General features: G+C 39.2%; 1 protein-coding gene across 1 annotated transcript; it reads left to right on the top strand.

Moving 5' to 3' along the window:
• The first annotated feature begins 21,003 nt into the window (after positions 1-21,003).
• LOC106889014 (formin-H-like) lies at positions 21,004-59,672 on the top strand. The gene is made up of 17 exons (XM_014943658.1): positions 21,004-21,157; positions 32,020-32,124; positions 34,285-34,371; positions 36,334-36,507; positions 37,817-37,965; positions 40,141-40,317; positions 40,926-41,346; positions 41,534-41,696; positions 44,578-44,689; positions 48,415-48,505; positions 49,054-49,140; positions 51,310-51,462; positions 53,064-53,193; positions 53,317-53,349; positions 55,104-55,207; positions 56,364-56,447; positions 59,568-59,672. Exons 1-17 carry the CDS (start codon positions 21,122-21,124, stop codon positions 59,670-59,672), a joined length of 2,211 nt encoding a protein of 736 aa, XP_014799144.1. The 5' UTR covers positions 21,004-21,121.
• Positions 59,673-72,089: the final 12,417 nt, after the last annotated feature.

Genomic DNA, 72,089 nt, shown 5'->3' with positions numbered 1-72,089 from the left:
GCCCACCTTTGCAAGGCTGGACAGATGTTCCTTCCTGCCAGCTCTGTCTTTTGGTACTGTCTTGTGAAGTGGCAGGTAGAGGTTGTATCCTCCCAGGGTGAGGACAGGATCAAAGGCAGAGCTCCCAATCATGAAGGAGAGCTCACCCTGGAGAAACAGCATCCTTCTGGGCTTGGCTCTGGGTTACCTGCTGATGGAGGGACACTTATGTTTTGGGTACACACATGTAAACCAATTCATAGGAGTGCTTTGCCATTTGCATTCTAGTCCTATCTTCCCCATTTGGTTAGTCTCAGCAATATACTGCATTAGTCCTGTAAATAATCGACTCCCAAACACTTCATCCCTTGTTGCCATACTCTTTCAAAAGACCGCTACAGATTTCCCTGCCTTTCAACTGAATCCGAGTATAAGTCATTAAATAGGTTTCATCATGAATTTCTGAATGTATCTGACAGCAAGAATCAAGCTACCATTTGCACTGAGATGCAATTTGAAGTGAAAATTGAATGTTATATGCCAAAGTGGATTAATGGCACTATTAGTTTTGCCATTAAATGCTAAAAATAGTGGACTAGAGCCTCATGTATCTGATTACAAGCTCAAACTTATTTGAAGGTCTTTGCAAAAATGGGAAGAAGCTGTGTTTGCACAAAAGGCAACAACATGTAAGGCCTTATTGTCAAAGGGTTTAAGGGGATTTCTCTGCTCAGCATTGGAAAACCTAAGTGATATGAAATTTTTCACTATATTTTATGATAACATTATAATAAGTTGCTGCCCCTCAGCTCTCAGTTCCTGCTTCATTCCCAGAGATATAGTTAGTGACTGTGTCTGTTGTGGTGCAAAATAGACAGGTTGCTCTAACATCCACTGCAGTCTCGGGGTGGATTTTCATCCTGGCAATTGCTACATTACATCTGATGAGTGGCAACATATTAAAACTTATGACAATGACAGTAGACATTCATGTCCTTAGTCTTCTAGACAGTAAAGCCCACTTGGGTAGGGGAGCAGAGCCATGGCAATTGTTGCAGCCCAGGGCATATAAAATGAAATAATACTTGGTTTAGGTTCTCTCTCCACCAAAAACCTGGTGAAGAAAAGGTTGAAAAGTTGGAAAGATGAGTTGTCTTTGTGTAGTCCCAAAACTTTGCCTTGTATATGGCTGGTCCCACCTCTTATACCAAGGCCTCAAAGGAAAACTTTAAACTGCTGCCTGGGATGTGCTCAAGACTGTTGTACAGCAGAGATCCAGTATGGAAGTCATGCAGGTTGAGTGGTACCAGTCAAGGTTTTGGATCTTTGGGCTTTGCTCACAATACATCTGAATGTTTCATTGCAATTCTGTTAATATACAGAAAGCATCATCATCTATTTTAAATCAGTGAGTAAAATACCCCTCTCACCTCTTGTCTTGGGCTCTGCAGTCAACAATGAATGTTATGTTTCATAGCCTTCTCTCCAGGTGTTGTGAGAGTATCTTTATTTGACAACTGGAGAGTAGTGTTCTTGTTTATTCTCTGGATGCAAAACCAAACTCACTGTTGAAACTATTGACATTGTTTTTTAATCTTCTGGTGTACTGAATGAGAGAAGTCCTTGGTTTCTGTCCCTGTAGTTGCTATGCAACTGTCACCTACTCTCTGTGACGTGATGCCATGTTTAAGTCAGACAGCAGCAGGGGCCATGGGTCAGAGGAGAATAGGTGCATGGGAAGGGAAAACATCTGTTGCAGCATGAAGTTCAGTCCCCTGTTGTATTGGTTATCATTGACAATTCATCACCTTCTTCTCATATTTTATTCTTTCACCTTCCAGTCCCAAATCCCCAAAATGTGTTGTTCCTTGTAGATAGAGAGGAGTCTCTGTATTTCACAAATTTGGCATGACTTTGATTCAGTTAAGTAGATCCATGGTAAGAAGTATTTGGCCTCTAGAATTACCCTTCCCCTTTTCTGTGGTTTTGTTTTTGTTTTTGTTTTTTTTTTTAAATATATTGCTTATTCGTACAGACAAATGTTTATAGAGGCAAGGGGTGATTTTCATGCTTGTTTATTGTGATGACTTAACCCCCTATGCTCTGGTTCTGAAAACAGCTGTGTTCTTCAGCTTCCAGAATGATCCACTGGAGAGGGATTGTGGAGATGGTCTTCAGGGTCGCACTTAGCTGAGCGATAGCAATCTTTTGAAAAGCACCTAGAGCTCAAATCTTGTATTGGTTCTGTACACAAATACCAGCACTTGAGTAGACCGCTATGGTTAAAACCAATTCTTTAAACAAGTGTGATCTAACTTAGTTTTTACTGAGGGAAGCACTCTTCTGTGCTTCTATGAATAATAGTTTAAAAACCCATAAAAAAGAAAAGTTTTAGCAGCTTGAAGGCCGAATTGTAAAAATGAATGTTGAATTCATGCAAATATCTCCTGAACTGTGGAGGCGTTTGAACTCAAACAAAACCAGCATTTTGACCTTGAAAGTTTCTGAAGATTTCTGTGTCTGCTCTGGTGCGTGTCTCAGGTTTGGCTGATAGAGCTCCTTGTGTCTAATCCTGACCAGGATGTAGGGCAGCTGGGTGGATACCTGCAGGTGCTCTCTCCTCACTACACTGTATATCTAAGACCGGATTTGACAATATTTAGCAGTGGCCACATCATCTTTTTAGAATGGCTTCAGAGGAAAATGCATCTTTGCTGTTTTGTATTCTGGATTACTGATTAGAGCTCTTGCCCAGGATTTGCAAGACCTAATTTCCATTCCTTTCTTTTCCTGAAAAGATGAGACAGTTTAAGCTCGTATTTTCACATATTGCCAGCATAAGCCTTGATTCTAGAATGTCAGGGCAACCTACCACAAGCCCACAAAGATTAAGTGGGTAAAATGTGGAGATTAGGTCTATCAGGATGTCTCTTAGCGAGGAGGCTTTCATTCACGTTCTTTATCTCATAATTTGACCCCAAAATAGTTTCCTTTCCAAGAAAATAAGCTGTAAATAAGATGATGACAGCACGATTAATGAAATCTTGGCTGTGATGAAGTTAAAGAAAAACAACTAATTTTCTTTTGTAAAACACTTAGTCATGTTTTACAAAGCAGATAATATTATAAGGTTTCCTTTTTTTTAAATGTTATTACTTAGTGGTTTCTTCACTAGTTAAACTATTTAATCTTCAGAGACAAGTAAAAAGAAAATAACATCTACTGCTAGATGGGGATAATGGAGTTTTTCTAGAGAGATTTCCCTTGTGAGGTCGTTGAATGAAAAACCTTGTTTAACACTTGCCATGAGATTGAAGCTGCTAATGGCTGATAAATGCATATCATTTTGCTTTATTTTCACTCTTTTTCAACAACAATTTGTGACAGATGAAATTGGAAATTTTAAAGAAGGCTGGAGGATAATAGACAGTTGCTCCCATACAGCAGGTATTTATTACTCTCCTGTGGCTCTGAGTACCCAAAACAGTGAGATGCTCTTGAAGACCCCTCCTCAGTTGGTCATTTTAGGAGAGGACTTCGCAGATAAAATATTTTATCTTAGCAAAGCAAAAGTGAAGTAAGCTGGTTTTGAATTCTGCGCACATTAATTTACAGGCTTTGATTTGGAAATATCTGTAAATGTGTACTCGAATTCATCACCTGGACACTTCATCATGATGGTTACACAGGTCTCTACTGGCATACAGTTATTTGATGCTGAAGAGCTGTCTTAGTAGAGTTTTAGGTTTTGATAATGGAATACTTGACAAATGCAATAAATTAAACTTCAGATCTTACTCACCAAGTGACTTGTAGATCATGAACCTCTTGAGTATTTACTTAGTTCAAGAAAAAAACCTCTTTAGTTTTCTTGTCTGAAATCATGAAGATATCCCTAGTTTTCCACTATAATATAGTGGAAATCACTAGTTTTCCACTGTAATAAATAGTGGAAATGTGGTTTGGGCTGTTTTTTTTACTTGAAGATTATCAGACTCCAACAAAACTAGAAGTAGGAGCCTCACAAGAATCTGGCAAAGAGGACATACAATGACACTGCTTTAAAGACTCAGATGATTAAGTGCTGTCCTTTTCTTGAATGTGTTAGGATAACAGCTTTGTAAGAGCATTTTTAGTAGTCAGATTCACAGACTGAAGAATCACTTGCGATATTAGATATGAGATGCAATAGTAAGATGATTTCAATTGTGTTTTTCAAATAAGTTGGAGTTCATATGCTTTACAGTCATATCCGTAGCTAATAATGTTTTTTTATAGTCTGAGGCTCCCTGTGATCTGAGGGAAACATGAATCTGGCATCAGCTAAGGTCAGTGGAAGTTGTATATGTCTGTACCAGATTAATGGAAAAGATCTGCAAAATTGGAGGAGTAGATTCTCACCTGATACAACCAACTGAATCCCTGTTGAAGCAAAATACTAGCAGTTTGCATCATTTGGGATCTGATCCACTGAATTTTCTTCCAACCCTGGCTGGATCACAAAGCAGCAGTACTGCAAATGAAGAGGTGGCCTGGCAGCCTTTGTGATTTGTGAGGAAAAAGAATATACAGTAGTGATTGTGATGAGGTCGTTTTCAGATGAGTGTTTCTATAATTTCAGCCAGTTAACAGGTTAATTTATACAGACTCAACTTTTGGACATTATATACGATTTCCCTTCTCATCTAAGCGTAAAAGGAGACAAAGCAGACCTGATTGCAAAACGCTTACTAGCACCTGCAGGTGCTTTGTCATATTCAAGGGATTTAAAGTGCTTTAGACTAATAATACTCAGTATCAGTTTTGTCCTCTCATTTACAGTGAGAGACAAGCAGACGTGATTGAGCCAGCTGTATTCTGCTATTCAACTTTGTCAGTGCCAAGAATCCCTGGAATATCTTCCTCATCTCCCTGGAAGCCCTTGTCTTTATAAATCCCATTGCCTTGTGGTGCTGGGGCTGAGTGAATATGACTTTTTAAAGCCTTGTAACCTAATGCTGCTGACTGACCTCACTCCTGGCACTACAGATAACTGTAAGACTTTAGAGGCTGGCAAGCTTTAAAGATGATTTTACTGAGCTGTCAGATGCTGTGGGTGGATGGATTTTGGGAGAGATTTTTCTGCTGATGCTTAGAGTGCCTCAATTTGTAACTGTACTTGGAGTCCAGCGTTGTTTCCTTGCAGGCAAAATACTCATACAAGGAGGATAGGAAAAAAAACCACCATAACACTGAAACACTTTTCCCCTCGATGCTGCTTCTCCTTACATGCTAGAGATGGACTGTGCCTGTTACCAGCCACTCCTAGACCTGCAGAAGGTTTCAGGGGAGAGAAAAGTTCCACAAGTTCCACAAGTTTTTACTTGGTTTTTAGTTCACATTTCAGCATAAGGAATTTTCCTGAAATGAGTGGGAAAAGCCATGGGATGTGTGGTTTCCTCTTTCTAGCTGCAGAAGAGCACTCCTGTAAGACTGCTTCTCTCTCAAAGACTCTGATAAAAGCTATCAGAACCTATAATTTAATTTTAATTGCTAGTTAGGTCTAACTTTTGCCTTGTTAATTTGATCCAAGGATTTTCTGTTATACTGTTTTTGTGTTTGAAAGATGTGACCTTAATACTGTTCTGTGGTTGTAAAAAATGCAGCTTCAGTGCTTTTATCTGCCTTGCTTTTTGAAAATAACTTCTAGAACAGAGTAAGGCAATCTTTACTTCTTATGGTTTAGGGGTAATTTGGAATAGCAAAGGCCTGTGTCCATCTATTAAACCAGCCACACATGCCCTCGGAGATGATGCCCTTCAACAAAAAGGGATGTAAATGCTCTTCAGGGTTAGAGAGATTCCCTTTTTAGATTCTGGAATTTGCAGTATGAGCCAATTTTTTCGAGTGATGTCAGACTACAGAGTGTGACTATGGAACATTTTCTGTTAGAAACAGGATCTTCTTGATTTGGAAAGCAAATATGGTTCATGAAACCTTATACTATTTATTATGGAAAACAGAAGTGACAACTACTTATTTTCATGCCTTTTCTTGTTCCTTCAAGTGCACATGGTTATTTACACATCTTTTTTTGTATTTAATAATAATGAATGGTTAGGTGTTTCTGAACAGCAAATTTTCCCATTTAACACAACAGAACAAGCTGGTGTTTAAGCTTTTGTTTGTACTGATAAGAAAAGGTATTGCCATGTAAAGGTTACATCTATTGCTCACCTTGCACAACTTCCTATGGCAGAAAGAATTAAACTTCAACTGAATTCACCAAGGGCACTCTTGTTAACTGTACAGAAACTTCCCTAAGAGAGGATCTAGTAGTTGTTTGTGTCCATAGAACCTTGAAGTGTCTAGTAGTGGTTTGTATTTTTAAAATATTCTCTCTTAGATGGGTAGTGTAACCTTGCAGGTGCTTGCTTCTCTCAAATAAGGGATTGGGAGGACGACACAGAGCGCTCGAAGCCGAGGCCGAAGCTCCGATAACCAGCCAGGACCAGGCCTGTGGGTTATTGTTCCTGCACTGGCTAATTAAATGTCAGAGCAGCAAGGGGAATAAAATACTGCTTTTACCATTTTGCAGTGGAGGTATGAGGTTCAATGCTGGGATACCCCATGCCTGTATCTTAACTACGAGATACCAAGATACTTTTTTTTTTTTTTTTTTTTTTCCCCTCTCCAAACGTGGTTCTCCTTTCTCACTCCATGAAAAGCAGAGAAGTAGCTCATTCAGCCTGTGAGTCTGAGCTTCATGTTTTCTTCTCTATAGCTGGGCAGCTATTTTTCTTGAAATCTCTTCCTTCATTTTCTGTAATAAGTGGGAAGTGATGACTGACTATGGCTGGGCTCTGCAGGCTTCCCCTTGCTCTTTCCATTGTCCAGCAAATAGCCTGATGATGAATAACTCAGTGACACCAAGGTTGGAATTTCAAAAAGCTCTTAGTAATAATCTGCCACTGGCAAACATTGGTGGCTAAGGTTTCTAAATAACAGCCACAGCTAAAAATACAGAAGAGAGTGCAGCTGAGTGCTCCCTACATTGTAAAATAGAGGATAATGATGAATACTTCCTGGGGGAAAATTGGCAGGGCAGGATCTCGATTTAGCCCATTTCAGTTTTCTGCTGCTGCTCCTGCCCAAGACTGTGCCTGTCAGGCCTGTTTTCTTGAGCCTGCTCTTTCAGAGACTGTACCAAAAGAGGCTGCCTAAAGGTGAATTTTATTTCAATGAAATCCCTCATTCGAACACCAATTTTGTCAATCATTTTTAAAGCCAACATCTAGGAATCTTGACTTGGGTTAGCTGAGTTTAGTGATGTGTAATAGCCCTCTATCCAGAAAAGCTAGGCTTGTGAATGCATTTGCTAAAGTTTTGGTGATTCCCTGCCTTACTTGAGCTTAAAATCACACCGCTGTGTGTACGAAGGCTAAGGATTTTAGTGAACACTCAGTCATTGTGTTTGCAACGTTCTTGTCTAAACCCTGCAATGACATTAGCTGTGTGTACAGCACAGATGGACAGCTGCATGCAGTTGTGCGTGGAAGCTTTTTGCTTTATTCTTACCCTGTCATTTGCCAGCCAAGACTGAAAACATTGGAGGTGACTGTATTAGAGCTGTTGAAGTACATGGTGTAGTGGCCAAAATGAAATGGGAGGAAGGTGAGGAGGCAGCAGCAATCTCCTGTCATCTTTTCTTTCTTTTTTTTTTTTTTGATATTTGCTTTTGTCAAAAACAAAATATCTGTTTTGATTGATGAAAGGACCGAACTTTCAAAAGGAGGTTACAGGAGAAGAGGCATCCTTTTGTCATAGACCTCTTTCCAGAACGAAAAGGCCATCCTGGAGTACGGAGGATGGCAACTCCTCTACTCCCTTTGCACCTCATTAAATGGGTGGTGCAGTCGTGTCTCACATTTTCAGAACAGTGATCTGACTGTTGCCCTCAGAGACTTTCAAGAGCCAGGACTGCTTTAGCTTTCTCTTTGATTACACAGCCAATTTCTCACTATTTCAAACCCTTCAGCATTTCCCACTTGTCCCGTGCCCCAGCCGTTCCCATGAGAGGTGGACACCCTGGACACAGTCACTGCAGAGTCCAGCGTGTTCTGACTCATTTAAACCTGTATATATAGCTCTTTAATTTTAAACTGCTTTGAAGGTTCACTTTTTTAATAGTCTGAAATTAAGGTAGTGTCTGGTGCCATCTTGTGTCGCAGAGGAGTAAATATATAGAGCTGTCACTTTTTAACTTGGAATAATGTCTTTTTTAAACGTGCTTAACTTTAGGGGGCATCACTGGTTGCAGCATCAGTATTAACAAGGCGAGATCACCACTGATGTTCAGAGGTCTAGAATTTTGCATGAAATATGTTGTAACCATTCGAAAAATGAGTTAAAATAGGAATTGATGTAGTGTCACCAACTTCAGCAAGGCTTTCTTGACTCTAAGGCATGGGCTGTGGGGCAAGCAGGTGTGGAGCAGTGATGGCTAAAGGCCATCGAGCTTCAACTAAACTTGAGAGGAACTTTCCATGGCAAGCACTGCTTGGTTTTACATTAATTCATCACAATTTTACAAAGTTTTCCTTGTCAGGGTTATGTCACCCCTTTCAGGCAAGTGATTTTGCCTCCTGATGGTCCCTTGGCTGCCGGAGGCAGAGGGGATGGTGGCTGCTGTTGGGACAGGGACAGCTGTGGGTCTCCTCTCTGGTGCGAGCTGTGGGGTCAGTGTCATCGTCCAGTGGAGCTGAGCAGTCAGCAGGGATAGAAGGCCCCCTCCTCCCCTTGCAGCAGAGCCCCCAGAAGGACCAGGGCACTGCAAGGATATACTGGGAGCACTGCTCTGACATTTGCTTTATTAATGTTTGCTGCACACAGTGGGAAGCTCAAAGGAAATTGCTCAACTAGGTGAATAACCATTATTTTTAGAAACATGTGGGTTCTTTCTTTTCTTTTCTTGATGGTGACAATGAACCACTATCAAAGGCAGAAGAATGCTGGAAACATTTTGCTGCTCAAAATTCAGCAACTAAGTAGTTTGTACATTACCTATTCACAAAGGAACAACTAATAGCTCAGTTGCTAATTACTGATTTGCTTTATTTATGTATCAAACTGCTACTATACTTTGCAGAATATATTGTAGAAAAAAAATGAAGAATGAGAAAAGAATATTTGCTTTTATAAAAGAAGCCAAAAATGACACCTCCATCAATTAGGCACTGTGTCCCTACTTCCTCATTTTAATGAATAGATGTGTTATCTCTATCTTCTAGTTGATAGCTTTTTTCTTTTCTAGATTCTCCCACTATTCATTCAAAATGTGACTACTGAATTAATTAAAAAATTAACTCAAATTACCTGAAAAAAATTAAACCCCACATTACTGGGAAAATATTTCTTTTATGGTATTTCTGGTGAAACGTGGAAAATGTTTAAATTTGTCGCATGTCCACCCGGTGTGGTTGGCTTGGGCTTCCACTGTGCAACACTGGTGCCTCCTTGCACCTTGACTGTCCCCAGGCATCCAAGTGTCCTGCTGGGTTGGACGTACTGCCACGCTGACAGTCCTCTCCCAGCCACCTCCTCCCTCCCTGCTCTCTCCTCCCTCCCTTGAGCTTTATTTCAAAAATCACACCTATGAACTAAATAATAAATAGAAGATGAAATTGATGCATTTTGTCGCACTCAGATCTGGAGCGTGCTCTCTCTTGACCCTGCCAGGAAAGGCTGGACCAGGTTTTGGATAGAAGTGTCTGATTTCAACAGGAATAGTTAAACATAAACCATTCATTTTTCAAATAGAAATACTTCTGCTTACAGTTTAAGAAGAAATTTACAGAGACATAAAAGAAGCTAAGATGTATGAAGCTATGTATCTTGGGAAGGATTTATGGGTGAGAACACTGCAAAAACTGGTGGAATTTGTGCGAGGATTGTGTACTGAGCATCACTAGATGTCACTCTCCACCTGAATTTAGTTTTAGACTCACTCGCTTGTCAGAAGTTTTAATTTTAAATTATTCATATTCTGTTCATCCTCCCCTCCTTTTTTTTTTTTTTCTCCTTGTATTTAATACACAGGGGATCTTGCAGTTCAGTGTAGCTTAATCTGTTGAACATAAATATTTTTTTTTTTTGCTTAAAACCAGGATCAAAATTGGGTCAAATAGAAATACATAAAATTTGCAATACCATCAATTTCCGTGCTGATATTCACTGGGGAAATAGAAAAGGCAAACCCCCCTGAAACAGGGTTTCCTTGTAACACGTTTAATTGGTTTTCCAGTTTCATTGTAACTTGTTGGCCCAGTCACACTCTGTATCGTGTGAAATGAAGAGAAGTGTGACTGCTTCAGCCCAAAAAGTCTTCTTTGCTTCAAAATACTGGATTTTTGCTTATGTTAAAAAGCAGAGGTGATTTATGTGATTTAATTTAATAATATTCTTGTTTCAATGGCTAATGGTTTCTATTTTAATACTTCTTGGCTTCTTCAATGAGCTAAATTTCTTCAATGAATTCCAAGAATGTTGAGGGAAATGCCGATTTCAGCTCGTTTTGTTCACCTGTGCGTGTGGAGGCAGAATGACTTTGGAAAAAAAATCCCCTTTCTGCACTTCTCTATTTCTTGTAAGTTCTCGTTTGCCTTTTGGTAAATACATTTATTTCCTTGTATTCAGTCCAATGTGCTCCTGCTGGACTGACCACGACTGCAGTTTGTGTCCCTCTTTGTATCACTCAGTCTCTGGGGTGCAGCCCCAGAGCCAGGCTGTGGGGCAGAGCTCCCTGGGCAGGAGGACACGGGTCCTGGCAGCTCTTGTTGTGACTTTTACTTTGCTTTTTACAGGGATTCAACGTATGATTTCCCAGTCACATCCTGCCTCTTCTCCATCTCTAACATGTCATTCCCACTCCCTGCAGTGCAGTCCAGCTGCAGGAATCCGTAAGGGCAGGAGCAAGTGATTACCAAACAGGCTCTGAGCCCAGACCGACTCCTTTAGATGGTGGTAGAGACAGAAAACGTGACCTTGACCTCCTGGCAGGGAAGCAGCTTTTCTCCAGAGCAGGGCTGAACCTCACCAATGCAGGCAGCTGGGAACTGGGATACTTAGCTTATCTGTATCAGGGCTTTCCCTGCTGTCTCACTGGGACTTTGAAGTAGCTTATCTGTATCAGGGCTTTCCCTGCTGGGACTTTGAAAAATGAGCCATTCATAAATGCAAGGCATAAGGAGCACTTTGTAACTTCCTTTATTGAGCTGTAAAGATGTGTGTGATGTCTATATGACCTTACACCTTGAAATATCAATCAGTGGCCTTCTGCTGTTCTCAGAAATCATTTGGGGGGACAAGGAAAGAAGGGGCTCTATTCATCCTGAAAATCTAAATAATCCCTGGAATATGGCCCCAAATGTTCTCTGTCCCTTTAAGAATAAAGGTGCATGTAAGCCAATTATCACTTTCAGGTGTGAGAAGGACCAGGCTTACCACTCCCCCTGTATCCTCTGTCTGGTCAGTGATTCCCAGCTCTGCTCTTTGCATCACTGACTTGAAAGGAGGCACAGAGGATCTGGCTGAGGGTGTCTTGGCCATGGGCTGGAGCACCCTGGTGGGGCAGCTCACATAGTAAGTAGAAGGTGTCAATCTCTCAGAGTTGCCAAACTGCTAGCTTTAAAATGCCAACTAAAATAAAATTATTGAAAGCCCTCAAACAATGAAATTTCCATAGCAGGAGGAGAGAGTGAGTGTGTGTATGCAAGGGACAATGGACGGATGGACAGACAGATGCATGTCTGAACGGCAGTGCTCACGTAGAAGGTGTCAATCTCTCAGAGTTGCCAAACTGCTAGCTTTAAAATGCCAACTAAAATAAAATTATTGAAAGCCCTCAAACCATGAAATTTCCATAGCAGGAGGAGGGAGTGAGTGCGTGCATACAAAGGACAATGGACGGATGGACAGACAGATGGATGTCTGAACGGCAGTGCTCAGCCAGCTACATTTAATATGAAGTGCAAGCCCAGCATCCTACAGGTTGGTTATTTATCTGTTGGTCTCCTTTGCATGTAGGAATGTCTCTCAACCTGCCATCTCTTCTCACTGTGGAGATCCAGGCTGTGCTGAAGGTATCGTTTTTCTCTTCTGTGTTTGCAGTTCAAGGCCCGTTCTCTGCTTTGGTCACCGAGCAGTACGTGCAAGCCCTTTATTGTGTCAACAATATTGTGCTTTAATGTCGGGGTGTTTTTAATCCAGTATCTCAGTTAGTTTCTTGATGTACCTATTAACCTAGTCTAAGAAATGACTTAAAATTGCAATATGTGCCTTTGGAATAGATCTTCTACCCCTTCTGGTCCTTTCAGATGTTTCTTCCTCTTTCCATCAGAAAAATGAACTGTTCTCTCTTCAGTTACTCACCTTTTTCCCTCCCCCCCCCAATTCTTTTCTTGATTTACCTTCAGCATGTGTCCCTGTATTGCTTTCTGCTGATTAACACCCTTGGTGTGCTTGCTGTCGTATGAGGTCAAAACCCCAGGTTACATGGTGGAGTCATTAGGAGCTCTGGCTTCCTCTTTTTTTCAGCATGGTTCCACAGAAAAAAGAAAGAGCCCTTTTATAAAACAGCTTAGGTAGTAATTTTGAGGTGAGACAAGTTTCCGGTTATATTTTGGTTTTGTGGCCAGGTTTTAGTAGCAGCAGACTACAGGGGTGGCTTCTGTGAGAAGCTGCTAGAAGCTTCCCCTGTGTCTGCTAGAGCCAATGCCAGCCAGCTCCAAGACAGAGCCACCACTGACCAAGGCTGAGCACATCAGTGACGGTGGCAGCACCTCTGGGATAACATATTTAAGAAGGGGGAAAAATCCTGGGGATTTAACGTTTTAAAAAACAGGTAGGGAAATCTCTGATTTGTCACACCACTGACCAAGGCTGAGCACATCAGTGATGGTGGCAACGCCTCTGGGATAACATATTTAATAAGGGGGAAAAATCCTGGGGATTTAACATTTTTAAGAAACAGGTAGGGAAATCTCTGATTTGTGGCATGTGAAGTCACTCCCAGGGCTGTGAGGGCCCTAGTGAAGGAGAGAAGGGAGATAACACAAACCAGGAGCTGACAAGGAGGTTCATACCTTGTGGCTGGATACAGAAGTGAAGGAAGTTTGGAAAAAGATGTTCAGAAACTCTGTTAGAAAAATCTAAGACACCTGAATAGTCTGTTTAGCTGAAAAAGCCTAAGGAAAGCATGGCAGATGCACACTGGTGGGAGTGGGACCAGCCTTGGGGATCGTGGCCACGTGAGCGAGATGGGCAGCAGCACTTTCAGAGAGGCCCTGGCAAGGCAGGCATGGTGCTTCCCCAGGCTAAAGGCTTGGCAGCAAACATGCCTGGTGCAAGTACTGAAGAGGGAAAAGTGGTTGTAAAGTCATCATTGATACCAGCTTTTTTCCCTGTTGTCATGGTTGTTGATGTTATTCTGAAGTAAACGTACGTTGCTGATACAACACGTTTGCCCTGTGCATCAGTCAGACAATGCACAGAGTGTTCTTGTTCTTCCATGTTGGTCCAGAACACTTTTCCCTGTACTTTTCATCTTCACTGGAGAATAGTTTATTTAAGCATTGAATTTTCCCATGTGTTTGCTCCAGTGTATGATTCTGGCATAAGTTTGAATCGATTAACTGAGAAGAAAAAAGAAAATTACACCAGAGCCTTTATTAAGGGAAGGTGTAATTAATGACTTCAGATTAATTGAAAATGTTTGCTCTAAAAGTAGTAATCGAGCTCCATTCTGATTAGCTACTTTCTCACAGGCTTTGTAACCTTGCAGAACATGTTGTTCAGCAGGCAGTAGAGGGGAAAAGACCATCTAATATTTCTGTAGAACCTTTATAGAAGAAACCTGTCTTTTTCCCATTCTAAAATGGTGGTGCTATAACCACATTATAAAAAGAAGTTTCTTGAGATTCTTTAATTTAAAAAGAAAATAATAGTTCTTCAAGGGCTGAGGACTCTAAGGGGGAATAGGCCAATACTAGAAATTTGATTCTAAATGAATTAGTTGCTATCTTATTTTAACCAAATTACTTAAGACAGCTGTCAAAGAAACACCTCTCCCATTATTTTTTTTTTTTTCCAGTTTAGTGGAAAATTTTCCATCCTGTCATAGTGGACATAGAATAGCCAGAATTGAGAGCATTGAAAGCAAGAGCATCTTGTATTAAATATTTCTAGTCTGGACTTAAGCCCTGTTATATTATTGGCCTTTTAAGCTAAGATTCTTTCAAATAATAGGACTAACTTTTAAACAGTTCAAAAGATTAAAAACTGTTTATATTAGCATATATTGACCTTCCATTTAATTTGAATTGCCTTAAGTAATCTTGGGAGAATTCATACCTAATCCTTTCCCTCCCACCCACTGGCTATTACAGTGTCTCCTGGGTCCATCTACAATGTTTAGCAAGTGTGAGCTTAAAGGCTTTTTGACTGTGGGGCTGGTGAATCCTGTGTGGCTCTCAGAGCCTGCTCTTAGGCACAAGCTTCAGGTATGTTTCTGGCATCTTGAAGACCTGCCCACCAGGTAAATGGTTTGGCCAACTCTACCGTGTCACTCTCCACAGCTTGTCTCTGGCTTCCAGCCTGGTTCCAGGCTGCCTGTACTTGCCTTCTTACTTTTGCAGCGCTGTCTTTTGGCTGAGATCTGGCAGATAAATCAGCCAAGCTCCTCAGCAGAAGGTCCATAACAAGGTCCATAGGTCCATAACCTAAAGAGCAGGCAGGAGTGGTATGCATGGGTACGTGGGGGCTGGGCCAGGGAGCCTTGCCCTTGTGCCCAGAGCAGACCATTCACACCTCTTCTGCACTGAACTTCTCAACTTCCTCTCCTTGCATTGCTTCTATTAAAAAAATTGCTTCTAGGCTAGTAAAGGAAGGAGACCTGTCATCAAAACAAAAAGTTTCAATTCTTGTTACTTAATAAAAATTTTTCTTTGCAGGAGATCCTTAACGGCTTTTGATTTTTTTCCCGTTTGCCTCTATTTGGAGGAAAAGAAATTTCAAAATATGAAAAGTCCAGCTTCCAGCTATGTCTATTCAGATCTTTTAATCTCTGAATTAATTTCAATATGTTTTTGTGTCATAATAGAAGTCACAATATATAGGTGGGGAAACTGAGCTATACTTTCTCTGTAGCTGCTGAGCAATTTTTGTCAGAGCCAGAGTGAGATTTTAGGAATGCCTTACCGTTAATTCTCTCTTCTCATCACTAGGCTCTCTCCTCAGATACAGAGAGTAAAGGCAGAGTTTAAAATGCTGTTTATCTTTACAGGAATCTTGTACATTTACCTGCAGGTGTCTTCGTGCTTTCATCCCATATGCACATATTCATGCTAGAGTTTGAAGACGTATGTTAAAGATTGCTGCTGTGCATAAAAATATTGCTGGGAAAACTGAGCATTGTATTTGTAATTCCTCAGACAAACTTTGTTACACTTAGTAGGAAATTTGTTGGTGTTTGGATAGATCCAATGTCCAGTAATAAATTATGATTTCAGCATTCATGGCTCAGTGATTTCAGGAAGTCACTAGAACAGAAATATCAGAAAAGCAAACAAACAACTTCTACTTTTTTTTGGGGTCTTTTCACAGAGCTGCCATAAGGAAGCAAAGCATCATTATTGTTTCTTTCAGTTCTCAACATAAAAGGAAGTAACACTTAATAAAAGCCATTGGCTGCAAGATTTCATAAGAGAGAGAGAAGCGGAGAGAAAGAACGAGAACCGTGCTGTGGAAAAGCAGGTGTGATTCATGAATAAACTATAGTTTGCAACCCTATGGGATACTGATGAAACAAATAGAATTTTCACAGACATGGATAATACAAGAACACAAGACACTTTTTCACAGGTAAAGGCAGAAACTGTTATGGCTTGTGTGAAAGTGCTATTTGTTGTGCGTGACTGAATAGATGGCATATCAGAAACTGAAAATGTATTTTATTGGGACGGTATTTGCAGTAGATTGTTTAATGTAATTGATTATTATGTGATATGAGCACAGACTGGTCTAATATATCAGAGAGCGATTGCACAAGGTGTGTATGAAACAATATTTTTTTGGGCTTTATTCTTAAGGAAGTTAAACTGTGTGAGGTTTTCCTGATACAGAGAAAGGGACAAAGAGAGAAAATCAGTTTTTTCTATTGCCATGTTAGGGAGGATTTATTAATACTACATATTATCTATGCTAAAAATTTCCATAAGGTAATTGGAGTGGAAAAAAAAGGGGGTTATATTATAGGCAAATACAGTCTTTTGATAGTCATACAGGCATCTGAAGTGATTGATACGCCAGGATTGCATACACATCAGCTTGCAGCACTATTGAATTTGTCTGAGAGTGCCTGCCAGATATGTAGTCATCGTAGCATTCTGCTTCTTTCAATATTTGCATGTTTGGAAGTTTGTTATCTGGAGAATTAAGCACTGGAAAACTCCTCTCTAACTAGGACAGCTGCTAGCATGTATTGGCGGAGGTTCCCTGGTGTGTGACCTGGAGTAAAGAGCAATTAGGAGAAAGAGTGATTGTGTTATGTGTTGGCTGAGAAGCTGTGATGGAGTGGTCCGAGTTAGTCCTGGGCAGCTATGGAGAGTGGCTTGGCTAGTGTAGCACAAGAGCTGGGGAGAATCCAGCCCTTTTTCACAAAGAAGTACGAGATGTCCATTGGCAAGATTTCCTAGGTGAGGCTCTGGAGAAACCCAGAGCAATCGCATAAACCGGGCTGAAACCTTTTTATTGCTGTTTGGTTTGTCAAAGAGGAAAAAGGGCACAGGACAAATTGCTGCCTTTGGTTACCTCCATATAACATCAACCTCCGTGGCCTTTGAAGATTTTTGAGGTGGGCAGTGTAACAGGTGATCCAAAGACAGAGTCAATTTATCTTGACAGATATTAATTGCTTCAGCTGAAGTAATAGCTGAAATGTAATAAAACTGCAGGTCCCATCTGGCGCTATTCAGTGTAACGACATGCTGAGGTGCTGGGATCTATTTGGAGAAGCTGTTGATGACAGTGGTGTTGAAAAGACACAAATGCAGTCTGGAAGCGTTTTCCCTCTCTCTGTTGTCTGCAGCTCCTGTGTTTATTGCTTGGCACTGACGCACAGGCCTGAGCTGCAGCTCATGAATCATTGCTCTTATTTCTTACTTCAGGTACTGCTGGGGAGGTGAGGGGTGGCACAGATGTGGAAATAACCAAACGTTTGCTACCACAAAGTGCTTACATGAATGAGAATCAGAAAACAGGAAACTGTAACCAGATGGTGCCACTTTTCCCTTTCTTTCACTCCCCCAAGGCCTGCAATAAAGCATATGCACAAAGCTCAGGTTGTACGATCACCAAAATATTTGGAAAGCTAAACTGCACCTGAGAAAAATGTGTGTTTTAAACTTTTTGTGAACTCCTTTTAAAACTTGACTGTATGTCCTGAGATTTTTCAACTAAGTCTTCTGAGAGCTGGTAAGATCACAGTGCAAGGCGGAAGGTTGTCAGACCTTTTGCTTTTCTACCCTGCTTTACTTTCATCAACGATTTTAAAGTACTTTATGCCCATGGCTTTCCCATACAATTGTCATTAGACTTTTTGTTAAAGGACACCTGTCTTAAGTGACTGATCTTTTTTTTTTCTAATTATTTTTAAAATTTATTATTTCCTTGTTTCCTCTCCTCTCCACCCTGTTGTTTTCCAAGGTAGCTTAAAGAAGCAGATTTTCATTGAATATTTACCAAGGGAACAATTCTATTTAAATTTGGCCAAATGATTCCATGTCTTCTGATACATATATTCATGAACATGTATCCAGCCTCAGGAGCAGCTCTTGTAGTCTCTGAGATGGGCTATTGTTTTTAGACTACAAATCAGAAATCTGATGTTCTGCTGATCTACTGGGGCTTCTAATGACTTGACTGTACATATAGGGTGGTCAGTGCAGTGCAGATGTGGATTCAGAACAATCTCCTCCTTGCAGTTAACATCAAATGTCAACCAGCGCAGAGGACTTGTGAGACAGTTCAGCTTCCTTGGTCCTGCTGGTGTTTTGAACCTGGGTGTTTGTGGGTTCTGCAGAGCTGCTGGAAAAGATATGCTAGATCAGTGCACATTACTTTGAGACTGCACCTATACTTAAAGCCAGAATGACTTGTAGGCAGACTAAAGCATCAATATGGAAACAGCCTGTGTGGGACTCAGAGCTCACCTTTCCTTGATCCATCTAAAACCACCTCAAAGCTTGGGAATGTGTTTCTTGTATAAGACACATCATGTATTTCATGTGTCTGCTACTTAGTGGGAAGTAGCCCATTAAAAAAAGAAGATAAGAAATGCCTGTGGGACAGGGATGAAGTACATCCTGAGGTCTGTCTTCTTCACCACCCAAACAAAGGTATAATCCTCCGTATTACAACCACTTAATTAATTTGAACTGCACATTCTGTGCAAGAGTAAAACCTCAATTCTGGTGAAAAAAACGTTAGGTCAGAAATGAGACGTCAGCAGACGGATGCTCGTTGGGATTTTTCCTTAAGTTCTCAGACGTTGTTTTGATTAGAACATAATGAAGAGTTTGTTCATTAAATGTTCCAGCTAATTAATGTAAAATTCACGGAGACCTTGGATTCTCAGTTAAACATGCATGAAATCAGTGTAGCGTTCTTTATATATCGTGCTTCATACTTTTTGCTTAGCAGGTGTTAACTAACATGATCTAATAAACCGCAAGTATAACAAAATGAATCTTGTTCAGCTTTTAATAATTTTAGCAGCCCAACTGTTGCTTGATATGTATCTTTATTTTACAAGATGTTAGGGCACAAGATGAGATTGTAAGCTTGTGAACAGAAAGATGTGTGGTTTTCTCCAAAATAATTAATGTCACTGTGAAATAGTCTGGTAATCTTTGTTTCTTCTCAAGATTAATTGGACTATCACGTTAATAAGCAAATATGATAATCCTTGTTATTTTTTATCACTGTGGATTTTTTTTCACTGTGGATTTTTTTTACTTACTGTAACTAAAGACATAGAGCATTATTATTTGAGTAACAAATCAAAATACTTCCATATGAACCACCTTCTCTATTCTATTTCAGTCCATTTTGTAGTATAGCATTTAAGTTATACCTCAATACACCAAGAAATTACTAGGTGAATTCACGCTTAAGTATTGCTTTGAAATCAAGTATCATTTCATATATTCAGGATCTATACTGCATGTTTCTGTGATGCCAGGGCACTGAAATCAATGGGAGTTTTACTCTTGCACTGAATGTTCCTGGTGGAAAACTATCCCCGAATGCTTTTTTTTTTTTTTTTCCAGTTTAGTGGAAAATTTTCCATCCTGTCATAGTGGACATAGAATAGCCAGAATTGAGAGCATTGAAAGCAAGAGCATCTTGTATTAAATATTTCTAGTCTGGACTTAAGCCCTGTTATATTATTGGCCTTTTAAGCTAAGATTCTTTCAAATAATAGGACTAACTTTTAAACAGTTCAAAAGATTAAAAACTGTTTATATTAGCATATATTGACCTTCCATTTAATTTGAATTGCCTTAAGTAATCTTGGGAGAATTCATACCTAATCCTTTCCCTCCCACCCACTGGCTATTACAGTGTCTCCTGGGTCCATCTACAATGTTTAGCAAGTGTGAGCTTAAAGGCTTTTTGACTGTGGGGCTGGTGAATCCTGTGTGGCTCTCAGAGCCTGCGTTAGGCACAAGCTTTAGATCTGTTGAAGACCTGCCCATCAGGTAAATGTTTTGGCCAACTCTGTACCGTGTCACTCTCCACAGCTTGTCTCTGGTTTCCAGCCCAGTTTCAGGCTGCCTGTACTTGCCTTCTTACTTTTGCAGCGCTGTCTTTTGGCTGAGATCTGGCAGATAAATCAGCCAAGCTCCTCAGCAGAAGGTCCATAACAAGGTCCATAGGTCCATAACCTAAAGAGCAGGTAGGATTTGTATGCGTGGGTACGTAGGTCCATAGGTCCATAACCTAAAGAGCAGGCAGGAGTGGTATGCATGGGTACGTGGGGGCTGGGCCAGGGAGCCTTGCCCTTGTGCCCAGAGCAGACCATTCACACCTCTTCTGCACTGAACTTCTCAACTTCCTCTCCTTGCATTGCTTCTATTAAAAAAATTGCTTCTAGGCTAGTAAAGGAAGGAGACCTGTCATCAAAACAAAAAGTTTCAATTCTTGTTACTTAATAAAAATTTTTCTTTGCAGGAGATCCTTAACGGCTTTTGATTTTTTTCCCGTTTGCCTCTATTTGGAGGAAAAGAAATTTCAAAATATGAAAAGTCCAGCTTCCAGCTATGTCTATTCAGATCTTTTAATCTCTGAATTAATTTCAATATGTTTTTGTGTCATAATAGAAGTCACAATATATAGGTGGGGAAACTGAGCTATACTTTCTCTGTAGCTGCTGAGCAATTTTTGTCAGAGCCAGAGTGAGATTTTAGGAATGCCTTACCGTTAATTCTCTCTTCTCATCACTAGGCTCTCTCCTCAGATACAGAGAGTAAAGGCAGAGTTTAAAATGCTGTTTATCTTTACAGGAATCTTGTACATTTACCTGCAGGTGTCTTCGTGCTTTCATCCCATATGCACATATTCATGCTAGAGTTTGAAGACGTATGTTAAAGATTGCTGCTGTGCATAAAAATATTGCTGGGAAAACTGAGCATTGTATTTGTAATTCCTCAGACAAACTTTGTTACACTTAGTAGGAAATTTGTTGGTGTTTGGATAGATCCAATGTCCAGTAATAAATTATGATTTCAGCATTCATGGCTCAGTGATTTCAGGAAGTCACTAGAACAGAAATATCAGAAAAGCAAACAAACAACTTCTACTTTTTTTTGGGGTCTTTTCACAGAGCTGCCATAAGGAAGCAAAGCATCATTATTGTTTCTTTCAGTTCTCAACATAAAAGGAAGTAACACTTAATAAAAGCCATTGGCTGCAAGATTTCATAAGAGAGAGAGAAGCGGAGAGAAAGAACGAGAACCGTGCTGTGGAAAAGCAGGTGTGATTCATGAATAAACTATAGTTTGCAACCCTATGGGATACTGATGAAACAAATAGAATTTTCACAGACATGGATAATACAAGAACACAAGACACTTTTTCACAGGTAAAGGCAGAAACTGTTATGGCTTGTGTGAAAGTGCTATTTGTTGTGCGTGACTGAATAGATGGCATATCAGAAACTGAAAATGTATTTTATTGGGACGGTATTTGCAGTAGATTGTTTAATGTAATTGATTATTATGTGATATGAGCACAGACTGGTCTAATATATCAGAGAGCGATTGCACAAGGTGTGTATGAAACAATATTTTTTTGGGCTTTATTCTTAAGGAAGTTAAACTGTGTGAGGTTTTCCTGATACAGAGAAAGGGACAAAGAGAGAAAATCAGTTTTTTCTATTGCCATGTTAGGGAGGATTTATTAATACTACATATTATCTATGCTAAAAATTTCCATAAGGTAATTGGAGTGGAAAAAAAAGGGGGTTATATTATAGGCAAATACAGTCTTTTGATAGTCATACAGGCATCTGAAGTGATTGATACGCCAGGATTGCATACACATCAGCTTGCAGCACTATTGAATTTGTCTGAGAGTGCCTGCCAGATATGTAGTCATCGTAGCATTCTGCTTCTTTCAATATTTGCATGTTTGGAAGTTTGTTATCTGGAGAATTAAGCACTGGAAAACTCCTCTCTAACTAGGACAGCTGCTAGCATGTATTGGCGGAGGTTCCCTGGTGTGTGACCTGGAGTAAAGAGCAATTAGGAGAAAGAGTGATTGTGTTATGTGTTGGCTGAGAAGCTGTGATGGAGTGGTCCGAGTTAGTCCTGGGCAGCTATGGAGAGTGGCTTGGCTAGTGTAGCACAAGAGCTGGGGAGAATCCAGCCCTTTTTCACAAAGAAGTACGAGATGTCCATTGGCAAGATTTCCTAGGTGAGGCTCTGGAGAAACCCAGAGCAATCGCATAAACCGGGCTGAAACCTTTTTATTGCTGTTTGGTTTGTCAAAGAGGAAAAAGGGCACAGGACAAATTGCTGCCTTTGGTTACCTCCATATAACATCAACCTCCGTGGCCTTTGAAGATTTTTGAGGTGGGCAGTGTAACAGGTGATCCAAAGACAGAGTCAATTTATCTTGACAGATATTAATTGCTTCAGCTGAAGTAATAGCTGAAATGTAATAAAACTGCAGGTCCCATCTGGCGCTATTCAGTGTAACGACATGCTGAGGTGCTGGGATCTATTTGGAGAAGCTGTTGATGACAGTGGTGTTGAAAAGACACAAATGCAGTCTGGAAGCGTTTTCCCTCTCTCTGTTGTCTGCAGCTCCTGTGTTTATTGCTTGGCACTGACGCACAGGCCTGAGCTGCAGCTCATGAATCATTGCTCTTATTTCTTACTTCAGGTACTGCTGGGGAGGTGAGGGGTGGCACAGATGTGGAAATAACCAAACGTTTGCTACCACAAAGTGCTTACATGAATGAGAATCAGAAAACAGGAAACCGTAACCAGATGGTGCCACTTTTCCCTTTCTTTCACTCCCCCAAGGCCTGCAATAAAGCATATGCACAAAGCTCAGGTTGTACGATCACCAAAATATTTGGAAAGCTAAACTGCACCTGAGAAAAATGTGTGTTTTAAACTTTTTGTGAACTCCTTTTAAAACTTGACTGTATGTCCTGAGATTTTTCAACTAAGTCTTCTGAGAGCTGGTAAGATCACAGTGCAAGGCGGAAGGTTGTCAGACCTTTTGCTTTTCTACCCTGCTTTACTTTCATCAACGATTTTAAAGTACTTTATGCCCATGGCTTTCCCATACAATTGTCATTAGACTTTTTGTTAAAGGACACCTGTCTTAAGTGACTGATCTTTTTTTTTTCTAATTATTTTTAAAATTTATTATTTCCTTGTTTCCTCTCCTCTCCACCCTGTTGTTTTCCAAGGTAGCTTAAAGAAGCAGATTTTCATTGAATATTTACCAAGGGAACAATTCTATTTAAATTTGGCCAAATGATTCCATGTCTTCTGATACATATATTCATGAACATGTATCCAGCCTCAGGAGCAGCTCTTGTAGTCTCTGAGATGGGCTATTGTTTTTAGACTACAAATCAGAAATCTGATGTTCTGCTGATCTACTGGGGCTTCTAATGACTTGACTGTACATATAGGGTGGTCAGTGCAGTGCAGATGTGGATTCAGAACAATCTCCTCCTTGCAGTTAACATCAAATGTCAACCAGCGCAGAGGACTTGTGAGACAGTTCAGCTTCCTTGGTCCTGCTGGTGTTTTGAACCTGGGTGTTTGTGGGTTCTGCAGAGCTGCTGGAAAAGATATGCTAGATCAGTGCACATTACTTTGAGACTGCACCTATACTTAAAGCCAGAATGACTTGTAGGCAGACTAAAGCATCAATATGGAAACAGCCTGTGTGGGACTCAGAGCTCACCTTTCCTTGATCCATCTAAAACCACCTCAAAGCTTGGGAATGTGTTTCTTGTATAAGACACATCATGTATTTCATGTGTCTGCTACTTAGTGGGAAGTAGCCCATTAAAAAAAGAAGATAAGAAATGCCTGTGGGACAGGGATGAAGTACATCCTGAGGTCTGTCTTCTTCACCACCCAAACAAAGGTATAATCCTCCGTATTACAACCACTTAATTAATTTGAACTGCACATTCTGTGCAAGAGTAAAACCTCAATTCTGGTGAAAAAAACGTTAGGTCAGAAATGAGACATCAGCAGACGGATGCTCGTTGGGATTTTTCCTTAAGTTCTCAGACGTTGTTTTGATTAGAACATAATGAAGAGTTTGTTCATTAAATGTTCCAGCTAATTAATGTAAAATTCACGGAGACCTTGGATTCTCAGTTAAACATGCATGAAATCAGTGTAGCGTTCTTTATATATCGTGCTTCATACTTTTTGCTTAGCAGGTGTTAACTAACATGATCTAATAAACCGCAAGTATAACAAAATGAATCTTGTTCAGCTTTTAATAATTTTAGCAGCCCAACTGTTGCTTGATATGTATCTTTATTTTACAAGATGTTAGGGCACAAGATGAGATTGTAAGCTTGTGAACAGAAAGATGTGTGGTTTTCTCCAAAATAATTAATGTCACTGTGAAATAGTCTGGTAATCTTTGTTTCTTCTCAAGATTAATTGGACTATCACGTTAATAAGCAAATATGATAATCCTTGTTATTTTTTATCACTGTGGATTTTTTTTACTTACTGTAACTAAAGACATAGAGCATTATTATTTGAGTAACAAATCAAAATACTTCCATATGAACCACCTTCTCTATTCTATTTCAGTCCATTTTGTAGTATAGCATTTAAGTTATACCTCAATACACCAAGAAATTACTAGGTGAATTCACGCTTAAGTATTGCTTTGAAATCAAGTATCATTTCATATATTCAGGATCTATACTGCATGTTTCTGTGATGCCAGGGCACTGAAATCAATGGGAGTTTTACTCTTGCACTGAATGTTCCTGGTGGAAAACTATCCCCGAATGCTTTTGAAAATCTTCCCATAGTACCTACTTCAAAGGCACACTGCCTCTATTTAGATAATTCAGATTACACCCACTTAATTAATTTCAACTGACAACAATGTTCAACAAGAAACAAGTCTCTTGTCACATCAAAATCTTGCAATTTTTTTTAAAGCAAGGATTCACTTTATTTACATTTTAATGTAGTTTGTCTTTGTGGAGGCCAATGTTTTGGAGGAAAACAAAGTGACAGTGGAAGAGGATGTAAACCTCATTTAATAATGACACAAAAAAAAGAAAACTGAACGTGTTGGCCATTCATCACACAAACAGTAGAAGTTGGAAACCAATTCATACTGGGAACTCCTGCATTTTTGTTGTGGTGCCTTCCTCAAGCCTTTGTAATATCAATTGTAATGTAAAGCTTTCCATGTATGTTTTCCCTGCTCTTTCATTCTAGCATTTTGATCAGGTGTACATTTAGCACGAATAGGGCAGTTGACATTTTAATCTTTGCAATCTATAGAAGAAATGGAAAGGTTTCACTGCAGTGAAAGCATTTGTTCTTTGCGCTCAGGCTTGGACTTAATGAAAATGCAAAACAAGTGTGCAAAATATGGGTCAAATAAGGAGGAGGTTAGGTATGACACAAACATAGTAAGGCATCTGTCAAAGCACCATCCAAGGCTTTTGCATCCCACAGTGTGCACTCTTCTTAAAGATGCTCAGTAATGAGAGATTCCATAATCTTCCCTAGACAGCTCAGTGGCTAGTGTTATCCTTACTGTTTTCCAAACATCTAAGCTGAACCTGCTCCTTTCCTTTTTGCAGCAGCTGTTCACGTATGCATTTGAAGGCTCCCCCAGCCTTCTCTAGGCTGTGAAATCCCAGTCCTTCCTCTCTTTCCTTGTAAGTTATGTTTTTCCAAAGTGCTGGCTATTCTCATTGTCTCCTCCAACATGCCCAACTTGTTTCTGGAGACATGGAAAACTTCACACACTGTTCCAGCAGAAGTCTTTATTGGTGCTGAGTACTGTGGTTTGCAGACTCTGTGGTTGTCTATAACCTCCCAGTGGGATATTCGCTTTTATTGCAACAACATGACGTTGTTAACTTGTGGCAGTTTGTAAACTGCTATAACTTTTGGGTCTTTTTCTGAAGAAAATACGTTTCTCAGCCAGTCCTTGTGAAGCTGGTAATTTCTGCTGATTTTTTTCAGGATTTCCTTTTTTGCCACTTACTGTATATTATTGCTTCTCTCATTTGCCAAGCTTGTTTGGAATTTGAATCCCCCTTGCAACCCGCTTGCAGTTCTTTCCACCTTTGTGCCAAAGGCTGCAAATGTAATAAACAAAATCTCTAGTCTATCACCAGATCATGAATGAAAACCCTGAATAGTACAAAACAAAATCAGTTTCCTGTGCAACACTACCGTGTTTATCCTTTGAGTTTTCTCAGTGAAATCCCAGTAATTACTTTGCAAGTGCCATTTCCTGACAAGTTCCAAGTGCTGTTAGAGCAGGAGGGTCCTGCTGAGAACATGCCAGTCTGTTAAGTGGTGATCGAGGGAAACTCTAAAGTAATCGCTTCATGTGAGACCTATAAATTGCCTGTTTTCCAGAAGGAACTTTGAGAAATCTTTAGGCATTGAGATTCCTCAATATGGTGATATTTTCAAAACTTGAAGTAGGCAGACTAGCTTGTATTATCAACTGGTGCCTAGTGACACATACATAGTACAGCATACGTTTTAGGTTCCTAAATATGTTTATAAATAAATGAGTTCTTTGAGATTTGTTTGTTATTGTACTTAATTGCTATATAACTTTATACCAATGAAAATATAAATTATGGCAAGATACCTTTGAGCTCCTACTGAAAGTGGCAGAATTTCCAGTGCTTTCAAGGAAATCAAGCTAGTGTTTGATAAATACCTTCTTCTTTGAATAAATGTTGACAGATATTATTCAGCCAGATATAGAACTGAACAAAAAACGCAAAACATTATTACAGATGGATAATTTATTTGATGAATAGCAGCTCTGTTTGACAAATAATATTGGTCTATCTCTATGAGTGGCTACAAAAGATGGTATTGCCACATAAAAATATCACATCAGTCATCTCTATTGATATTTCATGTAAATTACAAGTGAAGGCTTTTCAGATATCCCAATCACAGAAGACAGCCACCACCCTGTAAATACGTGGGAGCGCTCAGTGTGCTTTTTGGCGAAGTTAAAACCCAGTAGAATTGAATACATTAGGAGATGAAAGCTGGTAACACCAGACTGGAACTTTTAAGGCAACCCAGATTGTGTCCTCTGTCTTTAAAATCACTTAAATGACATATTCAACAATTCAACGTATTGTGAATATTGTCACAAGTATCCATCCACCTTAAACTAAGCCATGGCCTTTGACTTCACAAAAAAAAAAAAAAAAAAAAAAAGGAGAGAGAAAAGATGACTCATTAGGCAGTGACACTGCAGAATTAGGAAACGATGGTGCAAAATAAAACAGAAAAGTGCTATTTCACTCCTCACTTGTACCCTGGTTGCCTCCGAAAGCCATGAGAACACCCTACGCAGCCTGGCTGAGCTGTAGAGAGATGTCTCAGTTTCTCTGGACAGGAAAAAAAAAAAAAAAAAAAAAAAAAGAGAAGAGAGAGAAGAAAAAATGTTTTCTTTAAAAGTACAGTGTGGAAAAGGAAGTTGCTACTTGAAATTTCATCACAGGTCAATCACTGCATTATATCCTGGCACTTATTTTTAAGCTTCTACACTGTACTTGCTTTTTAGAAAGTGTTTTGCACTGTAGCTGGAAGGCACTGAGTCAACAGAAAATCCCCAGAAGGCTTTACCTCAAAGTCGCTTTATCCTGCTGTTCTGGATAGAAAACAAAATCTATTATTAAAAGCTGTATTTAAAAAACTGGACTCTAAAATGGATGAAAATATGACCGTATGCTGGATAAAAAATGTCAGGCATGTGTGTTAAAACAGCATATTTCTCTTTGTGTGGAAAACACTAGCATTCAGTCAGATTTATGCCCAGAAATTTATGAGATCTCTGCAAAGCAAGATGTAGGCACCACTTGGCTCTTCCCTCTAGGATTGACACCCCTTGTCGTGTTGATCCCAGCAGTGCTAGAAGGGAGATGCTGCTGTGGAGTGCAGAGGATGAGGAAGGAGCCCTCTCGGTCCAGCCTTCCCTTCTGGGTCTCATGGCAGCCAGGAGCTGGTTTGTCTCTCATTCCTTGCAGCAAGATGAGAATGTTTAACACTGTTAATGTTTAATAAGGACAAGTGTAAGGAATGCTTAACAGTGAAAAGCTTGACTAGACTTGAATAAAAATTCCTCCTCATTTGTACGGCGAGCAGGATTTCTGCATGACTTGGTTTTGTTGTCACAGGAAATGATAGAGCTCGGTGCATATTAGTTATGATCTTCACCTAAGTAAACCTGAAATAACGTCTTACTGAATTGTGCCAGTATTTGTAATAATTGAGATCATATATATAGCTGACTGACAGCCAGATTTCTTGCTCCACGTCTCCATGGGTGTACGTGCACACATTCCAGGAGTCCTTTTGCATTAGGTTGCTGTCATATTATTATGATTCAGGTAGGATGGTCCACAGAATAAGAATAAGCTGAGCAAAAGCCATGTAGCTCAAATTCCTCTGTAGGTAATGGAGAGAAAGAGTTGCCAGATAATGAGACAGGTCTTAGATGCAATGAATTGTCACTCCTCCCAGGAGGCACAGCAATCCTGTGGTGGGCTGGGGAATGTGGACCAGTGTGTGTTAGGAGGATGAGTGAGAAAGAAGAGACAGAGGAAGGTGCTAGCCTGTCTCACCCTTGAACGGTTACCCGTGCTCTGCACGCCTTCCACTGCTTTGCTTAACCAACTGTAAATGACTCGGATGACGTGGCTTTAACCCCTGTTTCTTCTTTGATGCTCAGAAGGTCTGGGGACTTTTCTGGAGCCATCAGGGTAATATTTCTACAGGGTGGAGATGACGTGCAAAACCTTCCATACCTCTTAGGGCCTCCTGTGAGACTGTGCTGGGTAAATGGAGAGTGGTAGGAAGCCCTGGAAGGGGTCATGCAGAGTACTGTGTTGGCAGCTGCCCAAGAATAAGCCAGAAATTTCATATCTTGCCACTAAATGTGTTTTATACCATGTCTAGGCCAAAAATATAAAAACCTCACCCTACAGAGTAATGGATATACAGAGAATGCCTGGAGCCCTACGCTCTTCCTTCAATTGTGAGCGTTGATTTTTCTTTCAAATCACTTACGTGGCTACACTAAATTTTGGGTGGGTGATGAAAATTTAATCTGTATTAAACAATCTTCTTTAACCTGGCAGGTAAACAAATGCATTATTAATGCAATCTCATGTATTTCCTTAATGTGCATGCTTTATAATAGAAGAATTTAATTTTTTTCTAAGTTTTATAATCCAGCTTTGTATAAAAACATTCTGTTTGGTTGCACCAGTCACATTCTATTAGGCAATATAACACGATCTGATTTAGTGGCATTTCAGTGGATAATATGACAAAAATTGTTTCTTTTTAAGAAAAAACTATAACCAAAACAAACACAAGAATGAGCATTACAAAATTGTGACATGCTGAGAGAAAAGCCCCACAGATACAAAATGATAAAGGTCAGGATCTGTTACTCAAGTCTTGTTTGCAAGTAAAAATACCATACTAACGTGTGGCTGTCAAAAACCTAAGCGAGCCAGACAGACTTCTGACAAATAATTTTGACAGTTCTCATAAGCTGAAAAGTGCCTTTTTTTGCCTCTCTTGTCTTTCGAAATGTTTCCCTCCTGCTTACAGATGTGCAGAGAGAAACAGAGTTTGCAGAGACACTAAAACAACAGGGTGCTGTTAAAAATAACCTGCACCACGCGCTGTCTTTTTTGTGCTCTCTGGGGAATGCATTAACTGTCAGCAGTCTTAATTTACTGACTAAAATCCCTGATTTTGCAATATACAAAATGATTTGCTTCTCTTTTACAAACATTTTTCTTCATACATTATTAATCAAATTAGAAGATGTTCCCTGTTGATTTCATGTTTTGGGCAGAATTTCATTCTGGTTTAAAGGAGACTTTGGTGAAGGTAAGCAGAATAAAGAGTTGAGTACATCACAGAGCCAAAAATGCATCCACTTCTGCAATTCTTTTGTAACAGTAAAAAAAAAAAGAAGAACATTTTCAGCAATGCAAAAGAGAAACACAGTGAATTGCAGGAAAATATGTTGTGGCAAGGTTTTTTGGGCCTAGATAGAATATTCAGCCAGAAAGACACACCTTAAAACACCCAGTGCTTAGGGTTCTCCAGAGCATGGAACCTGCTTGCAGGAGAACAGGGTTGGTGACCCAAATCGCCTATATCCTAGAAAAAAATATTCAAAGCCTCATATTTTTCAAGTTGAAGCTCTTGTTTTCTTGGCTGGTCTTAGGAAGCTGCCCTACAGATGTGCACGTTGTATTGTGTAGCTGGAAAACACCATGAGATTCAAATGAGAACTTTGCTTGCTCATTGAGTTACTAGCATACTGAAGCAAAGGAAAGACCTACTTCTCCTGCTTGTGTTTATCAGACTGTGCTTTTGGCAGAAGGCTGTGATGTTTTCCTTATGTTATCACTGTCATCCTGCTGCAAAATCTTTGAACCCTTTTCCATACAAAAGGGCCGAACAGTTGCAAAAATACAGTCCAGCTTCCTATCAAGAATTGCTATCCTGTATAAATGGGATCTTGCATTCTAAAGCTGGCAGACCTTAGCCTTAAGGAAACCGTATTTTTCAATTCAAATATATCCATATTCTCATTTGCTTACACAGAGTCTGTTCAGTGGGGAATTATCTTGTTAAGATCTAATCGCGTACAGTGTATGTGTGGTGTAAATATACAGCCATTTAAAATTCAAATACAGAACGTGGAGGTCATTGTAGGGAACTTCTTTGCCTCAGCAAGTGTGAATGAATTATGAGGCTGCTTTCATTCTTTCCTCACTGTTCACATTACTGTTTGCAGCTGGGAGCTATGCCATAAGTTACCTTTATATTAGCATTGAAAATTCCAAGGCTTTAAAAACAAAATATTTCTTCTTCTTTTACTCCCAGTTTTATTTGTAGGCTGTAAAAACATACAGTGTGTCTGTTGATCAGAAACTGCTTGAGATGTTAGAAATCTGGTAAGCTAAAGTGCATGCGGTGTAGTGTGGTTTGGAAAAACAGAGACCCCAGGGATTTGACCTCAGAGGTCCCTTCCAACCATGGTGATTCTGTGATTTACTGGTCCCTGACCTCTGTGGTGTGAATGGTTATTTTTATGTTGCCCATCAGACTTTTGCCAGATGACTGTGGGGCTTGGATGGGTGGAGAGGACCCTGTTCCCCTGCTGGGGTTTTTTAGCAGAGAAGCTGCTCTGTCTGTGGGGAGCTGTAGGCGTAGGAAAAGCAAGTGGCTGGTGAGGACAGGAAGCTGCAAACCAGCTGCAGCCCTGCTGCCTCCCCTGCCTGCTTTTCAGCCCTTTGCCTTTAGGTCATTCTCCAAGGGGGTTGGAAATATTGTATATTGTAACTAAGCTACTGGATAAAAAAAATAATCACGAGTTCCTGAGCTTTGGTGGTAAAACCTACACACTCCTTCCAAATTCCCAATTCTGCTACTGTTGAGGAGTGGATACAACGCAAGGGAACTCTTTGGTCTGTCTCAAAGGTGATTTAATCCTTCTACGAGGTCTGTGAGATAGCTTTACCAGCAGCGTAAACAAATATAGTTCTGGGTCCCTGGTTACTCCACTTGCCTTTTTTTTTTTTTTTTGTTTGATTCCTGTTTGTCATTGCAATCCTCACCTGTTTTACTAGTGACATAAATTTATGTGTAAGCTTATGGACTGTGGAACCTCGTTTTTTGGTAAAAGAAAGAGGAAGTGTAATGCCGGCTTGTTCGCATGTTTCAATAAGTTCACGTGACAGCTGTACCTGCTCATACCAACATCAATTTCCACCACCCCCTTCACCCTGGAAATTTCAAATACTCCTGATTTTGCTTTCATGTTGTCTGTATCCTGTACTTTATACTAAGGGTAAGACACAGGCAAGCATGCAAAATTGATGTTTTCACTTCTTGCCAGATTTTCTAACTAAAAAGGATTTCCTCCTGGCAGTTCTATCTCCAGATATTACCACCCCATCTTCTAAAATTGTAAAAGCCCCTATATATTTGATATCTTGTGGACTCTCACCAAGTTTCAAAGGGAGATTATACTTGCTGGGCAGGTTGTCGATAGAATATAAAATATGAATGAAATTGTAATTCTATGGCAGATACCGTAGCTGTAACTGTCACAAGCACCCTGTATCCTCAATGGCCAAATGAAAAAACAGTCTCTAAAAACATTTGATTGACTTTTTTTTTCCAGTTAAGCCAGGAAAAAATCCTCAAAATTATGAACATGGTGAAAAATAAAGAAGTGAGCATTGAAGGAGCTTTGCACTTGGCACAGAAAGAGGTGTATGCTGAAAAGGTAAGGTCATTCCTTTGATCTATTTTGCAAGACATTCAAATGTATGAGTGTGTTCTGGAAAGCCTGGCTGAGTGCTAGGAGTATGCCTGTATTGCTTTCAAAGATGCAGTCCCAACTTGTACAAACGTATGCACTCCAGTTTATTATCAAATACGTCAGGTACTGATGGCCAATGCTACCTGTGTCCTATGTAATGGGTATCTCAAGTACATGCTGCAGCTACACTAATGTCATTGCCGTGCTTCTGAGGAGAAGAATCTGGGGGTCCTGGTGGATAGTAAACTATCCATGAGGCAGCAATGTGCCCTTGTTGCCAAAGGGCCAATGGGATCCTGGGCTGTGTCGGGAAGAGTGTGGCCAGTAGGTCGAGGGAGGTCTAGGTCCCTTCCAACTCCAAAAATTCCATGATTAAGTTGTTTAAGTCTAGATCAGATGCATCCACATGAGTGCTGTTATTCTGAGTGCAACATCAAGTAATGTAACAATAAATGTAGGGCAAATCCTTGGGCTGATACCATGAATCACCACAGGAAAATGGTGGATCTAATCTCTGAGGTACCTCCTTGCGTTGAGTTGTCCTTAGGGCATGACTGGTAACCATAAGAGGTCTGACAATTCAGCATTATGCATGGCCACAAGAATGGCTGGCTACAGAGTGCAAAACCTTGGCCAGTGTGACTTCAGTTCTAACACTTGGCTCTGACCTTCCACTAGGCAAAAGTAGAATCAGTGTAAAGGTGGCTTAAAACTAGTTTTGGGTCCTACAACAACATAGACCAAGAGTTCTAGTTCACAGATTTCTTAAGAATCAGATTGAGAGACAAAAATTTCATTTTTCTGCTGTTAAAGACCTCATCTCTTCACTGACAATCAGAAGTGGATCATTAGCATCTTTCCATTTTATAGAAAGCATGGAAGTTCTTTCCTGAGAAAAGCAGATGTTGGTAAGGGTGAGTGGAAATAGTCAGAGAGCGCACTGACAATCAGAAGTGGATCATTAGCATCTTTCCATTTTATAGAAAGCATGGAAGTTCTTTCCTGAGAAAAGCAGAAGTTGATAACAGAGAATGGAAATAGTCAGAGAGCAGGGAGTACATTAATTGTGTACATTAGTACATCAGCCTTGTGCTCCACTCTGTAATCCCTGTCCGGTACCTCCCTCATTGCAATCTCTGTCCATCATCACCACAGAAGCACCAGCAGAGAATTCTTTGGAGAAAATTTCACTATTTATTTCTACTTCTGCTCTGGATTTTTGAACTAGCTGCCCTATGGGAACATCTCCAGGAAACAGTGAAATCTTATGAAGTGCTAATGGCACAATCTGAAATTTTTTTGCACCACAGGAGTGATAGTGCTTTTTCAGATAAACTTGGTGCTTTTTGGAATTTTTAAAAATAACTTTCTGAACTGCTTATTAACTTCTTGGCTGGAAAGAAGCAGAAGGAGAAGCAAAAATAAGGGCTGCAGTCAACAAAAATCTTGAACTCAGCAGTGTGAGATAACATGGAAACATATTCTTGGAATAAGAAGTGAAAGGGTGCCTTTTCTGCTTCTGCTGTGTTAAAATTTTGTGATAGCTAATTATTAGAAAAAAATCAAATTTGATATAGCTGGATCATGACCTTCCCTTCCCTGCATTTTTCTGAAGATAATAAAATTAGTCATTTTCCATGCACGCTACAGCTGCTGAAAGGGACCAGATAATAAATTGTATACCCTCATATAATATGAAGGAACAGAGGTCTTCCGTTTTACTGCACTACATTCAAGGGTCTGTAAATATTTTTCTTTAGAAACACAGATGATTCTTGTTTGCTGCTTAGCCCATTTAATAGATCACGTGTTTTGAAATGTGTTTAGTACAATTCCACGGACTCTACCCTTCTCCTTCCTGTCTTCCTACCTTCTGCTCTCCCACCTACCATCCCAATCTGTGATCCCTTCATTAGTTCAGCAGGAGTCGTGGATATTTTGTGCTTGTGAAAATCGGGTCAGGAGGATGCTTCCATGTGGAGTTCTTCTGCAAAGCCTCCAGCGTTGTTTGTACAGTGTTCACTGAGGGAGATTTCACCCAATAAAGCAATTGGATTTGAGTGGACAGAAAATAACAGTGTTGCTGATTCTTAACATATTGCTGATTTCTGTTCTATTTTTCAGGATCCACAGGATTTGCTAACTGGGTCACAGTTTAACTTCAGTATCTACAAATATAAACGCTATCGGTGGCAGAAACGAATTTTGCAGGTAACTTTAAGAATTCTCACTTTTAATATATAAAAAATATAGGATGCTTATATTGCTCAATAAATATTATGAGATTGATACATCCTGTAGTTGAGGAACCTATCAGAGAAGTACAAGATATTGACCAACTTTCTGCCTTTTACACCAACATTATTCTGGAGGTAATATCTGAAAATCCCTCTACTGGTGCTGTGGCAGGGCTGCAGAATGAATTTGATGATCTAAGAGGTTATTTCACCTCTGAGATACATGATTCATCACACAGATGATTGACTGATTATAATAGGCTGTGCCTGGGAGTTGTTCTTATTAGTTAGGAAGAGTAAATGCATACAAGTGATATAGATATACTTAAATATCTGTCCCTTTTGGCAGGGCATCACTTCAGCTGCACTCTCTAAAATCCTGGGAAGAAATGTTCTTGGGGATACTTAGAAGGTTCCTCTGGCAGACTGTGCATTTCACCTCTCGTTACTCTGTCCTGTGAATTCTTTTTTTGACATTATGAACAATTAAGCCTTTATTGGCTACGTCATAATGGGACAACTCTTGAACGATATTAAAGCAAACTTCTGTTGATAACACCTGATGGTGATTTCCTGATTCCATGAAGTGAGTGACAAAGGTTTCCATGTTGTTTCCAGGAACCTGGATTTCACTGAATTTTTCCTGCCCTTTGCACAAAATTTGATAATGACCAAGTCCAAGTCATATATGCTAGAGAGTGTCTTTCTGTTTACTAAATCTCAGTTGTAAAAAGTATAATCCCTGTATTTCCCTCAATATCCACCAGCTTTGGGAATTAAATAATTATTTGTTTCGACATAAAGCTGATGGGGAAAAATGGATAAAGCTATATTAGATGTGTAAGTTATCAGTGTGGGGTTCTGGAGCAGTTTAATTCCAGTTCTGCAATTACTAGCACCCTTCAAAGTCAGAGATAATAATGGGTATGCTTCTGACTTGGAGATTTCCTGCTATAAACAGAATGGAGGGAAAGGCCACAGTGTTAGCATTTGCTTAGCCTGGTCTGCACTATAGGAATGAAAGATGCCAAGAATCATTTATGACCAAAGGTAAACATCTAACTCAGGCAGGATCTGAGACTCTTCTGAGTTTTTCTTCTCTGTGGGTTGCGTTCACTGAAGCTGGGCAGTCAGATAATATTCACATCTTATTGTATCAACAAAGCTGTTTCTGCTCAGCAGGGACTGACACATAAGGCAGATACTGGAAACTGTCTGTACCAGTTTTTAACACTGCGGGTATAGATTGTGCAGTGGAAGAAGAATAATCTTATTTTGAAGTAAACAATTTTTAATTGTTATAGTTGTGAAACAGCAATAAAATAAATGTATTCCCTGTTATACTCACTCTCTTCACCTATACATACACATATGTGTATCTATATATGCAGTCAAAAAATCTGTGTTAGATAAGAGCTGAACCAAAATGCAGTAATATTTACAACAGAAACTAATCTCTCAATACTATCCTCTTTTCCTGACACAGAAGTGGCTGCTATAAAAATAACCACCTTCACTTCATTTTAGTACTGGGGCATAGGTTGAACCAGTTAGTAATTGAATCTCTGCTGAGATGATCGTGTCATTAGTTTGTGCTACCACTGCTGCTGAAGGGGAAGTTTTTGCACTGGGTTGTATAGGACAAGGAGAATTTAAAAAGAAATAATATTTCCGAATGATAAATTGATGCATATTCATCAAAAAAGATAAGGAAACACAGTTACAATAAATATGTTTGTTTTGTAAATAAGACAAATATTGTACAGTATCTTGATGATGGAATGACATTTTTTATTCTATCCATTGGCAAAATAGATACATATTCTAAGCTGGTCCTTTATCTAAATGCCCTTACATGGTAATACCGGGGATGCTGTCATTCCTTTTCAACGAGGAGAAGCGATGGATTCAAGTAATGAAAAACTTTCCATTCCAGATTGATTTCAACACAAAGACCATTTTTAACATTGAGAAAGGAATTATTAAGAAACAGTTCCCTTTCTCACAAGTCAAAGCCTGTGAAGATACTGAAAGGAGGCGCTTCAGCATTGTGTTTCATGGGCGACAAGATTATGAGCTGGAAGCAGTGTCTCTTGATGATAAAAGGAAGGTAAGATTTTACAATGTCATAGACAGATTGCTATAAATAACAGCTAATGTTATGGTAGTACCCAGCAGGTCCCAATCGTAAATGGGAATTGTTATGCTGTGCATTGTACAAGCAAAAAAGTAGGTATGTCTTTATTCTGTGTATGTTCGTCCACAGAACAAAAGGAATGTGAGTTCAGGATAAAGTTTGGCCTTAGGATTTTGCCACAGTTCACTAGGACTGAAGATGTAAAAGCCAGCTCAAAATGTGATATGAAAGCAGATGCCTTTCTTCAGGTACACCTTGAATATAACTAGTCTGAGATTGTATTTAAACAAGCAAACAAAACTGATGACATGCACAGTTGAACCTTAATTGAGATTTTCTAAGCAGTTTTTAAAATATATATATTTATTAAAATGCATGCTCTTAAGAAGAATGAATGATGCTGTGAAAAGACCTAGTAGTTCATCTCTTACTATCAAGATACACTGAAATTATTAAAAAGTTAAAAAACTTGAGTCATGATATTAGCACTAGATTTTCCCCTGAATGCAGATCTCCCCTGTGTTCAGGGGTGATCAAGTCTTGGAGTTTGTGTCATCCCATTGCTGAGATGCTGATTCCAGCTGCACAATTTAGAGAAACATACTCTCAAAAAACATGGAACGGTGATGTGACTCATTTTTAAGGGGCTTTTTGCAGAGGGATTCATCCCTTCTGAAATTAACGGTTCTCTCTGTGTGCGGAAACTTCTATCCCCGATGAACTGTACCTCATGGTTGATTAGCTAAAATTACAAATTAGATTTCATTTAGCAGAATGGCTCAAAAAGGCACATGTATTCTCAAGTAGGAACACTCAAATATGGCCTATGTAGCAAAAAGAGCACTTCAAATTCCCACCCACCTTAATCCATGCTATTTTCAACTGTAGGCAAGCCTTCATTTTTCTGCTGGGTTTGTTTGAGATTTCAAGCTAAAGCAATCAATTACCACTTGGACTTGAACTGAACAGAACAGAAACTTTGTCCTAGATTGCTTTGTATATGAATTAAAGAAGTAAAATTATGTTTTACCGTAACCACTCCAGAATAAAATTATTTTCTCCTTCCACTGACAGGTTTAGAACCATGGGCATAAAACCAAATTGCAGTTAAGTAGTTTAGCATCATAGACCCTATTTATTTTCCGCTAATTTATGTCACCTATTTGGCTCCTTCTCATAGTGTTGTCTATCATTTTTATACTTGAAAAATCCACCTATTAATGTCTTATTCAGGTGAATTAACATGGAAAATGTATTCTCTCTGCTGCCACTTATTATATAGATAATGTACCTTCTGAGCAAAGTTATACAGAGCAATTCATACAAGAGACCAGCAGAGTCCTGCTCTGGAAGACCTGCAGAATGTGATGTGATACATGAAGGACTGCTGGATTTGCAGCAAAACACTTTTACATCCACTGAATGGGTGAAGTATGAACAGCACTTTTGTAGACCTTTGGGTTGTAGATTTTATTAAAAATTCTGATAAGTACATTAAGATTTTAATTTGCTGATAAGAATCTGATTAATCAATTGCTTTTTCAAGTTAAAACTTAGATGCCAAATCTGCATGAGATGAAAACATTGAAATTAACTGTTAGTGCACTGGTGGTACACAATAAGATGAAGTTCTGATGTGTGCTAGAGACTATTGTGTGCATTATTAACACAAATATATAATGGTGATGGTGCTAAGAGTGATTTTAATGGCGGGACTTCTTTATGTTTACCTCTTTACTTTTTACTCAATTTTCAGCCATAGGGAAAAGCAGAAAAAGACTGGCAAAGCAGATAAGAAGTATAGGAGTCCTGCTAGAGAACATTGACTCATGCTTGCCAAATGGCTGCCCCAAAATTCATAATTCTTTCTCATAATGTTCTGCACTTCCCTCCAGTGGGGGATACCAACCATGGTGGCCTAATGGGATGGTGGTTTCAGAGACAGGAATCATTATTCAGTAGGAAATGGACTGTCACTACCATTTCATTCAGCCCCTAAACCATTGCAGATAAGCCTGACTTCTGCTTCTGCTAATTCTATTAGTGAAACAGCCACAATGATTTTACATAGTTTGCTACCCATCCTAGAGACAACCCACCCTTCCCCTGAGCCAGCTTCTAAAATACCTGGAAATTGCTTATACTATCAAAGGAGAGAAAGAGTGGGAAAAAAAATATCTGTCTACCAAAAACTAATAAAAAAAATTAACATTGTAATTATCTGCACAGGGCAATTATCTCAAAAGACTTCACAGTTCATAGAAAAGGATTTTAATTGTTTTTAAAAGGCTACCACTGTATGTCTTGTGAACACTATCCTCAAGTGTGTCCCAGGATTTGTTACTTTGCAACATTTAACAAGTTTGTTAACAAACAGAAATTGATTTTTATTTATCTTGTGAAGCAAAGCCCTTGTTGCTTTCTTCTTGATATTAATCCTCTCTTTTTTTTGGCAAAGTAAATAATGGTGGAAACATCTGGAGATCCGATTAAACTGTAAGTCCCTGCTTTAAAGAGAGGAGAGATCAATATAACTGCCAGCTCCATTAAACAATTCTTATCACTTTGACGGTTTATGTGGGAATAGATGCAATTTATATTTTACGTTTAATTCTTCTAGAGCAGCTAAACTTATTTAAATTCCTCATAGAACACCTTAATCAACCAGCCACACCTTGAAGAGAGAGTGGAGGAAAAGAAAGGTCTGATAGAACTGTCAGAATGATAAAGAAATGCACTAACCCTCAAGAAAAATGGGAATGCAAATGCTTAAGAAGAAAAAACTCCTACAGTAAAGCCCCACTTGTTGAATGTGGGGCCTTTGTTATAAGCAACAGAGCAGAATCCTAGAAGAGAGACTGAAGCAGAGCATTTTGCTCTAATAGAAGCTGTGTATAGAGAGGCAATTTGTGCCAGGATTAATTTATCATTTAAATAGGTAGTACCCACATTTTGGCACAGTCATTTCTGATGGAAGGCCTTGAGAGCAGAATACTTTGATGCCTTCCTGCCAAGTGACTCTCAGGAATGAGGAGGAACCAGAATCAGTCCTCATGGAGTTAGAGCATCTGTGGAGGCATTTTCAAGAGAGGGAGAGTTATAGGACTGTAAGGTTGGGCTCTAACTTACATTATGACTTATTTATAGCTTGGTGGCAGTAAAGCCTGGAAGACACAGAAACTCTGAAGCCTATGTGCTGCTCAGTCACATAGTGAATTCCTTTAAAAGCTTATAGTACAAAAGACCCACCATCCCAAACAAATGAGAGGAATAGAGTGGGAGGGACAGAGTGTAGCTAATGTATTAACAGGAATTGTGTGATTTTTAGTTGATAGTCAGATCTTCCTAGCTTTAGTACTCTCAACAGGCATGGCAGGCTGGAAGTTTGTATTTTATGTCACAGTTTACTTATGTGTCAGATGAGAATAAGAAGCCATTATTTCAAATGTTTTATGCTTTACTATTGGTACTTTTTGACTGTTCTGTGGGAGATGCTATAAAAATGTGGAGACTTATTGACATTAGAAAATGCTTTAACAAAGGCAAGGCTTGTGTAAATAAGTAGTCAGTGAAGAATGAATTGTATCTCCATTCCTTGTCCTTCAGGTACTTGGTACAACTACGTGAAGGAGAATTGACTTTATATTGCATAGGTCTGGGAGGAAAGAACAAGACTGCAGACCCTGTAACAAACACAATTAATTTGTCAGGTGGTAATGTGAGTGTCAGCAAGGAGAATGGATGCAGTACCTTCTCAGTTCAGACCAAAGAACACAGTTATTTGTAAGTATAGTTGGTAATTAATAATTTGTTAAAGCGGAACTACTGAAAACAAAGTCAAGCAACAGAGATTCTCAATGTCCCAGAATAAATACAACAGTGGAGAAATGAGGCCATCAGAATTATATAGATTACCCCTCCCATTGCTCTGCAGTGATTTGATGAGTTTTTTAAGGAGGAATCAAAAGTACCACATTGTGGAATTGAGAAGATACATTGAAATAAATACTGTCCACAAAGACTTGTCGAGTTCTTATGCCAGGGGCCAGCTTGGTCCAGGTCAGCCAGGACAGATGTGAACAGGTTCTGAGTACCTTGTGCAACAAGCATAGTAAGACGTAGCACATTGTTCACCTTCCCTCAAGGTGGAGAAGAGGAATTATGAGGTAACTGCACCACAAAGTCAATATATGGCAAAACTTCAGCTCTCTAACCTTAGACACGTAAGCAATTAACTCTGTCTGAAAAGGTCAGAGTCAGCACCACTGGCCCCCTTTGACAAGTAAAGCTGCTGAACATCATTCTGCTTAAATAAAAAATATCTCTGGCTGTATTAGTCAGCATGTTATTTACACTTCCTTGCATTTATATATGACATTCTTAAATTTCAGGTTTCGAATACCCTTTACTGTCCATAAGAACAGTACAGGGGATTTTAGCAAGCTCCGGAATGAATGGGTGTCCCTCATAGAAAGGTACTGTCAGCTGTGCAAGGGTGTCTCCCTGTCTCAGGAGGAATCTCAAGGATGCTCCTCCTCCGAAGCAGATTATGAGGATTTTCCTGTACCTCTGAATGAACAGAAAGAGGAGACACTCCACTTTGGTGTGAGTTCTGCAACAACCAGTCTGAAGAAATCTTCAAGCCCCCAGCCTGCAGAGGACGATGCAGCCCCAGCATCACCATCCCTTCCACTTCCCATAAGAAAGGCAGAGGTACCACCAGCCCCCCCTGCATTGCCGCCGCCCTGCAGCCTCTCTCCATCGACAAAGAGAACCAAAGCCTTTCACTGGGATGTTGTTCCTTGTGATAAGGTGAGGATGAAACTGATGGTAGCTGTTAATAAAAAAAATAATATTGTAGTCTGTATTACATGTATAGTTATTGCAAAAGTACAGCTGTCCCACAAAACAACCTGGATGGCTTTCTCTATGCTTGTATGGAACAAAGTGCCTCTGTTCTTTTGGCTTTTGGTTTACCCCATCACTCCTATATTTTTAGATTCAGAAATCTGTCTGGGGATCATGTGACCCATGCAAGAAAAAAATAGATGTATCCAGACTCTGCGACCAGTTTCAGTTCCAGGACGTGGCAGTATTTTCAGGCAATGAACCTTCAGTGAATCAGCACATCATGTTAGATCAAAAAATTGCGCATAACTTCAGTAAGTGTATTAATAAGAACTGTGTACTCCTATCTGGAAGCCTGGGGTGAGCACTGCATGCGTTTTCTATTTCTACTTTCTGCCAGTCAGTAGGCAGTGAGACAAGCTTGTGTCTAAATCATCTTTTAATTCAGTGCCCCTCTACTAATTTAGTAAAATACATCTCATGGCTCAGTTGCTATAGATGTGGTCCTTAATGATGAAGAGTAGAAACACCAAGCTTCTCCTCTTGTACAAAACATCTGGATGTGCCATTGAGCTATAATACTGTTGACTTAGGGCAGATGTGTAAAATCATGTATGACACCTGTGAAATCAATGTTAAGATGCTGACTTCAAAGGCTTCTCAAATTTTGTGGGCTGTCCAGGTGAAACAAGTCAACAGAAACAGCTTGGTGGCTGGAACTTTGAGTGCTGTGCTCAGGGTCTGTCCTACATTGAGTTCAAGTATATTGAAGGTTCAAGGTGTCAATTGGTTGGTGTAAGAAGCCTTTGAGGCAGCTACAAGTCAGGTGACAGAAATTCTCTTGGGCTTTCTCTAGTTGATAGCTTAGACTGTGAATGGTTGTCCTGAATGATCATGAACAGGATCCTTCCCTCTCATATCCCAGGTATGATTTTGCCAAAGGCCTGACCTAGAACAGTCTTTCACAACTAACAAAGCAGTTCAACACATAATTCTGGTCTTACTTACATGTTGTAAAGGCCTTTCAATTATTTTCATGAGAAGTGGTAGATATTAAAGGAGCAAGAGTAATTGTTCTTCAAAGGCTACTCTGATTTCTATTACAGAGATGGCTTTCCAAAAAAGTTCTATAATCTAGAGAGGTTTTAAGAAATGTTACATGTGTAAAGAATTTCAGGCAGTTAATTTTGAAGTTTTAATGATTTCATCTTTGTGAATATTGATAAGAAATAATATATTTTGGAGACTGTGTAAAGTTTTAATTGGAAACTGTATATGGAGATAGCTTGTTGGAATTATTGCATCCATTGACTAACAATTTGAAGGGTTAAAAGGAAGGGAGTGATACGAAAGTGCTGTTGTAGATAAAAAGAATTCCTTAATAGGACTTTTATCTACTAAATTATTGCAGTTTCTTTGAGGAAATTTCTTTCTTTTGGTTTGCAAATAGCACCCTTCTTCCTTTTGATCCTATTCCTCTTACAACTTTTTTCATTGAGACCTTCTACATCCGTTTCTTAATCTTATCCTTAAAGTCCCATCAGTGAGATTTTTGGCGTACACTTATTATAACGGACATTACTTAGATCAAAAGCTAATTTGATCCTGAGAATTCTGATTAATCTTCCTACAAGTGCTGCAAACCACAGTTCTTAAATTATTGAATAAAAATATGAAACTCCAAAATGCCAGTAGGTTAAAAGTTCTTGAGAATTTGGGTGGGTTTCTGAACACAAGAGAAAAATGAGAGTTCTGAGAGAAGATCTACACACTAAATTCAAGTCCAATGTATGAGAAAATACAAATAAAAGTGAAGTTACCTAGTCGATTCTGGTAGACAAATTTCTGCCATACAGAGAACAGGTATCAGAAAGAGAGAGACAAGAAAAACATCCTCGAATTTCCAATGAAAAAGTTTTGGGGGATGTGATAATGTATAGGTTAATCTAAGAATGTGGGATCTAGTGGGTGAAAGACTGATATAGGACTCAAAACACCAGCTTCAATGACTTATTGATCCCTGTTTCTCTGTATGAGACCCAGTTTCCCATATGTACAAGTCTTATTTTGCCGCGCAAAATGTTTTGGCAAAGTCTGATGACTAGAATTTATTCAGCTTCAACTACTGAAAATGTTAAAGAAAATATTAAATACTTTGTAGATAGGTTGTGAATATTTTAAAATCAACATTTTTCTATGAGTTATTCACTTTCTTACGGTCTGTAGACATCACCACACCTGAAGAGATACTTGGTTTAAACAGCATAGGGAAGTAAAAGGAATAAGGCATAAAAAGCATAAGAAAGAAAAAGGGAAGACTCTGACAGACTTAGCACTAAAGCCAGATCTTGTAACAAAATGAGAAGGATAGAAAATGTGTCAGAGGAAGAATAAATGGCCAATAGTCCATTGGCCAACAGTCTCCTGGGAACCATTAATAGCTGATTCGGGGCACAGAAAGATCCTATAACCTGAAAAACTCTGTTACTTCTTAGAATTGAAGAGAAAAAATAATCCCCTTGTGCTGCTCAGAGGAGATCTACTGTAGCAGAGACTCTAGGACAAGTTTCGTGGCAACACTGAGAAACATTTAAATCTTTTTGCTTCCTCTGCTGATGCCCTCTGTTCACTTCCTTGTGCTTCCTTTTTTACTTTCATCCTTTGGTAACGATGATGGAGACAGATAGTAATTAAAGAATAAGTGGCAAGACAAAGTAGTCTTTTTGGGAGCAACAGCCTTACAAATGGTTCTTCACCTGTTTGGAGAAGAGATGTCTTATTTATTTCCCTATTGTAATCAATATTATGATCCAGCCTCATGTCAGCACAGAAGTCTTAAACATTACCAAACCTCTTGATCAGATTTTAGTATATCAGACAGTGTGGAAGGAGGGAAAGGGGTACCTAAGTACCTTCTGATAACAGTATCTTGATAGTTGTAAGTATTGACTATTTTCTGACAGAAGTATATTTTTGCTTGACTACTGCTATGTATATTTAAAGAAAATATGAAGACCAATTTTTCGCCTTAGTATTAGAAGCTACTCTGAAAGGTGTGGGGTTTTTTTCTGGTTTGGGTTTTTTACTTTTTCTTTTTTTTTTTTTTAAATCTGAAAGGTAAATACTAAATGTTTTGGTGATTTTCCTTCCCTTGAGCATCTTCTTCCAAATAATCTAAGAATCATTTTCCTCCAGATATTTTTCTTAGAAGTTTCCGTATAAAACCAAGTGAGCTGAAAGAAAAACTATACATTATACATGAAGAGAGTGGTGGACTTACAGATGAGCAGATTACAGCACTCAGAAGGTAATCTTTGGGGTTCAATTGTTTGCTTATATGGTAACTTTTGGAGAAGGCATAATCTTCTGCAAATAATGCGAAGTTCAGGAAAGACACTACTGGGATGTTGGATCTATCCTCACTGTGAACAGAATATTCAGGTTGGATACAGAAATCTCAGTCTTTGCAACCGAGATTTTGGAATGTGCCCCCAGAATAACATTTTTCCCCATGTTGTGTAGGAAAGGGGATTGCAAGAAATGACAGGAAATCTGACATGATTATGTGAAGTAAATACAAGGAACAGCGTTAGTAAAAGAATAAGTTGGGGCAGTGAGCAGGTGTAACTTGATGAGAAAACTTCACATCTTCTCTTACTACAGCCTTACCATCTATTGTAGGATCAGAAGTGAAATACTGAATATTGGTTTGGAGAGGAGGAAGGCACATAAGTGTTAAAGGAGTTTTGTGGGATTATGGGATATTAAGAATATCGGTATTTCTGAGTGGGAGAGATTTGTGGGTTCAAAGCAAATGCAAATTTCTATACCTTTAAAAAAATTTAATTTCTATATTGAGAAAAATAGTTTTCAGGAGTGTAAGCAAACAATTGGCATTTGAAATTTGTAGGAACTGGATTGTATCTCTTTGAATAATTTAAGATAGAAAGAAAGAAAAGAGGTGGGATCCCAGAGTAGTATCTGTTATGCGTCCCAGTCCTCACGTGATACTTGTGCCATTTTATTAAACACGTTCATATGAAAACTTGATGTGAAACTTTTTCTTGCTTCAAAGTGATAAAAGAATTGAGTGTTTTGCTAAAACAATCTTGGAAAAAGATACCACTGGCAAAGACAGCGAGGAAGTAAATAACTGACTTCTACTTGTGGAATGAGTTTAATTTTGGCCTTAAAATCCTAATGGTGTAGAGCCCCACTGAAGGTAATGGAGTTCCATTGCCTTTTAAAAGCTGACCTTAAGGGCTTCATTCACAAAAGAAAGGTCTTACTGCAGTGCTGCAGTTTCTAATTGCATTGATGAAATTGGTCAGGAAGACAACTCAGTGACATGTCTTTGGACATCAAGAAAGCTCTCCAGTTACAAGTGTACCTATCTCTGGAGAAACAAAGGGTTGGAGCTGGCAGCAGTGAGGAAGTGCCTCCAGTCCTGCAGCCCCACAGAATGCCTGGGGTCTGGCCAGCCCCGTTTTCGAGGGCAGCCTCTGCTCACACCTCAGTTTGAAGGAAAACACTGAACACGCTCTGCTGTTCAAGCCCTGATCCAGCACTGCAGATTCAGTCCAAGATCTCCATGCTGTTGAAGTTGGTAACACCACTGTGATCACTAATTTATAGCATCTGGGCTCTTTGCCACCAAATGATAATGATGATGATAATAATAATAATAATAATGATGAAGGCAATGAAGCGTGAAAGATTTTATTTTTTTCCTAGAAGATTTCAGAGTCTTCCTTTGATAGCAATGATGCTGAGGAAATTTTTCTAGCAATCAAATGCGTAAGAGATATTGGAAGCTGTATTAATATATGTTATATAAGATCAAGGATTCTTTTCCTGGGATTCCTATTTATTGCCAAAATCTAGGAATACGTGTACAAATCTTGTAGTGAAAGGAAGCTAATTTTTCCCACCCCAACAGTTTTAAAAGTGTTACTGAAATAGATGAGACACGTTTCAGAATTGAGGGTTGGATTTCCAAGGCAGTTTAGTGTCTTATGGCTCCCATTCACACATCTCATCAAAGGAGCAGATGCTTATCTTGAAACATCAGCCCTCAGAAGTTTTCCCTGTACTTGACATGACAAAAGTAGCAAAACATTTAGCACTTCTGAAGACCTTTCCACTCGATTTAGGTGCCACGGTGGAACTGTGGCCTCCAGTTAATTGAGAACCTGTGGATAAGACAGAAGTTGAAATAGGATAGTCAGGGGCTGGAAAATTCTGCTCAGTGTCAATACCTGTCATACTGTCTAAACTGAGCAGGAAGTCTAAATTCTACTGTTGTAGAGTGAAAAATATTTAAGGCCAAAAACAAGATTACATTTTCAAGACTGTGACCAGGGAGCAAAATGTTCTGCTCGTTTATCCAGTGTAAAGTAGTGGAGGTGGTGGAATATTATTAGAAACTTCAGGACTTATTTTGATATGGAATCCTGTCCATAGTTGTCTGAATGACTCTTTATCCCTATGTCTTAAAATCAATAGCAAGGCACTCTTTGTCTCTATAAACTTAATTTTTCAGAACAGTGGGAGGTTTTTTTGTTGTACAAATTCCATAATAGTTGCATTCAAGTAAAAAGAAATTTACTGAATGCATTCACATATTGTTCTGCTTCTTTTTCCACGGCTTCCATTGTTTAATGCTTTAAGCTTTAAACCTCCAGGATAATCTGATAGTTTCATTTCATATACATAATACATTAAAACAATTTGATGGGATGTCAGACTTCTGATTAAATGAAGATATTTACTGTCAGCTTTAAAGAAAATGTTCTTTGAATTTCCACACAAAGTCAAATTATTTTTAATGATAAATAAAAACTCTTTCATTTGCCAACAGATAACTGTTATTTTAAAATGAGAATTCTTTTTTTTCCCTTGATGATGAGGGGCGATGAATGTAATATTTTGTAATCTGCTTTAATATAGATTTAATAATTCAAACCTCAGCAATTATTCAATTGAAATATCATATAAAATTATTGACAAGAGTAAAAAAAAATATTGTTCATACTGTATTTAAATGCAAAAATCTTTGCTTTATTTTTTCCATCTTTGAACGAATTCCCTTACTTTTAATGAAAATGTATATTTATCCGAATGAATGTTTAGTTACACTTGCTACAAATTTAGTCAATTGTTTGCAGAGAAAGAAGAGAAGATAGCAGACCTGAATACTTGTTTAAGATTCTTAACACTCCTTCTCATATGTTAGCCATAACATCCATTTCATTTTTCTTAAGATATGCTCTGAATTCCCATAGTGTATCAGTCAGACAAGCAGGAAGATCTCCAAAGGAGGGGAACTGTGGTGGTGTGTTTATTTTTTCAAGAGGAGGCATGTTTAAAGACATCGGTTTTCTAAAAATCTGTGTCTCTGGAGTAGTGTGGGAGAGTATTCTGTTCCCTTATGCAGAACTCTTGTTTCATGGGTGATTAAAAAAGTTTCAAAGGTAGGACCGTGGGGCCCACTGGTTAATCACACCATAGTATGAGTCTGCTCTGCTTTTGTGCTGTTTTCAAAGAAGTTATTTCTGGAGACAAGCAGTGCCAGCATGGCCATAACTGTTCAAAAAGTGCATATTGTTCTTAGGTGTTTTGGAAAGGTTGTCAGATATGTTAATCCAATTAATGAAAACAAGGCACGTATGTATTGAGTGCAGAATTAATGAACTTCTTTGGAAATGATGGCTTTAACTCCTCTGTTGTGTGGTTTTACCTTTTCCAAAATAGCCCATGCCATTGTAAATTGTGTGTAGATCTGCAGGTGAACACTATGGGTGGTTGTTTTCAAGCATTTCCACACATGCAGATGTATCTTCAGATCATTTTTGCTTTCCATTGCATGGTTGGCTCAAATGTCTATGAAGTTCCAGTGATTGAAGAATAAATAAGCAATGTGTAAACCGCACTGAACAGTAAGAAATTCCAATGCATGGAATGGAATGATGATTTTATCTTACAACAATATTGAATGAAGGGGACATCTAATTTTTCTTTGCTATTTTACAGATACATACCAACACCAAAAGACACAGAAAGGTACCAGTCATTCAAGGGGTCTCCTTCAGAGCTGCATGTGGTTGATCAGTTTATGTTAGAGGTAAGAAGGTACCGTGTTAAAAGACACCCCATGCTGTTTCTAGCACAGTCTGAGATAAAACCACTACAAGAAGCTGTTGTTCGGAACTTATAATCTCAGCCAGAATCAGTATAAGAGGATTTATATGATAAAGAGTTGAAAGAGGTAGATATTATGAAGAGAACTGTGTGGATCCCTTTGTGTCTCCAAGTCATGTGCCCTCCCCTTCCTCCAAAGTAGGAGTTGATTTATTCTGAGCTATATTTCCAAAATCCATAAGCATAACATTGTATGCATTTATCCATTATTGTTCACAAGAAATGAGTGTCACTGATTTTAATGATGTCTGGCCCTACAAGCATACAGTGTCTTATTGAATCTGCATATGCAAATGAAGCGTATTCAGATATGTGCCATAGTATATCTACAGATTAAAGCCTAGAATAAACTTAATAAATGAGTCAGAAATTAGGAAAATTATGGTGAAGCTGAATTATTCAGGAAATTATGAAACATGTGCATGTTTTGGTATTTTGGTTTTGATTCCTTCTCTGTTCAATTCTATGCAGATGTGTAAAATTCCCCACTTAAGCCAGAGGCTGGATCTCCTGCTTACTGTACGTGAGCTCCCCGTGAGCATGAGAGATTTGGAGCCTGTAAGTAACGTGACTCCTTCATAGCATGTTTGTAATCAACTTCTACCTGTTGGATGGTAGAGGGCCAAGTGGCCTCAGTGACAATTTCAAAGGTGTGTAGTTGGAGAGGTTTTGTTTGGTTTATTTCCTCTAGCAAAACGTCTTGCAGTTCATAGTGTGAGCAATTCATAGTCTAGTAATACAGGCAGCCTAGTGTATAAAAAATAATAATTCATGGCACTGTTCAAACATAACAAGCAAAAAGGTTAAAAAATATTTAAAAAAATCCCTATATGTCATGGCTTTGATAGCCAAGGAATTGTAAATTGCACGAAACTGTTAGAGACAGGCTACATGTGACATATAGTGGCACTATAGGCTAGTGCATTTGGAATATTTTTTGGGAATCCAGTTCATTTTACTGTGTTTGGTTAGTGATAGTATTCCACAGTACTGGTTCAAAACAAAACACAGTAAAAAAATAATTAAGATAAATGAGGACTATGATATGCATGTATATACATGTACGTGTATCTAATTTCATCCTTATTCTACTCAGGTTCAAGAAGCAGTTGCTAATGGGCTTGGTAGTGGGACAGACAGGGATAAAAGAACAGGGAAGGATGTTCAAGTTTTTATTTGGCATTGTTAAACTTTCCTCTTTCTTTGGCGAGTGATAAGACAGAAGCGAATTTCACCACTGAAATTCAATTCTTTTTCTGGGGAGGTTCTTGCCCCACAAGCTGAGAGAATCAATCTAAAGTCATGAATACTTAGAGCAAGTTTATTCAACCAGCATCTCAGACATTTACTATTTTCAGAAGACTGAATGAGGGTATTCACCCTAAGGATTACAGCATCTAATTGAAATATTGCAAGCCAGAGTTCAAATCTCTCTTTGCTTTTTTCAGGATGACCTAGGGGTTGGGGGGATGCAAATAAACAGTGTCCCAGTCTCATGGACTGGATCTTCCTGTTCCAAACCTCTGCCTTACCTGCCAGGGTTTATATATGCTTGCGTTCAAAACAAAGTATTTCAACACAATCTGTCTCTATGAAATTTTAACAATGTTTCAAATGTTTTGCTCTTATTCTTCATGGGAATGCAAACAAAATTTGAAGGTTCTGCAATTCTGAGTTGTTATCCTTTGTCTGGCTGTGATTAAAACCATAGTAACTGAACAAAACTCAGAAGAGGAACAGATGGAAAACACTTGGGAGATTCACAGATTTCTGACCTGCCTGGTACAATGCCACACCTTTGCTGTCCTCCACTGAAAGCAAATATTTGAATATTTGGAAGCTATTATATATACTGTTTGCTTTGAAGGCTATTTAGTGTTCATTGAAGAGCTGATTAGCTAAGTATTTTTTTTACTTATGTATGCTAACGCATGTTTGTAAAACATAGATTATACACCTAAAATTCTATGGGACTGTCTGAATTTTGGCTTTCAGCCCTGTGATGTACTATAAAAGTTTTAACAATGTCTTTCAGCTCTCCTGTGTGTCTCATCCTATCCCTGTTTTTAAATCGTTGTCTTGGTGACTGATGAACAGAGGTGTGGTGCTAAAAAAATGCACATTTCCTAATCTAAAACAAAACCACCTTTTGTGTCTATAACCCTAGAAGGGAGGTGGCTTCCCTGGGAAAATAAAAATTGATACAGAAGTTTGATTACAGGAAATTATTATTCTTCCTTGTGGGGAAACTCTGCTAAGAATTTTGATAAGATAAGTCTTCAGCTGGTATAAACAGAAGGGAGGGAGGTGAAGGATGGAGAACCTTACGCTGCGCTTCAGGCTATCTGCTTCCCCTGATGCCTGACATTTGAATGCACCAGATTGCACCAAACAGCAAAATACTTTTTCTTCAGAAGCGTTTTTAAGAGATGAGGTTGAAGGCATTTTGGCAGGGCTGGTTGGCAGCCAGAAAGGATGTGACCTCCATCGGGCACAGGGTGACTGTGCCAACACCAGCTTTATCTTGATGGGAGACTTTTAACTGGTCCTTCCTGAAAAGCCCTGGCCTGTTCCCCCAGGGAAGTTGAATAGGAAGGTGTCCATCACCTAAAGTGTGACTTGCTTCAGGTGGGGACAATGAGGCTTTTGGCAAAGGGAAGGTTTGATTGGTGCCATTGATTTATTCACATTTGCAGTTTGAACTGAAGGAAGATTTGTGTGTTTCAGCTAATAATCCAGCAAATCCAAGCAAGTAAGCAGCTGCAATCCAGCCAGAAGTTTGTTGCTGTCTTGGAGTACATTTTAGCCATTGGGAACCATTTAAATGAAAAGGCTGGAAAAGAGAAGGCTAAAGGATTTCGATTGTTGTCTTTGACCAAAGTGAGTAAATATTTTTCTTGTCATTAAAATCATCATATTATTATGTATGTTAGCGATTAATACTAACTGAGTTTTACCCTGAATGTGGGGAAAGGCAATCATTTTTAATGAGAAGCTAACGTTTTAACATCTGCTCTGGTTACACCAGAAACAAAATCCTGTTTAACAATGTGTTCTTTAATGTGTGTTATAACAAGATGCGTTTCCCCATTTGAGACAGCAGTAGTGGCTGGATGGGGGCATTGTGGTGTTGAACACACCGTGTTTCTAATGAGGTAGAACATCAAAATGCTGACTGCCCTGATATTAAGAACCCATGGCTAGAAGAGGTGTCTGAGCTGCAGGCCCCTGTAGATGGAAGTTTAGATAAACTGTATTTCGCAGTTCTGAGCAGAGCACTGTTGTATAGATCCTCTTCATTACACTGTGGTAAGAGGCTGTAACTCCGGCATTTCTTCCGTGGCAGTTGCACTTTTATGGCACTGGGGTATTTTCTTAGTGCTCCATTTTACTTCAATGCAAAGGTCTTTTGCAGTAAGTGGTACAATGCCATTTTAAGTGAAAGTTTCAGAAGTAGAATGTAAATAAATGAGTAATTTCAAAGGCAATGAAATTTGCCTGTAACGGTTTTACCTCCCCCATCACTGCTCTGCTGGATGATTGAATAGGGGACAAAGGTGGCAGTTGTGATGGGAGTTGTTTACTTTTTCCTGATAGAGATCTGCTGTACAAGAAGAATCCTCTATCTCTTAGTTCTTTAATTGTCTCTTCACTGACCTACCACTTGTGTGACATTAGGCCGAGTTTTCCATTAAGTTTAAGGAAGCTGCTTTCCCCTCTTTGTCAGAATTTGCCATCAGAAAATGCTGCTACTGAGCACTGCGTTTTTCCCCATCCTCCACCCAAAAGTGGCAGAGCATCATACTCTTATCCTGAAAAGCAAGAAATACATACAAATTTCCTAAGCTGCCTTGTACCTTTAACACTATTGTAAGATGATGACTGATCTGTAAATAGAAGAGAGAAGGATTTTGATTTTGTTTTTGTGAGGTATCTTTCCCATCTGGAGACTTTAATATATGAGTGAGTGATTTATAACTCTAGTGACAATTCTGAGACAAAACTTGCATTCTTTTTTTTTTTTTCAATAATATATATAATGGCTGTAATACCACATCTATCATAATGAAAAATGCCTACAAAATCATTTTCTGCCACAAAGCATCTTCCCAGATTCAATTAGGAACTTTACTATCTTCATGAACACAGCACACTGCTTTTAAGTGGAAAGGAATAATTACTGTGTTTGGAGGTCCAAAATCAGTTGCAATCAATTAGGATACTTTAAGTTAAAAAAGACCCCTGTGAAAAAAAGACACAAAAGAACAAGGAAGGTCAATGGATATGAAAGTGTAAAGCTGATCTTAATCAAGAATGTCTGTGAAATGGCAGATTGAAAAGGAGAAGTTTAATTTTACTATGTTTTCTATTCTTGTCGAATTTACCTGGGAGCTATCAACATACTGCTGTTTCTTTTTTTTTTTTTTTTCCTTAAAGTATAATAGCTCAGTCTGTTAATTATTGCTCTGTTCTATTTGCAGTTGCCTCTGTTGCGGGGTAAGGAAAGGACGTTCACCTTGCTTCACGCCCTTGTGGAACAGATCTTCTTACATGAGCCTGATTTGGCTAAATTTTCTCAGGAGTTGACAGAATTTGAAGCTGTTCCTGATGGTAAGAGAAGGGAGGGGAAAAAAATCAACAAATAAAAAAAATGAAGTCCTTCAACTTTTGTGGAAACTCCCATCCTCACAATATGATTCTTATTAGCATTATTTTCCCTCTCTTCCTTTCCAGCTTCCATAAAGGGCCTCAGTGCTGAAGTTGATGGTATGTAAATGTGGTTTCTAAATTCAGAGATAGATTTTCATACGTTGTGCAGTCATTTGGAACAGGTTTTCATTGCACTTCTGTAGTTTGTAAAGTGAGGTAAAGGTTCAAAACATTGAGGTAAAGTGTTGCTATGGTGATACTTAACCTGCCGTGTTACTGTGAAGAATTTTTTAAAAAAGAAATATTAAAGTGTGTCCAGGTGCTTTAGAAAAATAAAAAATATACTGCCCATGGTAAATAGAGTTTATCATAAACTACAAATGTTAAGTGATACAAGTGTCTGTCAAAGTTATGGCTGTAGCGGAGTCTCCAAGAGCAGGCAATGCAACAGGAGAAAACTTCCTACGGTACAGTTCTGAAGTTCAAGAATTTCTTTGAACCAACCTGATGTCCTTCTCGAAAAAGGAGTGAAGTTGACAGGAGGAAGAAAAGTAAGGTTGTTCAAATGTAAGGTAGCCGTTGAGAGACATTTACAAATTACCATTGAACAGAATCACAAGGTGACCAGTGAAGTCAATGGATTTTAGATGGAACCCTTTGAGAGCTGATAGAGAAGGTGTATGAGTGGATGCAAATGACTTGCATTGTGTTGAAAGTTTATAGAAAAAAAATCTGCCTTTTGAAAACGTGGCATGGATGTTGACTGTAACTACAGACCAATATATCCTATTTCAGCCTTTGATAATGTTTCTGAATGCTAGTTGCTCTCAGTTTTCGGTTTGAAAAACCCTTGCTCCTATTCTGCCGGGGTTTGGGAGTCGGCCAGGCATGTGGCTTGAGGCTACGAAAGTGTGTTTTTATTCCGTTCCAAGAAATTACAATCAACCTTTTAGGAGACATACGTAACTAAACCCAGCACTATTTACCTTCAGTCACTTGTGTTCTTTGGGGAATATGTGGGTAGCAATTCAAAATCATTAAATATCTTAAAGATGGTTTTGGAAAGTCGTGGGTAGAGATAAAATAGACACTGTACCAGAAACTGTTGGGAGCTATCAAAGGAGATTAATTATGGTAATTGGAGGAGGTTGACTGGCCTCTATTCTCCATGGATTCCTGGTGGGCCCAGCATAGATCACTCTTATCTTCTGAATCCCATTCTCCAGAACAGAGAGGGAAAGCATTGGGCCAAATGCCACTGAACCAGCCTTTCTCAGCACATCCTGTTCATCCCATGACTGTTCAAGGCACATCCTGTGGTTCATCTGCTGCAAGTATCACATGAGCACGGGAGAGGAAGATGCTAGACTGCAGCCCCTGGAGCCAGGGCTGTATTCTCTTCCCCCATTTCGCACCAGGAGAGGTCCCACGGTAGCAGTCTGATGTAGTGCTCAGTGCCAACTGACAAGATTTTTTGCTGTTACATAGAGTAGAATTTTTGCTCTTTTATCTTTAAAGGAACACCCTGAACTTTCTACACAAAAAACCATAGGTTTGAAGAATGTTATTTTCATTGCTAATCCCGATGCTCAAAGCCAGGAAAGGTCAAATTTACAGCTGCTGCATACCCATACTATTGACCTCTTCGTTATTCTGCAGTTGCTTGTGAAGTGATCACATCCTACATTTCCCCATAAGGCCTATGTCTGGTTTAGGATTTCTATTTCAAAACAGAAAGCTAATATTCCTAGATGAACATGTTATAGATACATATTCTCCTAAATTTTCCATGTGTCCTAAATGAAACATTTGCAGCCCTTGGACACAACTGTGTGCTAGTGAAATTTCTCATTTTCTTTCTCTTTTGTTAGTTTTAAAAAAAGAATTGGAAAATGTTATTCAGTGCAGGCGGCTTATTAAACCCAAGACAATCAAAGCAACACCCCAGGAGTCACAGTTCTGCAAGGAACTAAAGGTAACGTTATCACAACCCTATTGTGGGCTAGAGGTAAAAGATGAGTAATCTGTTTAATTTTTGCCAGGTCCTGCCCTGGCAAGGGGGTCAGGTGCATTTGAGGGAAAGTGGCCTTTTATTCCCCTCTGACAGTATCATACTCTAAGGGAAGGGCTTTTCAGAGTTTCTGCATCTCCTGCTTTTGCTTCACAGGCAAATGGGCTGGAGTGGATGAGGAAGAGGTAGCCCCACTCTTACTCATGATAAGTACTTTGGAATAATAGCAATTTCAGAGCATATAGGAATTTGTGATAACTTTCTCTGCCCTTGGACAGAAACACCATCCAAGGGCATGCCTTCATTGTGAGTATAGGTTGATCTAAGATGGTTCTGCCCAGGCTAGTGGCAGAATGAGGTAGGCTGGAGGTCAAAATGGGGAGGTGGCTGAGCAGGCTGGAGGGAGCCCAAGACTCAGCAGAGCCAAACATGAGCCTTATTAGCTCAGGGGTAAAGAACTTAAGTCTCAAGAGCACTGTTGTGCTGGTTATGAATGGGGCCACTTCCAGCAAGGGTGTTCCCCACTGCCATGGTGTGGACACGGTCGTCTCTGCTGTGCTTCACTGGCTACTGCTGGCTAAAACCGTGTTTCCTTCTCCCTAGGACAGCCCAATCCTATGCTTCTTCAACACATATTAAGTTGTCTTGTATATGTATATACATAATAAAGATGCAGTCTCTAAATTAATATGTATATACATAATAAATGTATATGTTACAAAGGAACTGTGATTAAGAAATTTTGTTTCAATAGTTAGGTTTCTAAGGCCTTGTTTCTGACTCAAGAACTAGCAACTGGGAGTGTTTACTTCATGTGCAAAAAATCTAGAATATGCCAGATGATGCTTATCTAGTTCTGTCAATTTTAATAGATTTAGGTAGTATCATTGGATGATACCGTAAAAAATTCTTTAACACTGAGGGGGTTTTTTTTGTGTGTGTTTGATGTCTTAATACTTGCAAGGAAATGTGTGTGCTTGATGTATGCTTATCTTTTGTGAAATGTGAAATTTTTGTGACATGAGAATTTTGACTTGAATCATCTTGTTTTCACTGCTGTTTAATTTCTGCTTTAATATTATGCTCCTATACCAAATTAAGAAGTTTTATTTTATTACAGGATTTAATTCAGAAATATGAAGGGGATCTATCCCAGCTGTCAAAAAGATGTGATGAAATGAAGAAGCTTTATAGCAACATACTGGTACGTATCACATTAAAATGCAATGAAAAGAAAGCTACATTTCTTCAAAAAAAAAAAAAAAAGGGAAGAAAGAATTGCAAGAAGTTCCCCTACTTCCACATACTTAATAGTTGTTATACTGTCCACAGAAACCCCAAAAAATTAAATAAATCACATCCAACAGTAGTGGAATATTTTGAAAGAAAATCTGGCTTTTATTTTTCCTGAGGACTTACAACCCACCCTTTAGAGGGTCTACGGCCCAAGTATCAAAAAGAAAAGCAGATGTCACCAACTTTATAAATCCAATGAGTTTAACTGTTGAATGTTTTCAACATGTTACAGAAAACATGTTATTGAAAACAACATGCTTTTCTGGTGCCTACCAGCAATCCTGTCTTTGGCTGGTAGAGAGCTGCAAATCTTTTGTTACTTGGGCTGAGGGTTTTTTCTAGTGAGGAGCTTATAGTCCATGGCATTGATTTAGCTACTGTTATTCGAATGTGAGAGAGACAGGGATAGAGATGTTAGTAGTAGCACAGATCTAAAAATGAGCAGAGCAGAAAAGCTCCACGGGCAGAAGATTTCTGATAAAGAATCTGTCTGTTCTTGTTTGTTCCTATTATACTCACCCACACTTGCACTGGAGAAGCACCTAATTTTCTCCATCATTTTTTCCTCTGAACAGAAGTAACCCATCTAGGTCCAATACACTAGAAAATAGTTTTTGGGTCAGAGGGTCACACCAGAAAGAATGATGAAAGCTCCACGCTGCAATTTTTAACAACATAGCATGTAGATTCCTTGTTTAGTACAATGTTCTTGGAGTGTGATAGAAATTCCAGGAGGTCTCTGCTATGGTAACAGTGTTCTCTCTCATCACATTCCAGAAGTGGGGAGACTTCTGCTGTAAAACCTTTGGGGGTCACTTCTTGCTTAGTGAATGGCAGAATTTCACCCATTATACCTAAAAGTCACCTTCAGAAGGAGTTGGTGTCCTGTGGCCGGTCCTGCTCGCAGAGCTGTGCCCTCCCCAGAGAGAGCTGGATGTGCCCTCCTGTGTGTGCACACTCTGCCATAGCCCTTCTGCATGGACATTGCTTCTCTCCAGCTGTGTACGTTCAGCCAGGAGGCATTACGTGTGCAATGCTGTGCTACAGACGTGTGTGAGGCCCTTTCCCTTCCTTCCTTGTATTGGAGACTCTCATCTGAGACTCTTATTTGCATTGAAAGAGGACTTAGTTTTCCATGTAGCTGGAAGTTTCCTCAAGTTTTAACCCAGCTGCTTTTTGTCCTCCCTTTCCCGTTATTCTCTCAAGTTGGGCATTTGATATATTTCTCTCATTTACAATGTTTTGGGTTTGTTTTTTTTTTTTTCCTTCGGAATAATATTATTGCTAGGCAGACCTTTTTTGCATATTTATAAAGCAGCAAAAAAGTAAAACAAATTTAAAATAGGATGGGTGATCAAAGACCAGGCTATCATCTCAACAGCGCTAGGAAGGACTAGTCCAGTTTACCTGGGGGAATAGCTGATCTAGAGATGTGTTGTAGGTAGCCATGGAAATCATGTTGCACTTAAAACAAAAATCCACAGGCCTACCTTTATGATTTTATATTCTGCTTATAAAATCAATGATGACCTTGGCATGTGACACTTCTATGGAATGAACAATAAATTGGGGATAACTGCCTGTAGTATAGCTGTGGGCTATCAACTTCTCACAGATGGTCATTAGCTCCAGGAAATGCCTCTCTCATTACTGCTTAACTGATGGTACACCATGGGTGAATGGCGAGGCATGCCAAAGATCAAGGGCTTGGAGCACCCAGGAGGTGCAATTAGGAACACAACAGGCAAAACTATTAATCAGGTGTCATTGGTTAATGTTCAAGTTTTTGTGACTGGATTATATGTGAGTGGTTTCTTTTACTGTGTTTCTGATTTCCAGGCAGAGGGTTTGCTCCAAAGAACATGTTAGATGATGTCAAAGTGAACATGCTTAGATAACAACAGATACCTGTCCAAACCTTTCCATATTTCAGTTGCAATCTGAAATACCAAAATACATCTACGTTGCTGTTCAGCCTTGGGAGAGCTGTATCCCCCAATTACAGCGTAGCTCTCAATTATAGCCAAGATAAGAACTTGTAGCAACACAAGATGCCTTTTTAGCTTTTTGATGAAGCCTTTGGAACATGTTCTCTAGATTTGTTCTGCTCAATTAGAAAGCTGTTGCAGGCAGAGTTATGTTCTTTAACTCATTGATCCCATTAAGGAGGAATCTTTGAAAACGGTGACAAACCTCTTGAATTAAACCTTAGCAAGAGATTTAATATAAAAAATCCTTTCCTGTCCCAGAGCTGGAGAACCTATGTGGAACTGATTTTAGTTAATGCAGGAATCCCTCTCCTAGTGCTGAACTTTGTAGACTGCCTTCTGCCTGCTCTTTTACAGCGGAGCAGACATGATGCCAGTACTGGTCACGGCTTTTTCAAAAACTTTCCATCTGTTCACCTTTTTCAAGTGAAGGAAAGAAGAAAACAGGGAAAAGTGGCTCTGCTAAATCACTTTTCCTTCCAAAAATGTCTGCTTCCCTGTGAATATTTTTGTTTGTTTGCTGAGCAAAATGTCAAAAAAGGAAAACCTTTTGGCTTGAACGTGTTGCTGCCATGCCCACCACGGAGTAGAAACCGTTTCCCTAATGTACGCATTTTCTTTTATGAACGAACACCACGGAGTAGAAACCGTTTCCCTAATGTATGCATTTTCTTTTATGAACGAACATTTTCTTTTATGAACGAATTGTTTTACCTAACAATCTGCAGAGCCAGGAAGCTTCATGATTTACTGATTTTTCTCCAGCTGGAGATCTATAGTCCAGCCAGAGAGACTGGGTTATACAGAAAGCCAGGTTACTGAGGGAATTCATTGACAACTCCTGGGACCATTTTTGCTTGGGATGTTTTGGATCTCAGTTCTCTGGAGATTTTAGCCAGCTCTAAATTTTTTTAAAATTATTATTATTATTCAAGGTATTTAACTTTTCTTTTGCTCTTGTAATTTCATTAAGATCCTGGACATAGTTTAGATCACTTAGATATATGAATGTTAAATATTCTTCTCTTTCAAATTTACAGGTAAAATTTGGGGAGCCGCAAGATGTAGACTCTCAGGAACTATTTGGATGGATATCTTCATTCATTAGTGAGTTTAGGAAAGCCTGCGCTGAAGTCATGCCATAAGGACAATACAAATCTTACAAAGAGGTGAGGGAAAGAGAAGCCCAGAAAACAATGTTTAAGTTAATTGGTTTGAAAATTTTTCTACTAATAAGTAGGACATAGACCATATATAGTCTGTACTACAGTATACCTTGATTTTTAAGGGACATTCAGTTTATAATACGTAATTTGTAAGTGGTATTTGACTTGTAGGATCACATATCACTTCTGAACCTCTCCCTTATTTTTTCTGGTATATGTGCTGCTGTACCTTGAGATGCCTGTATATTTAGAAAGGAGACACTTTTGACATTTTATAATTTCTCTTTTTAATCTTTTCCTTTGATACCCAGTCTGCTGACTGAGTTTTAACTATTACTTTCAGTGCATAAGTTTCTGTATGATAATCTAATTTTTAATTTTTTTTGGTGTAGTTTTCTAAATAATACTTCTAAAGTTTTATAATGAAATGGAAAGCTGTTACCCACAGAGGACAATATTTAGCAAAAATTCTTATGTGTCATTCTGCTATTAAAGCAGCCTCAGCATGTAATGGAGAAAGTGTCTAGCTGGATGTTGGTTTTGTTTTTTTTTAACCCCAGAAGTAGTACCATAAAATAGTGCTTTTTATGGCTAATGTCATGTATTCGGGTAAAATACTATAGAATTCAATCAATACGTGAGATTTGCATTGACAGGAAGAGAAAAATATCAGAGAAGCAAAATAAAAACGTGTCGTGAAGCATCTAAGTAATGGATAGTGGAGGTAATTATCCCTGGTTTTCAAAAGAGAAAATACTTCTGTTGCATTTGTTGGCTTTTACATATTTTTAATTAGAATAATTATCTGGAGCTCAAATATACGAGAAGAAAAGGAGGCCTATAAATGCAAAGACAAAATGGATGTTTTTAACATTGAAAGCATAAAATAGTTCTAAGAGGTCATTGATAATATTTAGCATTTTCTCTACAAGTTTTGCAAACAGTGTTTTTAAGAAATAGTGTATTACCTGACTTATTTTAAGTCTGATTGCCTGGGTCTCACAGTGTTTGGGCTTTGATAGAAGTGCTGAACGTTCTTCCTACCTTCAGTGCTAGAAGGAGTTAGATGGTTCCTTACAGCTTAGATGCACCTACATCTAAAAATTGCATTATCACAACCCTCTCTCTAGCTGGCATATACAATTTCTCTATATCCAGCATTTCATTTGCTGTTCTGGATGTGACCACTGCTGAACATCCAGGTATGTAGAGAAAGCTCCAACAAGGAGCCCGGGCACCCACCAGCTTCCTGCTGCTGCAATGCCTTTAGTGTCATGCCAGACAGTAAAGGACAATCACCAGGAATGCAGAGACACTTGGACACTGTCTGGAATGCAGAGATGAAAGAAGGCCAAGATTTTGTTCTTGTCTTGGCCTCAGTACTTTAAAGGGCATCACAGGCTGCAGTTCCTGGGAAGTTACAGCTTCTGATGTACCATGACTGGCAGCACACCCCTATGTGAAAAGCCAGAAAAGTGTTCCTGCAGCAAATGTGCCCATCACCAAAGGCAAGGGCTTCATTTCCCATCAACCTTGATAAATCTGCTGAGGGAAGGGGATGCAGCTGAACCCCTGCCCTTCTCGAGTGCTCCTGGTTGAAAGCTGAATCTGTTCCTGGGGGCAGGTGCACACAACTTCTGCTTCAAAGATGTGAGCAGGGATCATAAGTGCTCTTTTAAAATGATAGTTGCCACCTCTGTTTTGAGAAATCACTGAGGAAGTGAAACTCCCCAAAGGTTTCAAATCCTTATAATCCTCCTCTCAAAGGGGTGCTCTGGCCAAAAAGGTGCCCTGAGCAGTCAGCATCTCATTCCTGGCCAGTAAGCAAAAGCTCAGGGAATTGTCTTCAACAGGAGGAATTAGGTGTTATGCAAAGGGGATGAGCAAAGACGCTACTTCTCTTCCAGCTTTGTGAGAAGCAAACCTGGCACCAGTTGTGAATGCCAGTGGGCTTTTGTTGCTTAACTTCTCTGCCTTAAAGCCACCTCTCATCTTAGAGGATGCCTAAAAAGATCTTTGAGGAAGAGGCTCAACAGATGATGTCTTTTATATGCTCCATATCATCTTCCAGACACTTACCTATCATAGAATCACAGAATGGGTAGAGTTGGAAGGGACCTTAAAGATCATCAAGTTCCAACCCCCTGCCCCAGGCAGGGACGCCTCCCACCAGACCAGGTTGCTCAAAGCCCCATCCAGCCTGGCCTTAAACACTTCCAGGGATGGGGCAGCCACAGCTTCTCTGGGCAACTTGTTCCAGTGCCTCACCATCCTCACAGGAAATAATTTATTTCTGGTATCTAATCTAAATCCCCCCTCTTCCAATTTAAAACCATTACCCCTTGTCCTGTCTCTGCTTTCTGACAAAGAGTCCCTCTCTGGCTTTCCTGTAGCTCCCTGTCTTGTGAGGTAGAGGATGCCTGAGCTGGAGCTCTGCACTGGAGCAGCAGCAGAGGACCCAGTGTGTCTCCTCAGCTTTGTACCACCGGTGTTGTTGCCATTCGTAAGCTCTTGCATGTCCACACTAAGAAGTGCATCATTTTGGCTTCTCAACAGCCTTCTCAGGACTATGCTTCCTGTTATGAACATGCAGTCGAGTTTCTCAGAGGCAAAAGGAATAAAATAAAATTTAAAAAAGAGCAAAATTAGTACCCCTGATACTTATTTTACAGAAAATTATTTACAGAAGCAAATAAAAGGATTTAATTTTACAGAGAACATATTGGCTATATTTGCCTCAGATCAGCATCAGTGCAGTGACATCTGGTTGGTGTCAGGAGCTACAGCTTACATCACTCATTTCTGATAGAAAGAGGAAAATTAAATTCCTTTTTAATTTCTTGCATGTCTATACCACAATGCCCTATACGGTGCATGTACCTGCACTGTAAACAATGCTTGCAGTTTTTGATGTGTGTCGTTACTGCTCCAAAATCTGAACCATCTTCATTTATATGTGAATCATGTAAGATAATCCTGAATACAAGTGCCATTTCCATGGTATCAAGATCCCTGCATCCCTGAACAGTATTCGTGATGGTCATGATAAGTTTCATGTTTTTCTACTATTACTTTAGCTCAGGAGTCCTGGGAAGTCTCTTTTAACTAAATAGTTTTTTCTCTTTTTTTTTTTTTTTCATGACTCACTTTTTTTCCCCTAGTCTTTTTTCTCTATTATTATATCTAACAGCTTGTACTTGTTTTATAGCTCAGCTGGCATGGCCTCTTCCAATTAAAAATATATTCTACACAGTAGTCGATATCTGTGTCTTTGTGTGAATATCCTGGAGCGTTAATTTAAAAAATTAATGTCCAAATACCTTCTTGGCAAGAAGTCCTAGCCCCTTCAGAGAGCACAAAGCTTTCCTATGGAGTGGTTGCTTACTGAGGAGACACGTTTCAATTTTCTCAAACAAGCTATTTCTTCAGTGCCTGTGAGTTTCAGAGACCTCCTGATTTATATGTAAAAATAAATAAATAGATCTTATTGCCTACCTCATTCTTTTTTCCCCAAGTGTTATTTTGCATAAGTCTGGGTTTTACAAGTCTCTTCAAGTCAACTCTATTACTAAGTTTTAGTGGTATAAAGAGTAACAGTTGCTACACCTCAACATTTATTTGGAATTAAACAGACGAGCTCTAAGTCTCCCTGTGGAAAATGTCTGTGGAATCCTTCCTTAGCAGCTGCCAGTTTTATCCCACAAACCTGTACTCATAATAGTCAGTGTCGGGTGAGTATTCTGTGGAAACTAATGCAATTGGGAGCACTCCGACAAGTAGCAACCTCCAAGAACTGTAGTATTTTTACACCTGGGTTATTTGTCTCCCCACAAAGCTGACATTTGGTATATTATGAAATATGAAAACTTAATGATGACGTTATTGAAGTAGTTCTGCTCAGTAAAATTTGTCTTAATATTCAGTTCTGTGAAGTAAGGCTGTGAATCAAATGCTGTACTGATTTTTCTTTCATGACAGCTCAGCTGTGTAAGGAAATAGAGATATCTCTTGAAAGTTTCTTTGCTTAAAATGGTGCTAGTGTGTGCAGTACTTTGGCAAGAACAGGAAAGATAATTTCTGGATCTCATATTAAATATTAGTTGTCTCTAGCAAAAGTGTGATGGAGGGAAGCCCCACACCCTGGGGCTCCCCATAGAAATCTCTGACTTGATCTTCCTGCCCAGAGTCTCTGTGTATTCAAATCCGCCCCGAGAAATGCTGTAAAAAGCTGAACTCATATAGGCACAGGTCACAGAACTGACTTGAGCTCCCAGAGGAGCGGTGTTACATGTGTACCACCACTCACAAGGGTTTTTCAAGAACTCACCGTTTGAAATACAAGTAATTTCCCCCAGAGAGAGAAATTTCCCAGAGTTGCCTCAAACCAAAAATGTAAAAAGCTGAGATTATCCAACGCTAGACTCAGTGGAAAAAATTTAGCTTCCACAAATGGACAATTGTATCCTAGGAGAGTGGCTGAACTTTGCTTTTCAGTCTTTTCTTTTTTTTTTTTTCTTTCTTATTTGAACTGCTAGATGACCGGGCAACAGGCAGCATGTGCCTGCTAATTTGTTTAAATGAACAGTAAAGCAAAAATAAAACTTGTGATCACTTGTAAGGTGTTCTGTGCATAAAAGCTTTAAAGTCACTTATGTATGCTGTTCTCCTAGTTTGAATTAATGCTTTTCAAATACAAACAGCAATTGTAGGAGGAGAAAAAAACTGTTAGATGAAATGAATAAAAACATGGGGTCTCTAAAAGGGAACCTGTTGTGCATTCCCTATACAACAACTAAAGCCTGAAAGTATACGTAGAAAATACTTGCTCCTGTCCTTAAGAAGTTGCTGCTAATGATGACTCAGAAGAACCACAAATAAATTTCAAGCTGCTTGCCTTAAAGAAGAATATATGAAAGCATTCAAACTGCGTGCTGCTTTGAGGAAGTGCTGAGGTGCTCCGGCTCAAAGAGGGACTCAAAAAGCTCTTGGTGAGATCCTTCCCTCCATCACTCACAGAAGTTTTGCTGTGGATATTCATAGAACCGAGATTTCATTCCCTGATTTGAAAGACATTTTCAGACTGCCAAAATGCTCAACTATTAAGTTTTCTCACCAAACTGAATGCAACTATCTTTTATTTTCACTTGCTGCTCGCTACCAAAGCAGAATGTACCAAAAGTTGAAAGTCTACTTTATTCCCCGAGTAACAAAGAAAGGGAGCATCTTTTAATGAAAACTCTAACTCAGACTCATGCAGGTAGGAATACTTTGTGCAAATATGGGTGTATTTAGGATTAACTTGAGTATTTCACATCACAGCATATTACTGCAGCTGACGTGATATGTCCATGAAGCAGATTGTGCTTTCTCGGGTGTACAGAGAAATGATGCAGGGATTGCTAAATGTGCTTAAGCCTTACTCTTGCAGCCTGTTTGCCCAGGGATGAATTTTGCCCATTGAGAATATTTTAGTCAAGGACAGTCAGCAGTAATTAAACAACAGAAAACCACAAAGTAGGTAAGTATCGCTTTAAGCTCATTTTACAAATAAGACATTTGAAACAAAAGGTTGCAGATGCAGATTTTAAATCTCTGGATGCGGTTTAAAAATGCTATAATGTCTTTTGAAACCTAAATAACTGATGGTCTTTTGCTTGCATGAGGATAAATAACTAGTGATGTATGTGATGGTGATGTCATTTGCTTTTGAACTAAAACACAAAAATAACCCCAGAGGTTATTTTCTATAAAGAACAAGTACTGATGAGCATATTTATACCAAAACTCTCCTGAACATGCTTTATAGTACTTGGCCTGAAATGATGTAATTATAAATAGAAATTTGCTCGACTCAATTTCAAAACAGGAACTTTTCTCAGCCAGTAACTAATTCTCAGATAACATCCCAAGCTGCTGTCATTAATGCTTTAAATTGAAGTTTGCTATTTGGCATCCTGCCATGTAAAACGATCTGATGTCTCACTTTGTTGTCAGGAATTAAGCTGATTAGGAAAATGAACAACAACCAAAAATCCTTTTTGATTATGGATTTACTGGACTTGCCCTGCGAGAGGACAACCCGGCTGTGATGACTTTGCCCTCCAAAGTACAGCTCTGGCTGCATTTGATGAAACAGCCGCGCGGCGCCAGCCTGCCGTGTGCCGAGCTGTCGGGCGCTCCTCGGGCTCTGGCTGCTTCTCATTTAGAGGCACTGATTGTACCGTATCCGTGCGGGTGTGCTGTGCAAAATAGACATTTCAGGCAATGAAATTTAGAAAACAGTTGTGATTCATTTCCACCGCTCCCACCTCTTCCCCTTGCAGCTGTGCAAAAACACTCCAGGGTTATCGAGCCGCACGTAGAATATGACTGTCTTGAAATTGGGACAGTTCAGTTGGAAGGAGGAAACCTAAGTGCCAGTCACTATTTCAAGAAATGTTTATGTATTTTTATGTTGAAATTCCATTAGGACAGAGGCCAGAGCTCACATCTACGTCTCTTCAGGCTGCGGGCTATAAACTGATGAACTAGAACCCTTAGAGCCTGATTTCTATGAATGTGGTGACTATGCTTGGATTTTGGATCCAATTCTGGGGACCAAATGCACAGAAGTTATGCAGAGCCTGTGTTTTAGGTGTGTAAATGCTTTCTGTCAATTTGTCTCCTCCTTTCTGCAAGCAGGAAGGCTGTTCTGACACCCCCCTCAAAGGGCTGGAATAAATGCAAAAAATAGCTTCTCTGTGTTAAAGCTTTTTTATCTCAATCCTTTGAGACTCAGATAACTGCTTATTAGCATTCATCTTGATGAACTCAGCCCACAGAAAAACTGTGAGCAGCCTTAGAGAAAGCTCAATGCAATGCAGTCAGTGAAATTTTGTTACTTGCTGAAAGAGAGCAAATGTTTTAAGCTGAAAATCCCATAGATTGGAATTGGCATTACGCTTGAGAGGCACGTTAAGAAATGACTTTTGCAATGGGAGTCTTAGAGAAGGACACTCTTGTTGAGTACTTTGACCTCAGAGTGATTACTTAATACTGTCAGCCCTTTGGAAGTACTTACTGTTTGGACATTTGTTTAATTTTATTTCTGTTTTGCCTAGTACTTCTTTTACATATTTTGGTAGCTTCGTTGGAGAGAGAAAAAAAGAAAGGAGTTTAGCAGAATCACAGAATGGTGGGGGCTGGAAGGTGCCTCTGAAGGGACATTTAGTCCAGAGCAGAGTGCCCAAGACCATGTCCAGTGTGCTTTTGAATAATTCTAATGACGGAGAAGATGGAGATTTCACAATTTCTCGGTGAGTTTAACATTTCTAGCAGTTATTAGCTGAGGACCAAAAGAAAGACAGAATGTGAGCTCAGGAGCCTCATTTCCTTAAGAAAGTGGGTTAAAAACATGGCAACTGATTGTCACTTGGGAAAGACACCTACCAGCTAAGGGAAAGAAATTAGTGGGTTCAATGGACTTGAGTCCTTGGCTGTGAAATACATGTATTGTTTTTCTTCCCTTCATCTTTTTAAAGCATTCACTATCACAAAGATAGCTAATAGATATTTATTGCTCTTGACAGCTTTGCTTGGCCAGAATCAGGAAGGTCTGGTTAAAAATTATTCAATAACACATTCAGGAAATTATTCAAATTTAATGGAAAAATGCTTTTAAAAGACTTGATCTTTTTCCATCCTAGGGGTGGCTGCAGTTCGTCTATAAGAAGTTCTAGACTACATATAGTTAATTATACAGTGTTGGTGTCCTCTGGGATGAATTTGCTTTCCTTAGAAAGTTTAGAGGGGATTTGAAAGAGGATTTTCTAGCCCACCTCTTGCAGTGTTGTGTGTTTCCCATCCACTGGCTGGTCATCTTCAGTGGTATCATCCTGTTTGGCCCTCGATGGCAAATGTGTAGTTTCCAGCGTGCTTTCCAGGGTATGATTTGTAAAGTATCACAAATAATAGTGAAAAGCGGTATTCATGAGTGATTATGACAATTTACCTTTTGGATTAATGGACATAGGAAATGTGTTTTATCCTTCATGCTGCTGGCACAATTTTCAGATTAATAAGAAGGAAGGATGGAAGATCGAAAAATGAATTTAATTCTTCTGTACTGCAGTAGTGATGTATGCTCAGCACAGAGGGATGCTGCGAATGTGGTGTCAAGCTTTACAGAGGGTTGAGAATTCTGAAAAATAAGGATGTACCTAACATGATCTTAGTATTTAATTCAAACTTCAGGGTTTGGGGATTTTCTGTCCTTATCCATACATGATATGTCAACAAGCATATTTGGAGGACTCTAATATCAAAATACCGAAATTTGTTCTGTTTTTCTTTCCATGTAATTTCTGTGAAAAGAGCAGTTTTAAGCATTTATAGGGACGTACAAACAGAAAGCTCAAACTTGAAATAATTTAAACGATGTTTTAAATACCTGATGAATGAAAAAAAATGCTCTTCTGTTAGGATTCCATTATAGAGAGATGCAGGAGAAGCACTAGTTAGACTTTCTGGAGGCAAGTAAACCTTAGAAGGGTCTGGCATTGCCTTGCTTTGATTAAAAACCATCACAATATTTAACCAGATTAATCGATTCCCATCTGCTACAAAGGTTAGGCTACTCATACTTTGTTTATCTTTAAATATTTTGCTAATTTATAGCTGAAAATTATTACACTCACTAATGAAGTTGGAGCTAAAACAACAAACCCAAGCATCCTCCTTCTAAAATGGTCTATTAAGCTTTACTTCCAGACCACTTTAGGTAATGGTACAGATGCAAGAGAAAGTGAAATTTGGTCCTGAATCCTCAAGAAGGCAACCAAGAAACACAGGTACAGTAAAAGACTGCCCATCCCGACTTGCCTTGACACCAGCCTCTGTAAGCTGCTTGACCACTGCAGAAAGGTTAAAAAACCTGTTGGAGGACTGGACAATAGTTGTTGGAAGCCCCACACTGGGGAGAAGTAGTAAAAAAAAATCCCAGGGCACGTTTCTGTCCCACTCGCTAAGGTGTTTCTAGAGATTTGGAGGGCTGTGCCCAGCTTTGATTTTTATTTTAAAGTGAGAGGAGAGAAACCAGCTGCTTGAAGGTACCATTCTGTGATTTTCATATGTTTCTCAATAGTGTGTGAATATAACAGGACCATCTGATGGACCTGCATCTGATGGACCATGCTGCAAGGAAACTGGAAACTACTCTGAGCAGCCAATGGATGCAATGAAAAGTGGTAAGTTAAAAACCTGAAACCTACAATATATAAAAAATGGAGTTTTTTTTCTTCTGTTAAAGTTGGCACATCTCAGTAGATGGCACTAAAAATCCAAATGCGAAGCCACTCCCTGTGACTTCCTCCCTGAATATCATCACAATTCTTCCACTTAATCCACTCCCTTTAAACATTGAACAAGCAATACAACCAATGGACACTCTCTTAATTCACTAACTTAGTGAATTTTATGCAAGTTATTCCCTCAGCAACGTTATGTTTAGTTTTTCATTGACCCTTGCTACAAAAACCACTCAGTGAGAAATTTATCTGGGACAAATTCTCTTGAGGGGAGGAAATCTGTGTACCTCGATTGATGTCAAAGGAGATGCACTAAATTACGCCACTTCAGGATCTAATTTTTCTGTGGTTTCCTTGACAATAAATTAGCAAACTATATCTACAAAATGTATTCAACAGTTTAAGCTAAATTGACTGCCAGCAGATTGCTGAAGCCTTTGTAAACTCCATCCCGAGTTCACTGTAACCTTCTTGCTCAGTGAAATGGGTTCTGAAGCTCAGAACAAGTAACAAACCTTGTTGCTTCCCCTTCCCTCCAGATAAAAGGGAAAGATTTTCCTGCTGGGCTATTTTTCCAGTTTTCTGACTGTGTCATGCAATTTTATTCCATTTGGGGAAAAAAAAAAAATCACACTTCTTGTCTCGTTAAAATGCAATTGAAAAATCTAAGATCATTGCATAGGTCAGCGCAGTGCTTCGCAAAATTATTTATTTCATATAATTGTATAAATGGATCTGGTAAATCAGTTGAAAACATAAAAAAAGGAGTTTTTTCTTTTGCTAGGCATGAACTGAAATGCAATAGTAAAACACGAATTAAATTTTCCTTTATAAGAAGTTATATAGCTGTAAGTACCTTTTATAAAGGCAGTTAATGTATGTAAGTTGATTTTATGGTCATAGTCCACCAAAGCCCTGGTTTTACGAGAGGGATAAACATGTAAATAAGAAAGAGATTTACTGGAAATATTTTGAATAAAAATAATCAAGAAATATTAAACTATTTGTGGATAGCCCAGCCGAGATTAATGAGGAAATTTACTGGCCTATTGATGTTGCAAACAATTGACTCCTACCTAGGATCTAAGAAGGATGAAAAAGAAAATACAAGTTCAAGTTTTGCTGTCAGTTTTACACTGATGTAAATCCAGACTAAGTCTATTGGACTCAGTGTAACAGTACAACTGTGGAATATTTCTGGACACCCATCACGGAGTAACTGTGGAGACACACTGCTGTGTGTGAGGAGTCGCAGAATCTGGCCATGAGCCTTTCCAACCCTTCCTGCTTGGGCCTGCAGTGTGCTCAGGTTTGCAGCACTGGCCAAAACGAAGGTTTGGCTGCCCAGGAAATGCTGAATAAAGACCTCAAATGCCAACACTGTCAGCATCTCTGAACAGTTTTACCTTTACACACATGCAGGCATCCTGCTGACTTTGTTTTCTTAATCACCTCTAAAATTCGCACAGAATTTTAAAATTCTGACGGCCATCAAAGCACAACTTTATAATAGCAGAGTGGTAGGGAAATTAAAGAAGCCCAACAAATATAAGTAGACAATTGTTTTTTATTGGTTTCTCTGTTCTGCTGCTGCAGAAAGTTTAAAAAAATACTTGAAAATACATTAAAACAGGCAAACATACAGAAAAAGCTTACTTAAAAAGCCAAGCAAGGTTGGTTTTTAGATTAATATAAAGCAAGGAAAATTTAAATCTGATTCTGCATTTGTCTGAATGAACTAGCAAAAAGTTCTGTTCATTTGAGTCACTCCAGCCATATGCACACGTATGGCTGAGGATTTTGTTATATTCCTAGGGGATCTCTTTACGTTTTATGCCTAAATAAATGAAGGGAAATTTACTTTATAAAATATTTACTGAATCTTCTTAAGAACCATTAAGCTCATTAGCCAGGTGAATCAGTTTTTGGATGTGGCCAACAAACTGTGTACCTAGCTGCGAGCCACGGGGCCAGCTGTCTAGAAGACAAGTTGGTGTGTGCGGGAGCCAGCAGCCAGATGGAGACGACAGCCAGCTCAGGAAATACAGTATTTAGCCTGAAAGGATGTCAAAAGATGGTTAAAAAGTCTGACCACCGAGCTCCACACGCACAGGTTTGAACTGCCATCAGTATTCTGCCTTTGAATCCAGCCTTTCTGGCCCCTCTCCCCCCTCCCCCCCCGCGCCTCCTCATTAGGGGGAGATCAGCAAAAAGCCAAGTAGCGCAGCCCCGGAGCTGGGGGGGCTCATCCGAGGGGGGAGCTGATGGGTGCTCAGCCCCTTCACTGCAAACCCCTGCTACAGAGTCAGCAAACACAAAGCTCAGCTTGACAGAAGGGAAATATAATTAGGATAAAGAAAAAAGAAAAGGAGAGGAAGGAGGGCTCCTGTTACCGAGGGGTTGGGAGAATTCATCAGGCCTCTAGACACAAGCAAGAAGCTCAAAAAAGCAGGAGAGGAAGTCTGAGGCACATTATTTCTCCCTTTTGTCAGGCAAATGACTAATTATACAAAGCAAGATGGGTTTCTTTTCCGAAGAGATTTGAAAAGTATCATGCAATATTGATACAGAAATTGTATTTAATGCAGGTTTACAAGCCAAGACGTAAAAGAGAATGCGAATGTAAACACGGTGTTTGCTCCTTATTCTCCCTGCAACTCTTCCCCTATTCTCCCTCCTCCCTCTTCCCTTGACAGAAAGACGCCTAGCACACCTGCAGGAAGCTCCCTGGGAAAGAGCAAAATACTTCCAACTGGAGATGGTTTTAGGCTCCCACAGTATGTGTCCAGAAAGGGGAAGAAACAGCGAGGCTAATCTAACTGACTTTCCATTCTTGAGCGTTGTTGCTATTTATTTTACTCATTTTTCTTTCAAAGGAAGAAAAAAATAAATCCTTGTTAGAGGGAGCTGGATCAATACTAAGAAATTCTTTGTCGGATGAAATAAGAACAATCATTAACCTTGCTGCTTATGAATTAAATGCAAACTTCCCTTTTCCACTCATCTGTCCCACGGCACCCCCAGCAAACTTCCCTCGCTTTGCTCAGCAGTTCAAACCCAGCCCAACCACCCAAACAAACCCCGCTGCCAGCAACCTTTAAGCTCCCTCCCT

Source organism: Calidris pugnax, unplaced genomic scaffold (assembly GCF_001431845.1).
Source record: "Calidris pugnax isolate Ruff unplaced genomic scaffold, ASM143184v1 scaffold118, whole genome shotgun sequence".
NCBI classification, from domain to species: Eukaryota; Metazoa; Chordata; class Aves; order Charadriiformes; family Scolopacidae; genus Calidris; species Calidris pugnax.
Note: the sequence above shows the minus strand (reverse complement) of the source record. Positions and strands in the feature narration are given on the sequence as shown.

Excerpts from the sequence above, each read along its gene's own strand:
- LOC106889014 (XM_014943658.1), top strand. The coding sequence starts at position 21,122 with ATGGATAATACAAGAACACAAGACACTTTTTCACAG. Across the intron at positions 37,966-40,140 it reads ACATCCACTGAATGGGTGAA|GTACTTGGTACAACTACGTG; the intron begins GTATGAACAGCA and ends CTTGTCCTTCAG. Across the intron at positions 48,506-49,053 it reads TTGATCAGTTTATGTTAGAG|ATGTGTAAAATTCCCCACTT; the intron begins GTAAGAAGGTAC and ends AATTCTATGCAG.